This window comes from Physeter macrocephalus, chromosome 4, assembly GCF_002837175.3.
Source record: "Physeter macrocephalus isolate SW-GA chromosome 4, ASM283717v5, whole genome shotgun sequence".
Lineage (NCBI taxonomy): Eukaryota > Metazoa > Chordata > Mammalia > Artiodactyla > Physeteridae > Physeter > Physeter macrocephalus.
The window spans coordinates 3,519,828-3,571,860 of NC_041217.1; the positions used below are offsets into that span (position 1 = coordinate 3,519,828).

At 39.4% G+C, this 52,033-nt stretch overlaps 1 protein-coding gene across 1 annotated transcript; it reads left to right on the forward strand.

The window, feature by feature from the left end:
- The first annotated feature begins 20,166 nt into the window (after positions 1–20,166).
- Positions 20,167–40,791, forward strand: ATP6V1G3 (ATPase H+ transporting V1 subunit G3). The gene is made up of 3 exons (XM_007126447.1): positions 20,167–20,248; positions 33,352–33,452; positions 40,618–40,791. The coding sequence occupies exons 1-3, from the start codon at positions 20,167–20,169 to the stop codon at positions 40,789–40,791; spliced, it is 357 nt and encodes a 118-aa protein (XP_007126509.1).
- Positions 40,792–52,033: the final 11,242 nt, after the last annotated feature.

A 52,033-nucleotide genomic window follows, 5' to 3' on the forward strand; every position in this document is an offset into this window, starting at 1 on the left:
ACGTGCGCGCGCACACACACACACACACACACACACACACACACACACACACAGACTCACTCCTGCACTTCCTTTTTCTTAAGATGACAGGAAGCCGGAAATACCATTCACACAGGCGACCATGCCCAGAGCATCTCTGCACTTTTCTGTGCAGCTCTGGATGGTTTCGACTGGGCCCTTTGGTGTCACATGGTAGGCTTTGGGACAGGTTCATGTAGGGGGAAAGTTGATGTAAGTCGAGAAAATTGAAGTAAAGAAGATTAAGTAAAGCTGTTTCCCTCTCCTGTCTCCATCTTTCCACACCTGTCTTCCCTGTTTCCCTGAGTAATTTGTCAGCGCCACGATCCGGGCAACTGAAGATTTCCTTCCAAAAGATCATTCTGGTGAAATCCATGGACTTCTCCCTTATACTCTGGCAATCCCTGCTACCCGTGATTCTAGGGCCATGTCCCCTGCAGTACAGCACATGAGATTGGCTACTTAAACATTTTTATCTTCAATTCAACTCAAACAAGTAGTAATAGATACAAACCATGTGTACATCAACTCAATCTTCTTTATGAACTCTTTTTTGGTATCTCCTTTGCCTTTTCAAATCCTCCTCTTTGAATTCCATTCCTTTTGCGCTGGCTTATTTCTCCTCATCCAAGGGCTACGATTTTGCTTTAGTCCCACATTGGTCCTTGGAAAGGCAGAGTTGTTTGGTTGAAGGAGTAGGTCCCATTTTCCATTTCATATGAGCAGGATGTATCTTATCCTCAACCGGATGGGCTCCTGTAGGTTTGTGGCACCGAAGTTTCCTGACACAATGTTGGTTTTCTTTCCCAAACCCTTCAGCTGTCATTCTGTGCCGACCTGCTTTATTCATTCTGGAAGACGCAGGACACATGAATTCAAGAAGCACTTGTGACCTTAAAGGAAGCCAAGGTAGTGTGTACAGGGAGTCCTGGTAGCCGAGGAGGTGTCTGTATGAACAGGAATGATCTGCACTGACTCAGACTATGTCCAAATTCTTCTAGTCACTTTTAGCTGTACAACCTTTAGAAAATCAAGTATTTGAACACTAATTTCCTCAACTAAAAAGGGGGTTCTAAGCATCTAACACGGTCATTCAGAAGTTTTAAGGAGCTTATGATGGGCCACACAGCTCCCAGCACAGATACTGGCAACAATGCACAGACATTTACTTGCCTTCCATCGGGGACTGATCATCTTTTCATCCGTCAGACGTCAGCCGTAATATTAGCACATCTTTAACTTAAGTTAAAAAGAACATGCCCCAGGACCAAACGTTTTTGAAAGAGAAATATTGTCCTGCCTAAGAATTCAGATGAGAATGACCACCATTCCATCAGAACCACAGCTTCTTGGGAACAATCTAAGGCCTACTCAAGGGCAGATTCAAACATCCATTTGGTTCTAGAATCAACCTGATTCTCTCGGGTAAGAAAGAACCTCCTCCAGGTCCTTCACAAGCCAAGCCCAGGAGAGACCCCTGGAATCATTCCCAGCCTGGAACAGAATCCCCCAAAAAGAAGAAGGAGGAGGAGAAGGAGAAATGAAGACGAGAAAAAAGAAAACAAAATTAGTTGAATTCCTTAGAGGAGAGAGAAAAAAAATCACTCTGTTACCGTTCACCTTCTGGACCCCTGTAATCCTGTCTTACACATCCAATGAAACCATTAACCTGTAGAGACACAAATCTCTCCGACAAAATAAATCATTTCTACGACTTCATTTAGACTTCAATAGTCTTCCAAAGGGATCAACTTTTCTAATTGACCTAAAAGAATCAGAATCTGCCTTTGATCATATTTGTTTTTTAGTGTAACCTCTCTCTTCTCTATCAGTGCCCATTTCTCTCTCCAACTCTTCTTTTCCCTAAATTAAGAAAGGAAAGCCTCTGCCAGAGAAGATAGTCTCAGAAATAGCCCTCCAGATAGACTCTTGTGAATAAGAAAGCAAGGAGGGATATCAAAATTAACTAAGAGTATAATCGTCTTGTCTTTGGATCTGCTACATTTTCTAACTTGCTGGTTTAGAGTTTCTTTTAGGACTTAGCTTTTGAATTGGAGCGCGCTGAATTTTCCAGATTGAGTTATGAGGGGTATCATGTGTTTATCTCCTTGTTCCTACTGAGATCACACGAAACACAAGGAAGAGGAAAAAGAAATTGAGGTCCATTCTGGCAACAGACCCAGCAAGCGGTTGCGAAGGAACTAGGGTTGTGAAAGCAAAACCTTCAATGCATGTGCCACAGTCAAGAAGTCTGCTTTCCTTTCATTAAATATTTAACTTTCCTTAATAAATCTAAATTCTAGAAAGCCACGGTAGATTCCAGGAAGGGCTAAGGTAAATTTTTCTGAGTGTTTCTTTGCCAGATCGAATGCTAGTAATCTCAGGTGGAATAGTCTGGAAGGTCTTTGGAGTCAGATGGGCTTTTCAACACTGGAAGCTTAGGGCCAACAGCGAGAGTCAGTCTTGAGACCACCCTGTTCTCATGAATCCTTCAGATTGCAGATTACCGGTGGACAGGGTTACCTGCGTTCCCAACATTCTGCACTAGATGGGGTTTACTGGTCCATAACAGCTACCCTGGCATTGGCCTCCTGGTAATGGGAGACAAGAGCACCATGGACAGGTAATTTTACCTAAGGCTTTCATACCTTATAATAATGATAATCACCTTGTTATATTCTTAACACCTGCTATATTCTTAGTGTTTATCACATAGTAATAGATACTTGCTGAATGAATGAATGATGTAGTGCTTATATGATGATAGACACTTAGCTTAACTACTTTTTGTGCATAATTTCATTTTAATTACAAGCTCACACTCACCCTACAGGGCATTAGGTATGACTGTTCCAATTTTACAGATAAGAAGATAAGCCTCAGAAAGGTTAAGCAACTCGTCCAACCTAGAAAAAGAGCTGCTTGATTCTAAAACTCCTGTAACAATGCACCATAAACTCATCTCATCCTCAGTCTTAAAATCAAGGATTATTAAGGAACTATTTGTAATGGTCCTAACGGCAACAAACTAATTATCTCAAATTATTCTAAAATACCCTTTCCAGAAAATTTAACGTCCTTATGTTTATTCGTGCATTCAGGCAACATACGAGGACACTGCCAGGTTCTGGGAAAATGGACAAAGAAGGCTTGAGTTCCTGTCCTTGTAGATCTAGAGAGACTCACACAAAAGTGGAAAATCACAATACAAAGGGTTGAGCATCATGTTAGGGAGAGGTACAGGGTATTAGGGCACATGGAAGAAGGAGATCGGTGCCCCCCTTCCTCCAAAAATGTCAAATGCGTGAGAAGAAATAAGGAGCCTGAGCTTGAAAGCATGTAGGTGGTCGCACCTGAGACAATCATGTAACAATGCCCGTGTTCACTTGTTAGACTCATGGCCTCAGTCTCATTTGTCATTTCCTATTTTGGTAAATTGTCACTCATCCCTTTCCCAGTTTAAAAACTCTGTGGGTTTTCATTTTAAGGGTTAAAAAACTCTGTGTTAAAATGCTTTGTTTTCAGGTATTTTATTGGCTAATCTTTTCATCATTTTTGCTGTTTTTCTCTATATCCATCACATTCATTTTAAATTATGGAGTCAAAAATTAAAATCAGTCCCCCCTAAAAAGCACTGGAGCAATGATACATATCACATAAAAGAGAAACTCTCCTATGATTCTACTCCTGTTTATATATCCCAGGGTGTGTGGATAGATTCCTATGTGTGCAAGCAATTCTTGAGTGACATATCATATTCTTGATATCCTATCAAGTCCCTTAAATTACAGCAACTGCAATTTTTCTCTTTCCCCTTTTTCTTTTAATCACCCTCCTCCAATCCAACAAGAGCTTTCGGACTTTCCGTCCTTAGAAGTGTCCACATGTTATAGGGTTTAGGCTCACTTCTAAGCAAATTAAAAGCAGTTTAGGAGGAGAAACTAGCAAAAGGAAACGCACAAATAAGTTGCAGATTCTAATTAAACAACTCACAAATTCCAGTGTAAATTTTTCTTTTTTACAGTAAACAACCAGAAACATTTGTCTGTTTATACTACAATGCGTGCTGTACCTGCTGGACCCTGCTTTGTGTGTTTATGTCATTGCAGTCATAAAACAAGACAGCTCTATGGGAGTTCACATTTTTAAAAGATTGTGAAACTATTTTGAGAGCTAATTGAATTATTATTATTCCATTATCAGCAATATACTTTAGATGCTTTCCATAGCTACAACAGTTGGCTGGGAATACAGAAACGCATTCCAATTCAACCCCTTTCTAACGGTTCATCTCTGATTTGTAACTGTAGCTCACTGAAACTCTTTTGTGAAAGAAAGGAAGAAAGGAAGGAAGGGAGGGAGGGAGCAAGGAAGGAAAGGAGGAAGCAGGAAAGAGAGAGAGAAAGAAAGGAAGAAAGAAAGAAAACTGTGATAATAGCTAAATTTTCTACATGGCAAATATTTTTCTAAGTGCTTTTCGTATATCAAAGCATTTCATCTTCACAACTCAATTACTTTATAGTTGAGGAATTGCAGGTACAGAGAAGTTAACCTACTTCCCCAAGGATACACAGCAAATAAATGTCAGAACTGGGTTCAAGAGCAGCACGGTCCAATACAAATATAATATGAGCCACATATGTAATTTTAAACTTTCTAGTAGTCACATCAAAAACAGTAAAGAGATGGATTAAATTAATTCTCATACATTTTATTTCACCCAGGACATCCAAACTATTATTTCAGCATGCAATTAATTTTACAAAGAGATTTTTTTACATTCTCTTATGCACACTACATTCTCAAAGTCCAGTAGGTATTCGCGTTTATAGCACATCTCCCTGTGGACTAGCCAGCCACATATGTGATCTCAATGGGTGGGTACAGCAGATGGCTACCATTTTGCACAAAGCAGCTCTAGAGTCTGAGCTTTTTTTTTTTTTTTTTTTGATGTTTGACATTGATCAATGTCAAATGATGAACCTTTCCACTGGGTTAGTGGATTTAACTTACATGTACATAACATCAGTTCTAGATAATAATCCAAGTACGTACGTTATGTCTGTCTTGACTTCAGAGGATGCCTGATGAGCACAGCTGAGTGTTAAGGACCGCCTGCCTTTTACGAGAATAGGAACCTAGTTCATGCAGATGAGCCCAGGCTTCCCCTCGCCGCTCCCATCCACCCCCAAGCTTCGGTTCCACTGTGTATCACCAGCCCCCTCCCCCTCCCCTCCCCCTCCTTCCGCCACAGCTACCCATTTCCTTCTTTTTTTTTTTTTAAACATCTTTATTGGAGTATAATTGCTTTACAATGGTGTGTTAGTTTCTGCTTTACAACAAAGCGAATCAGCTATACATATACATATGTTCCCATCTCTCTTCCCTCTTGCGGCTCCCTCCCTCCCACCCTCCCTATCCCACCCCTCTAGGTGGTCACAAAGCACCCAGCTGATCTCCCTGTGCTATGCAGCTGCTTCCCACTAGCTATCTATTTTATATTTGGTAGTGTATATATGTCCATGGCACTCTCTCACTCCGTCACAGCTTACCCTTCCCCCTCCCCCTGTCCTCAAGGCCATGGGTGTGCACCTCCTTCTGCCTGGGGCTCTTCTTCCAACCGACCCTTCTTTCTTTGTGTGAGCTCCCAATGCAGAAGAACTTCTAGAGCTCCCTGATCTCCTTGAAGTCTCCTTCCTGACGCTTTCTCCCATCCTCTGTGGTCGGGTGCTTTGCTGGCCAAGGGGACATGGTGTCCTGGGAGCCAACGTTGCAAAACTGGGAGTGTCCCAGGACCCAGACTGTGCCCATGCGGACAGCACGTATTCCAGGGGAAAGGCTGCACCAGGCAGCCCTTTCTCTAGCTCTGCTCCTGGGCATCATTATTATTATTATTATTTTTGACCACCAAGCAATATGGAACCTTTATTTTAATGTGATTAATTAAACTCCTATGGACTCACATCAAATATCAGTTTGGGGGCTTCCCTGGTGGCACAGTGGTTGAGAGTCCGCCTGCCGATGCAGGGGACACGGGTTCGAGCCCTGGTCTGGGAAGATCCCACATGCCACAGAGCAATTGGGCCCGTGGGCCACAACTGCTGAGCCTGCGCGTCTGGAGCCTGTGCTCCGCAACAAGAGAGGCCGCGATAGTGAGAGGCCCGCGCACCGCGATGAAGAGTGGCCCCGCTCGCCACAACTAGAGAAAGCCCTCGCGCAGAAAGGAAGGCCCAACACAGCCAAAAATAAATAAATAAACAAATGTGGGGTTAAAAAAAAAGTCGTTCAAATATCAGTTTGGCTTGGTCAGTAATAATTCTTCTAGTAATAATTCCATTTATAATAGGATTACTCCTGAGCACGTTCTCCCTGACACCTTACCTCCCTTTTGCTGAGGTTTCCTGAACATTCTTCAGGGTCACCAACGTGTAGCTCAGTGGTTGTTCCTTGTTTCCCTCTCCCATATACTCATAAAGCAGGAACTAGGTTAAAGGAGCATTTAGGCAGTCCTAGAAGACAAAAAGCTCCTTGAAAGGGCAGCCTGGGGCGAGGGTGAAAGGCAAGAGGGAGGCCACCCCCATCTTTGCCTCCCTGTGGAGTTTCTGGTGAGGAGGTCATGTGAAGATGGTGATGTGTAGTCTCGTTTCTCTATAGAACAAGCTGGGAAACACCCTCTTCTCCCCACTCTTGTGATGTCCTAAGTCACCCAGGGGCCATTTTTACCCCGACCAAGACCATGGGGTCCCCAAGGGCTGCCTCATCAATTTCTTTACCATGGTTCCAGCCCAGGGGGGGCTCCAACCCCATTTTATCTCAAGGTTCTGCATCTTCAGATTCCGCCTCGAGCTTCCTTGCTGCTTTCTTTTTCTTTATTTTTTTTGGCTGTGTTGGGTCTTTGGTGCTGCACGTGGGCTTTCTCTAGTTACGCCGAGCGGGGGCTACTCTTCCTTGCAGCGTGCGGGCTTCTCATTGCACTGGCTTCTCTTGTTGCGGAGCACGGGCTGTAGGCGCACGGGCTTCAGTAGTTGTGGCTCGCGGGCTCTAGAGCGCAGTCTCAGTAGTTGTGGCACACGGGCTTAGATGCTCCATGTCATGTGGGATCGTCCCAGACCAGGGCTCGAACCCATGTCCCCCGCATAGGCAGGCGGATTCTTAACCACTGCACCACCTGCTTTACAACAAAGCGAATCAGCTATACATATACATATGTTCCCATCTCTCTTCCCTCTTGCGGCTCCCTCCCTCCCACCCTCCCTATCCCACCCCTCTAGGTGGTCACAAAGCACCCAGCTGATCTCCCTGTGCTATGCAGCTGCTTCCCACTAGCTATCTATTTTCCCCTCTAGGTGGTCACAAAGCACCCAGCTGATCTCCCTGTGCTATGCAGCTGCTTCCCACTAGCTATCTATTTTATATTTGGTAGTGTATATATGTCCATGGCACTCTCTCACTCCGTCACAGCTTACCCTTCCCCCTCCCCCTGTCCTCAAGGCCATGGGTGTGCACCTCCTTCTGCCTGGGGCTCTTCTTCCAACCGACCCTTCTTTCTTTGTGTGAGCTCCCAATGCAGAAGAACTTCTAGAGCTCCCTGATCTCCTTGAAGTCTCCTTCCTGACGCTTTCTCCCATCCTCTGTGGTCGGGTGCTTTGCTGGCCAAGGGGACATGGTGTCCTGGGAGCCAACGTTGCAAAACTGGGAGTGTCCCAGGACCCAGACTGTGCCCATGCGGACAGCACGTATTCCAGGGGAAAGGCTGCACCAGGCAGCCCTTTCTCTAGCTCTGCTCCTGGGCATCATTATTATTATTATTATTTTTGACCACCAAGCAATATGGAACCTTTATTTTAATGTGATTAATTAAACTCCTATGGACTCACATCAAATATCAGTTTGGGGGCTTCCCTGGTGGCACAGTGGTTGAGAGTCCGCCTGCCGATGCAGGGGACACGGGTTCGAGCCCTGGTCTGGGAAGATCCCACATGCCACAGAGCAATTGGGCCCGTGGGCCACAACTGCTGAGCCTGCGCGTCTGGAGCCTGTGCTCCGCAACAAGAGAGGCCGCGATAGTGAGAGGCCCGCGCACCGCGATGAAGAGTGGCCCCGCTCGCCACAACTAGAGAAAGCCCTCGCGCAGAAAGGAAGGCCCAACACAGCCAAAAATAAATAAATAAACAAATGTGGGGTTAAAAAAAAATCGTTCAAATATCAGTTTGGCTTGGTCAGTAATAATTCTTCTAGTAATAATTCCATTTATAATAGGATTACTCCTGAGCACGTTCTCCCTGACACCTTACCTCCCTTTTGCTGAGGTTTCCTGAACATTCTTCAGGGTCACCAACGTGTAGCTCAGTGGTTGTTCCTTGTTTCCCTCTCCCATATACTCATAAAGCAGGAACTAGGTTAAAGGAGCATTTAGGCAGTCCTAGAAGACAAAAAGCTCCTTGAAAGGGCAGCCTGGGGCGAGGGTGAAAGGCAAGAGGGAGGCCACCCCCATCTTTGCCTCCCTGTGGAGTTTCTGGTGAGGAGGTCATGTGAAGATGGTGATGTGTAGTCTCGTTTCTCTATAGAACAAGCTGGGAAACACCCTCTTCTCCCCACTCTTGTGATGTCCTAAGTCACCCAGGGGCCATTTTTACCCCGACCAAGACCATGGGGTCCCCAAGGGCTGCCTCATCAATTTCTTTACCATGGTTCCAGCCCAGGGGGGGCTCCAACCCCATTTTATCTCAAGGTTCTGCATCTTCAGATTCCGCCTCGAGCTTCCTTGCTGCTTTCTTTTTCTTTATTTTTTTTGGCTGTGTTGGGTCTTTGGTGCTGCACGTGGGCTTTCTCTAGTTACGCCGAGCGGGGGCTACTCTTCCTTGCAGCGTGCGGGCTTCTCATTGCACTGGCTTCTCTTGTTGCGGAGCACGGGCTGTAGGCGCACGGGCTTCAGTAGCTGTGGCTCGCGGGCTCTAGAGCGCAGTCTCAGTAGTTGTGGCACACGGGCTTAGATGCTCCATGTCATGTGGGATCGTCCCAGACCAGGGCTCGAACCCATGTCCCCCGCATAGGCAGGCGGATTCTTAACCACTGCACCACCAGGGAAGCCTGTTCCTTGCTGCTTTCTTCACTTTGCTGATGGTGGCAAAAGGCACAGGGAGAAGATAACTCCAGTGGTTGTCGATGATGGACGTCCACAAAATTTTGGATCCCATTCCCACCTCCAACCACCTCATGCCACATACCAACAATCCAGTTTATCTGCAGAATACCCAGTCTTTTCCATGCAAACCCAGGCATACTTTATTCCTAAACCTCTTAAGAGTAAGGCAGCATATTAAGTAGAAAGAATATTAAAAGTCAGAGTCAATGTCAAATCCTGGTCCTCGCTTGACCTTTCAGGAGCCAGATAACTAGGACCAATCTCCTGAATTACCTGCATCTTAGTTTCTTCATCTATAAAATGGGCAAAATGATGCTTGTTGTGCCTACTTCACGGTGTCATTGTGAGATTCAAAGGAGGTAACACATACGAATGTGCACAGCAAAGTGTCAAGAACTATGTATGTATTACGACTGTGTCAAGTCCTCTATCTTATCATTAACATCACGTGAGCGTGGGTACTCCTTTGCTGCAGCGTCCACTGTGGTTGCCAATAGCAACGTGAAATTTATGGAGTCAACTAATTTGTATCACAAAAGGTTCGATGGAGGATTGATTTATTTTCCAAAGCCTGTAACCTCTAGGCTGGTCTAAAATAGGTCAAATAAAAAAATTCATTTTATACCATTTATTTTCCTTTGATATAGAGCTACCTCTGGAAGATCAAGGGTGAAGTCTCAACGTAAGTCTACTGCCTGACATTAAAATCTAACTCAGTGACTATCTCCTCTATTATACCTTGTTTGATCTTCGCAAAACCAAGCACATCTAATGGCATATGTTACGGTTAGAAATTAATAGTAAAACAGAGTAAAGCCAACATTCCAGGCAATCAGGAACAGTTCCCAATTGTCCACTCCACTCACCATTAACCACTTGATAGTTGTCCGAAAGCCAGAAAAACTGGAAAACCCAGATACTCTCTCCTTTCGTTCTTCCCTTCAGTTTATGTCAGTAGTTTTTAAACTTTGTAATTCAAGGAATTACTCTACACAGTTTTTTTTTTTCCCTAAGCAAATTCAAGTAAACCAAACTTCACAGGACTTCAAAAGGTTTTCATTCATATCTTGACATGGGCAAGCCATCGACTTTAGGACCTAAAATGGCTTTATAAACTGCAAGTCGACCCCAGGACTCCCAGTAAAACTACTTACTTCTGCCACTGCTATTTCCTTCATTTGAGCACTCCAACAGCTGACACTAATAACTACCATTTGCCGGGAACCGTCTCTATGCCAGTCATTGCAATAGGTATCTTTTGTGATTATCTCTGATATGTACAATGACAGAAAATGGTGGATGTAACTATCACCATTTACAGAAGAAAAAAGAGATGTTCGGCTAAGGAAAGCAACACTTTGGAGGTTCCTTGGCTAGAAAATGGTGTTGTCAAAACCTAAGCCCAAGGTGGATCCAATGCGTATGGCTCTTTTCCACTAGGATGTACCACAGTAACGATGACCTGAAAAGGACTGCACAGTCCAGAAGTCTGCTAGAGTCACTGTGATAACCCATGCCGTGTAAAAGTCAGGAAGGTTACACATTATTTCTGCTTTATCCAATGGCTGCCAATAATAGCAACACTTATGGAGTGCTTTCTCCATGACAGGCATTTCTCACACTTGATCCAATTTAATCTTTAAGATATACTCATGACACAGGTACTGATTTAGCTAAAGTTTCATGGATCAGGCTAAATAACTTGCCCAAGATCACCACTCTTATCAGTGACAGGGGTGTGGCCCTAGTGTCTTGAGCTTTGGGTGCCATTTCTGAGCCACCTTACACCTTAAGAAGCCAGGGTCCAGCTGCCAGGGGTTCAGCCTTTGGAGCAACGGATTCTGAAGCAAAAAGCAAGTAGCGTATCTTTGAAGAAGAACTCCACTGAAATCTGCCCTTTTAGTTGGGATACATTTCAAATGTTGAGAACTAGAAAATATCTTTAATAAAAGTGTCTTGCTTTTCTTTCAGCTCCTCCCTGGATTCCCATTTAAATCCTTTTATCTTATCTCTGAATTGTCTATCTGATAGTGAGAATTCTTGCTTGAAAACAGTTTAGCAATGTATCTTAGCTAATCCAAAGCTAAGTTTAGATAGTTTTTCATAATTAGAAATTGATAGAGGTTCTCACAGCAAAATTAGGCCAAAAGATAGGACTTTTTACTGTTATAAGTCACAAAATGAAGCACTGTTTCTAGATCGTTATTCCATGGACAATTCCTTTTAGCCATAGAAGTTTGTGTTGAGAACAAAGATTCTACTTGAAATCATAAATTTGATTAAAAAATAAATAAAGTAGGTCCTGGCAGAGTAGGGAGGTGAGTTCTCTTGGTGGGCAGACAGAAAAATCATAAGGATGTGAGCCGTGAGGGTGATGAGATAAAGGGACTAAATATAAGGGTCTGAACACTTTTTATTTAATTATTCAATTTTTAAAAATGTAGCAGTAACTTGTGCTAGATACTATTCTAAGTGCTTTATAAATATTGATTAGTTTAATCTTCACAACAGCCCTGTAAGGTCACTACTGGCTTTATCTCTCATTTTCCAGCTGAAGAAACTGAGGTACAGTGAGAGGAAGAGCTGAGCTGGGACCCAGACTAAGCTCTCTGCTCCCAAGTCCCTGCTCTTAACCAGCTTTATGCTATTTTATTAGTGGTGATGCATACTCCTTACTAGACAGTGAGGGTGTGGAAACTAAGATATAGTCACTTAATGCCTTGACCAACAATTTTGGAATATATTATAGAACAGGTTAAATCTAGTTGAATGTCCTCTCAAAGAAGAGATTGTACGGAAAATTTTTAAAACATTACTTTTCCTCCTGGTAATAGAAACCTTGATCTACCTAGTTTATTAAAAAGAATCTCTCTTTCCTTTTCTCTCTCTTCCTTCTTTCTTTCCCTCACTCTTTTCTGCCTCATTATGTTTTAGGTCTGTGGTTGATTAATATGTACAGGACAGGGAGCAGATGTAATGTGGGGGTGAATGTACTTTATGAACAGACCTCTTACACAGAAACATTCACACTTACTATGGGATAGACCAGCTGCAGTCATCATACTCTCCCTGGAAGCCCCATATACCTTTGCTCCTGTAGCCATATTTGAGGACATACTGTTTAGCAGATACAGTCATTCTCCTACATACGAACAAGTTCCTTCCCGAGAGTGCATTCATAAGTCCAATTTGTTCGTAAGTCCAGCAAAGTTAGCCTAGGTACCCAACTAACACAATCAGCTATATAGTACTGTGCTGTAATAGGTTTATAATACTTTTCACACAAATAATACATAAAAGACAAACAAACACAAAAAATAAACATTTTTAATCTTACAATACAGTACGTTGAAAAGTACAGTAGTATCAACTACTTCACTGCTGCTTTTATACTTGCTTCTGGACATCCTGGGCTTGAAATAAAGATACTGCACTACTGCACTCTCTACAATACTGTACAGTAAAGTACACAAAAGCACAACCACTTGTAGAGGGTGCACGCACATGACAACATACGCCAGACCCGTGAACCAATCTATGTGATTGGACGTGCAAACGCACATTCGCATCTCTGAAAGTTCACAACTTGAAGGTGCGTACGTAGGGGACTTACTGCACTGTTATAGAAGCTAAGTGTAAAGGAATGAATTAAACAGGTAAGATCTGTGCCTTCAAGGAATGTATTATTCTAGAGGGAAGAGATGGATAATAAGAGAAATAGAAAAACAAAATGTGAGATGGTGCTAATAGCTATGGCTTAAAATAAACAGAGAAGCAGAGTAGTAAGTGTCTGGGACAGGGAGGAAGCAGGGCCTGCAAATTCAGATGGGAGGTCAGAGAAGCCCTCCGTGAGTCAGGACAGGAGTGGGACACTAGGGGAAGCACTGCAGACAGAGGAGAGGGCAAGGGCACGGGCTCTGAGGCAGCAGTGTGCCCGGAGAGGGAGCCTCAGATACCTTGGTTAAGGATCTGATTTTTTATTTTATTTATTTATTTATTTATTTTTTTAATTGATTTTTTTAATTGATTTTTTTATTTTTTTTATTTTTCAAAGTATGCTCTTTTTAAAATAAAATTTTATTTATTTTTTGGCTGCTTTGGGTCTTTGCTGCTGCACACGGGCTTTCTCTAGCTGTGGCGAGCGGAGGTTACTCTTCGTTGTGGTGCGCGGGCTTCTCATCGCAGTGGCTTCTCTTGTTGCATAGCACGGGCTCTAGGCGCATGGGCTTTAGTAGTTGCAACACGTGTGGGCTCAGTAGTTGCGGCTCTCAGGCTCTGGAGTGCAGGTTTCTCCAGGGCATGTGGGATCTTCCCAGACCAAGGATCGAACCCCTGTCCTCCGTGTTGGCAGGCGGATTCTTAACCACTTCGCCACCAGGGAAGTCCCAAGGATCTGATGTTTACCCTAAGGGCAATCGCTCTAAGGCCTTGAGCAGAGGAATGACGTTGTTCTGGCTGTTTTAATAGAATCACTCTAACTGCTGTACTGAAAACAGATTTAAGTGGAGCAAGAACAGAAATAGAAGAAAGAGTCGTAGACTAAGGCCTATCATCTACCTGAGATGATGGTGGCTTTGCCCAAGATGATGATGAGAAGCAGGTGAGAAGTCAGATTCTGAATTTACTTTGAAAGGAGAGTCAACAGATTTGCTAAAGAACTGGATATGAGTAAGGAAAGAAAGAATGACTCTGCTTTGATCAAATATGTGAAGGGAAAGACCATTTTCCTAAATGGGGTAAAATGTAGGAGGAGCAAGTTTGCTGGGTCTCAGGAACTCTTATTTGGACTTGTTAAATCCAAGATGACTTTTAAACACCCAAGTGAATACAAGGATGGTATTCAGGGCAGAGGTGCAAAGTGGAGATTTCATTTATGAGTCATCAGCATGTAGATGGCATTTAAACCCGTGAGACAGGATGAGATCACACAGGGAGGGAATATAGATAAAAAGGGAAGTGGTCCAAAGACCAAATCCTGGGCAGCTCCAAAACTTACAAGAAAATGGGAAGGAACCAGAGAAATAGACAGAAAGGGAGCAGCCAGAGAGGTGGACGGAAGACCAAGATTGTTGGTGTCCTTCAAGGTATGTAGAAGGAGGCTTTCAAGTGATTCAACCAGGAGTCATGGCCAGAGATGCCCATGCCTACCCTTCAAAGCAACATGGGGTACTGAGGACTGTATCCTCCATCCTTTTGAATAAACACTCAGATACTTCAGTAACAACAGTTGGCAGAACAGAGAGTAGGGGCGGTGGTAGACACACAAGTGTCTCAGGATAACTTCCTTAGATTAGAACCGTCAAGATTTTACAGAATCCATCCCAAGAAGCAACATCAGCTTCACAGGGGATGGGGAAGCCATTAAATACTGTGAAAGACACAGAAAGACCTGAGTGACAGCATTGTAAGTTTCTCACAGGAAATAGGGTTATTTGTTGTACTGCATATGAAGGAAAGTGTCAATGTAATAAAAAAATATATATATATATGGAGTGAAAATATCTATGTGAGGGCAAGTGAAGCTTGAGAAATCCTCTGACAGGTCAGCACAAGGTCCTGCAAGGTGGAGAAGGGATCAGTGACGTCTGAGAGGATCCAGAAAGTTTAGTTCTTTCAAGTTGACGTTGGAAATGGGCCTTGAAGGCTTTGTTTTCCAGGCAATACAAGAAAGCTATTCCAGGCAGAAGGCAGAGTCTGCATAAAGGCGTGGAGGAAGGTTTCTGGGGGTGGGAGGGAAGATGAGTAGTAGGGTGAACGAGCTAGAGGAAGAAGAGGGTCAGAGGAGGGGAGACAGGAGTCAGGAGGACTGCCTCCCTATCGACTGACAGATAAAGAAAGAGAAGAGGATCCTATCGGATTAGTATTTGTTTTATGTATCACTACTCAGCTATAATGAATATGTGACGTGAATAATGATTCTGGGCTCTGCAGAAGCCTCCAGACCAAGTCTTGGCGCTTTGCCTAAAAAATTGCAGCTTACAATTTTGAAATACCTGGAAGCTCCAGGCCTTCGGGAAACCAGGAATTAAGCTACTTTTCACTATTATTCAGACTCAGGGACTAAACCAACGTGGGCAAAAGGAGGAAGGATCATCTGATTAGCTGAAATATGCAGGGGATGGATGGATGGTGAGAGGAAGTCTGAGCAGAAATGAAACTTCAAATGAGAGAAACCAAAAAATACAGACTGAACGCTCGCTAAATGTATAATTTAGCTATTCAAAACTTTCCATGCTACATTTTTTTCAAGCTAAGTACAAGCAAAACTAAGAGGTATTTCACTGGAATCCTTCAACATTCAACAGTGAAACATTTTCAAAGGGCACAGGTTTTGTTTTTAAGAGTTTGTCATTTTTTGTAACATTTTTTTCATTCTGCACTAATAAAAAAGAAATATGAAAGTATTTAGAAAAGAGAATCAAAGAACAAAGACCTAAATCTACACTATACTAATTCTTACACTTCCTTTTTACAAAGTTACTATGAGTGCTATGTCTTATTTCTCTACCTCATCTGAGAAACCAAATCACTTCTACTTTTTAGAATTTGTATAAAAATGTATAACTTAAATATTCAATTTATTATTGAAAATAATAAGAATAAAATATCATATATATAATAAATAATATACATAGTAATAAGTAATAGTATCAGTAAATTGTGTTTCTTATATGGTTACACATAGAAATCAACATTAACACAGAAACCAAAAATGATTCACACCACTCAAATTAAAGAAAACTGTATTATTTGGTTTAATTTTTAGATATAAAAGGAAATATAAACTAGAATAGAATAAACAGTAAGACCAGAACAAGCGGTCCCAAATAAATAGGATAGGAAGAACTCTAGTTGCCTAAAACAAGTATTTCTGAGGAGGAAATTTCACTAATCAAGGAGATCTAAATTAAGCCAAATCTCACTTTGTTTTGATATTTTTGTTTTCAATTGTTTGAGCACCTAGCATTTTGTTTGATCCATAGTTTGATCGTGTTTTATACAGAGGGAAATGCCAATTGATAGGCTTGTTTTCTGTTCATCTTTTTCATGAAGAAAAAAGAAATATGGAAGGAAATTGTTCCTGGGAAGAGAGAGGATTGGGGGGGTGGGGTGGGAGGGAGATAGTTGACCTTGAGATCAGTTCAGTCCTTCCACTTAGGAACCCCTGATCTTGGGGCTGCCTCTCAGGTTTTCTGAGCCACAGTTTCCTGACACTAGTCTTGCTTATTTTATAGGTGTCCTAGTCTCTTTACTGATTAAATCGATGTGCTATGTGACAACAATACCCATTTCCAGGGCTACTGGGAGAATCAAATGGGTGAATGTAAGGAAATATGCATCGGAATTGTAAAGTCTCAGACCCAGTTTTGCTGGTATTTTGCTGGTGAACAGAAAAAGAAATGCTTGTCCATTAATGCCTCAACAACACAAAATATTTAAAGAACAACTCAAAATGGGTTATTAACAGATAAAATTTTTAAAGTATGATTATCCTCAAAATGTTAAATTTTATAAATGAAAAGTCACATCTGGAATTCGCTTTGATTTTAAAAGGGACTAACACAGTTACAGTAAGTAACCCATTAGTATGATAAAAACTAATCCCCTCCATTTATGATAAAGTTCAGATTCCCCTCTCAGGCTTCCGGCGCTACCCACCTCCACACTGCCCACTTCCCCTGGACTTTACCTTCCCATTTGTTCTGCAGTTTAGATTGTAAGCTCCTGTCCAGCATGGTTTTATTTCTACAGAAGATCCTGTTAATATACCGTCAAATCTACACAAGTGTAGGCTTGTAGTTACTTCTTTTTTTTTACCCAGAGCCCAGGCTGAGATGAGATCTTTCTCTGCTTATGGGTAGATTTTTCTATCCCTCCTTCTAACTGGGACTGCGATCCTTTGAGAGTCAGGGGAAGACAAGATGGAATCATTCTAACTCCCTGCTTTGAGTTACACTCAAAGTCCTTTTCTCCTGTGTAAGTGGACACCTCTTCCAATATTCCACTTTGCATCTTTTTGTCAAGAAGGATCGTGCAATGTCCTGTTGGTATTTCTGGTCCCGAGAAAGGCTCCTCTATTAATTAAATGAAGAGAAGGAAAACTTCTGTCATAAAATTTAAAATTATGAGTGAGATCTTAAAGGAAATATGATTACAATTTTCTGCCAAGGATATGTTCACTGTAAGTTACAGGTATTTTGAAAGTACCTGACAATATTATTGTGTTAGTAGTATCTAACAATGGGTGATTCCTCTGTTCTGACTGAACATCCAGGTTATTCAAAACTTGTCATTACTACAAAATACAGTTGCCATATTATCCAGCAATCCCACTCCTGGGCATATACCCAGACAAAACTATAATTCAGAAGATACATCCACCCCATGTTTATAGCAGCACTATTTACAATAGCCGAGACATGGAAGCTACATAAATGTCTATAGACAGAGGAATGGATAAAGAAGATGTGCTACATGTATACAACGGAATATTACTCAGCCATAAAAAAGAATAAAGTAATGCCATTTGCAGCAATGTAGATGGACTTAGAGATGATCATACTAAGTGAAGTAAGTCAGAAAGAAAAAGACAAATACCATATGATATCACCTATACGTGGAATCTAAAATATGACACAAATGAACTTCTCTATGAAGCAGAATCACAGACATAGAGGACAGACTTGTGGTTGCCAAAGAATGGGGGGATGGGTTTGGAGTTGGGATTAGCAGATGCAAACTATTATATAAGGGATGGATAAATGGCAAAGTCCTACTGTATAGCACAGGGAACTATATTCAATATCCTGTGATAAACCATAATGGAAAAGAATATGAAAAAGAATATATATATGTATAACCGAATCACTTTGCTTCACAGCAGAAACTAACACAACATTGTAAATCAACTATACTTCTATAAAAATTTTAAAAAGAAGTTATCATTATTGCTATCAGAGTTTACATACAGAATTCTGATAAGTGTTTGAGAACTTTGTAGACCAAAATTCAATCAGGGCATTGCTGAGTTCTGAATGCTTGAATTTGTACAATTAGTCCCAGTGTAAATCACTGATGGGAATCACTTTGTGTTAGTGGCAGGAAGTGGTGTTGAACACCTTTTGTATTTCACATAATACATATTTTCTGTACTAAATGTCTGAAAGTAAAATGTTCTCCAAGTTGATTTAAAACACACACACATTAATATTATATTATTTAGGCAAACTGATTTGAATGAAAAAAAAATGAAACACCCAGGAAAGGAGTCTTAGAATCAGGCCAGGAAGGTGTTTATTGTGGGCAAGAGATGCCTTTGCTGGTGAGAATCTAGCTAAGTACCTTGTTCAAATGATGACAAAGTCATAACTGTCCCTTCAAGCTTTTAGTATTTTTCTATGCTAGTATAAAAAAATCATCTTTCTTACCTAATTCCTCTCCTGTAATCTCCCTCCAGAATCACCCTTTCTCTGTAATTCAAGATCTGATTCTCCTGAATTGGCCTCATTTGGTGCAATGCATTCAGGAGATAGTCGATAAACACTGTTGGTATAAAATTAAAGCAAGTTTCTTATAATGACCTCCACCTAACCATTCACTGGAATCACTGATGATCTCCATTCTCTCAGTTAGTAAAAAAGTACTAACTGATGCCTAAAACAGGCCAAACTTGAAGCCAATGAACGAGTTTCTAGTTTGCCTTCAGTCTTCTACTCTTACAATTGAAATCTGCGTTTACCAAGAGCTGTGTTTGTTCACATATCTGTTTATCCCAGTTGGATTGTAATTATGCAATAGAAATTAAATTTTATAAAATGATTAAATATGAATTCAAAAAGAAAGAAAGACGCCCTTGTGAAAAAGAGCTTTTTTTTTTTTTTGGAAAGATTTGTACACATGATGTACACCTGGTGCTTTGATACAGGTATGGATGATGAGATATTTTTAAACTGTTAAGAGGAAACTAAAATCTTAAAAGATTTAGCTCTCAGAATGTATTCTACTTATCTTTAAATTCATTCATCTATTGAAAGAAATTGCACCTGGTATTTACAGATGAGGCAACAGAGGTGTAGTTTATGAAAGCAACAGTACATGACACTCTACTCTGCTGATTATAAAGCCTTGGCCATATGTCAAAAGATTAACTTTTCATTTCAAATAAAACTCTTAGATATGTGTGAATGATATTTTATGATCCTCTACTGTGATGAACGTTCCGATCTGTCCAATCACTAGTGGATTGAATCAAATCAAATATGATGGATTTTATTGGACTGTCTTAGGACAACACCCAATGCAAGCACAAGGCAATTAACATAAAATGCATGTTTAGATGATTTTAATTTAAACTCAAAAGCGTCAGTAATATTTCCCTTAATGCTGATTTAGTGACTGTACTAAGATCGAACTCTAGCAAACAGCATGGCTACAGAACAACACAAAGCCCCAAAGAATCCTTTTCTTTCCTATCACCTGAGGCCTAGGGAGAGAACAGAATAGATGTCTATCATAAACCCAGGAAATCCCCTTTCCTCCCAAAATGGTAATAAATTTGTCCTGAGGAGATAATTGAATTACTAGAAACAAATAAAGACCTAAAACTCGAGCCACCAGGACAAAGAACAAAGAAAGATCTTGTAACTTGAAAGAAAAATTCAGTAAATAAGTCAGTATTCCTAGGAAGGATAGGGACGCTGATCTCCCTAAAGACCTCTTACTCACTCTTTGTAAGTAGATGCAACACCCCTTTCATAGAAAAGAGCTAAAGTTGGCAGAAATAAGTTCTCAACTTCCTTGACTTAACTTGTTTTTCAGGATTCCACCCTTGGGCTCTCCTTGGAGCCCAGCTATCCTACTCACTCAGGCCATTTTGGAACTAACAGCTGTGCTTAGAACTCACTGTTGACACAACAATTTGAGCTATGTGGTGATTTCTCTAAGGATAAATAGATCCATCACTTCCCAGAGTCACAGAAGCCGCCTGACTTGGAGCCTCCGCCATGACCAGCCAGTCTCAAGGGATCCACCAGCTCCTCCAGGCAGAGAAAAGGGCCAAGGACAAGCTCGAGGAGGCTAAGAAGAGTAAGTCTCCATTCTGTCTGATTTGTGAGGGTTTTGTCACAAAAAGGGTTGAGGGGGGTGCAGGAGGGTGAGCACGGATCTCAGGGGCAGGCAGACTGGTTAAATCCTGGCTCCACCACATTCCCTGGGAGACCTTGGCCAGTTCATAGAAACTACCCAGTTGTCTGTCCCCCATCACTATAGTGGGGATGGATTTTGCCAGCTCAGATCTTTTGGACAGGCCACCTGCTAAGTGAAATGATAATGGACATTGAAGTTATGGAGACACAGGCTTAAGCTTTGCCTCTGCAAGCTCCTTCACATTGCCTGGCCTCAGTGTCTCAATATTGTGACATGGTTCAGAGATAGACCACTGGGAATTCCCTGGCTGTCCAGTAGTTAGGACTTGGTGCTTTCACTGCCAGGGCTGGGTTCAATCCCTGGTTGGGGAACTAAGATCCCACAAGCCGTGCAGTGTGGCCAGGAAAAAAAAAAAAGAGAGAGACAACTTCCAGATTGAATCTACTTACTAGGGAGTGAACTTAAGCAAGTGACTTAACCTCTGTAATCATCGGTTTCTGTTTCTATAAAATTGTGATCATAACAGTTAATGGCTCAGTCTCCTCCCTCTCTGGATAGCTTTTAATTTCTAATCTTTAAAAATATTTCCATTTTATTCTCATTTTCTAATACTCTTGTTATTTAGCCCTGCATCTACTGACTTAACAGGTAAGATGTTCTCAATAAACCTCAACCCACTTCCTGTTCTCCTTGATACTCACAACAACCATACGAATTAGGTATTACTATTATTTCCATTTCACCTATGTAGAAACTGAGAGTCCATAATTTGCCATAATATTTTTTAAAAATAGAAAATATCATCCAAGCACCATGCTCAAAACTTATCTTATTTACCCCTCACACAAATCTGTTTTGCAAAAAGGGGAAAGTGATGCTTAGAGAAATTATGCCCCTTTCCCAAGGTCGCACAGAGGGTAAATGGTAGAGACTGGATTTGGATGGGGTCTGTTACCCAGCCACGATCTTAACAACTGCATGGTACAAAATGTACATGATTTTTATAATGAATAAACTAAGATCACAGATCTGCAACCCAAATTCAGGTTCCCTGGGCCAAGACCTCTGTTTTTCCCACTGTCCCATTTCATATCACATGATGACTTAATCTATAGGAAGGTATGTCATTTACCTTCTCCCTAATCACATGCCCTGTCTCTGCAATTAGATTCAAAGCCCTGCGAGATAGGGATCATGTCTTAAAATGATTGCTTATGTAAGTCGTTGGATGCATGGAGTGATAGGAATCGGGTGATACTGGCAGAAGCTAGTTTCAGTGTATTGCATGAAATGCAGGCACAGGATATTACAATGCGAGAGAGGAAGTCGGGCTGAGGCACTGCTCTGTCCCCTGGGGTTTTCTACCGCAGGCAAAATCATTTTCCTTTCTTAAGATAAATTGATTTCCTGAACATTCAGCAAGGTGGGTACCAAAAACAAAAAAGAAAAAGACCCCATGTGGAGGAACTAGAAGAGAACAGGACGGTGAAAGATAATGAGAAAGAAAACTTTACTTTCTTCTCCATTTCTTTTTCTACAAGAAACCATGCCAAGGATGGCAAAATGGTATGAATGCAGCATACTTGTACAGGAAACAAAGCAGTCAAGGACCTGCCAGCTGAAACAGTGTAGAAAACTCCCTTATTTTTTATTCAGATTTCTTTACCACATTTAAAATACCCAGAACAGAAGACCAACTTATTTTAAGATGTGATCATTATGTTACCTTTGTTTTCCATTATGGAAGAAATGAAACAATGATAAAGCACATACAGAATCGATGTTATCAATAAAGAGCAAGGTCCTACTATACAGCACAGAGAACTATATTCAGTATCTTATAATAAACCATAATGGAAAAGAATATTTTAAAAAAGATTGTGTGTGTGTATATATATATATATATATATATAACTGAATCACGTTGCTTATACAGCAGAAATTAACACAGCATTGTAAATCAACTATACTTCAATAAAAAAATAAGTAAACAACAAATGAGAAACCAAAAAAATGAAAAAAAAGAATCAATATTATTATAGAATCCAAATGATTTTTACCAACTACCTCTCCTTTTTCAACGTCATTAGAGAAGTACTGTGAATCATACAAGTTGTTTGAAAGTGAGAACCAGTCAGAACAATCTAAGCTCAAATTTCATAATAAAGATAAAAGTCAAACTTCTTTCCTTTCCTCAAGTACGTATGCTGTCCTTGGGCAAATCTTTCCTCAGAAGTCAGTACTAGAAAATCTATACTGTATTATTCGTATACAAAATGTTCATTTTGTTTGCCGGTCACTTAAAGTACTTGTGTACTTTTCTTTTTCTTCGTCTTTGTTCTTAAATATTCAAACAAATATCAATCAGTAATAGTAAATACCCGGACCTTAAAAACATTTTGGAAAATATGTTTCCAAATGTTATTTCAGCCAATAACCTCTGCACTCAATTTTACAGAGAATGTCTCTCCTCTGCCTCAAAGAGCTTTGAGAACCATTTTCACTGGATAGAAGCTGTTTTCTTGCCCAGGTATAACTGGGCATCATACTCACTTCTTAAGCATGCTAAGGCAAAATAAAATAATACCTTTGCTACCTGGTATTTTGTAGCTTCTCTCATATTTCACTACGTTTTATTTCATTCATTTATTTAATTCAATAAGTACTTATCGGGCACCCACCATTTCCAAGCCACTCTAATACATATGCTGATGAGTAGACCTAGACCTTTCCTTAAAGAATTCCCCAGTGACGTAAATATGTAAATGACATGAAAGGTACAGATAGCCATCATTTTTATAAACCCATATGTTTCACTTTATTTTTTTCCATAAAGAGATTTATTTGAAAATCTGACATAACGAAGGCAGAATCAAGATTCAGAATGAGAACCAGCAGATCACAATGGTGAACACCATCGTAGAAGGTCTAGAATCACCATCTCTTTCTTAAATCCGTTTATTTGAAAGTCCCTCAGAAACTTACACATAGAGTCTCTGCTAGAAAGAGACTTGGGAATATTCATTTTAAAAGGGAGAAAGAGAGGGAGGGAGAGAGAGAGAAAAAACAGCAATTTACATGTTAATCCTTTTAGAAAAATGTAAGATTAATAAGGTGGAAATGTTTAATATTATGTTGCAAAAATATTGATTTATTCCATTAAGGAGGCTGCCTCAGATCCCGGTGAAGCTGTTACATAATCCAGTAGATGGTATAAATAACTGTTAAAAAAAATACAGGTTTTGCCTAAAGGGGTACAGGTTAGGGGTTGGAAGCCCCGTGTATAAGGATCACAGGTCCCCACTTACCAGCTGCTGAGACAGATAAGTTTGTTTTTTGTTTTGTTTTGCAGGAGGGGGAGTGCGGTTGGGGGTGAGGGAACAGACTTAAAAAGTGAGGCAACAAAATAGAAAAAACATTGCCTTTTTCTTATGTTTCTTTGTAGAAGTTATTGAGCATCTCTGAGTTTCAATTTCTTCTTTTCTAAAATATATGAATATCTTTTATATTTTTTAAAATATAAAAATATATAAGAATAAAATATATATAATATTTATATTATATATTATGTTTATAATATTAAATATAAATATTATATTTTATATAAATATTTAATACATATATGGCCAGATTATTTTAAGGATCAGAAAATGATGCCTAAGGCAGTAGAGTACAAACTAAATAGTTATTGTTGTTTTTAACTTATACTATATATATTGTATATTACTATAAGTAATAACAATAGAAGAATGAAATAGAAGAATAGAATACACAGTCTAATTTCATTCTTTTTTACAACTGCTGCAACTTCTGGGTCAATTTTTCTTATAATGGGGGAGACTGGGTCTGCTTCTAGATATTTGCCTCTATTCACCAATTATGGATTCCATTGTATTTATTAGTTAAGATCCTTACCTAAATTTTTATTTGAAGAACTCAGATATTTGCCTCTGTTCACCGATTATGGATTCCATTGTATTTATTCGTTAAGACCCTCACCTAAATTTTTATTTGAGACACTGTTTGGTTGAATTCAGATGGAATCACTGTAGGTTGACACTATTTTAAATAATCTTACTTGAAGTTAACACCTTTTGCCTAAAAGTTGTTCATCAATCAAAGCATCAAAGTGGGTGTGTTGGCCGAAGACAAGCTAAATACATTTTTGCAACAGAACTGGGACCTATCCTGGAGCCCAGGTTTGGGGAATTGAACTGCATCTTTGATCAGAATTAGAATAGAAATTCAAGGTACCATTATCAACAGGAGGAATAAGGACTTGTGTTTCTTTGGAATATGATTTTTTACTTTAAGTTATGACCTTTCATGAGAGCAGTATTTATTTCATTTATACCACTGCAATCTTGGAAAGGGACACACCCGCAGGGGTTGCAACCAGACAGTGTGGGCTGAGCCTCCAACTGGCTGGGTGGCACTGGGCAGGTAGTCTCTTAGGATCCTGGTGCTTTGGCCTCCTTAGCCTCAAATTGAAGGAACAGTATTTACCTCATGGAGTTGATGTCATAATCAACTGAGCAAATGCTTATAAAGAACTTAAAACACCTGTTGGTACCCAGAAGGGGCTGCACGAGAATTAACTATGAGTATTCTTCTGCTACTTAATAACAAGGATTCTGAGTTCAACTGAGTTCCCCTGACCTCCTCAGCATCTTTGATGAAGTCCCCATTGAAATATACTTTAGTGCAAAATAAATAATTTAAATATTTCTACTTCTTACTTAGATAACACATCAGTGAATACAATAATGCAGATTTGTTTGGATCTCTAGGAGGCCTACCAACAATATTTTTATAAATCAACATTTTTAATTGTTTATTTGTTTCCCAATATACAGATATTCCAAGTTTATTTAAACAAGCACCTTGATTTCATCAATTTTCACTATGCAAGTGTGTGTTCTGATTCATGAAGATACGACTTCTACTGAACTAATAAAATAAAAATTGTTACAGTAAAAATTCATAGCCCTGTTTTGTATGTTTTGTAGGCTTGTAAATTCTTCCTTTTTCTTTATAGTCCACAGACTAATGGGGTATTTGCAGGTATATTGGACTTTCATTTCTTTGAGTGGGTCATGTTAAAATAATAACCACACAACATTTTCATCTCTTAATAACATTTGGTTATATTCAATCCAGGATCTACACGAAACTACTTATGAGATATATATATATATATATATATATATATTTTTTTTTTTTAAGAAGGAAAGAACAAGTAAAATAAAAAGCAAAGTAATTACAAGGAGGTAGAGTAATGAAAGGAGAGATGAGGGTAGGCACCAAAAGAGAGGAGCTTCTTTGTTTCCTTGGCGACTTCACTTTTTCCAATGTTTGTAGTAGGTGAGCCAAATAAAAGCATTCTTCAAACCAGGTTGGTTATATCATAATATTAACAACCCCCCAAAGCCAAGAAAGCTTTTTTCTTTTTTCTTCTACGTGGTAGAGCAGAATAAAAATGTTATTAGCAACAGATAGAAATCTCCAAGCACACTTTGTGTTTATACGAAATCAAGGTGACCTCTGCTCTGTTTATGCCTATTTTTTTTTTCATTTGTATACCTACTCTTTGTATCACACTCAAGTATCTGACTTGGTTTCCAAAGCTCAACTAACATTTTTTCTCTGATTCTCTAAGCCACTATATTATCTTCCTAGGGCTACTGTAACCAATCACCACACACAGGGTGGCTTACATCAGAAATGTATTAACCGCCAGTTCTGGCGTCCAGAAGTCCAGACACAAGGTCCTGGCGGGGTCACTTCCTCCTGGAGACCCTCAGGGAGAATCTGTCCCGTGCCTCTCTCCTAACTTCTGCTGATTGCCGGCAATCCTTGGCTTTCCTTGGCATCCTTCTAATCTCTGCCTCTGTAATCACATGACCTTCATTCTTCCCTGCGTGTCTGCTCTGTGCCCCTATGCTTCTGTCTCCAGATCTGCCTCTCCTTAGAAGGACGCTGTAACCAATCACCACACACAGGGTGGCTTACATCAGAAATGTATTAACCTCCAGTTCTGGCGTCCAGAAGTCCAGACACAAGGTGCTGGCGGGGTCACTTCCTCCTGGAGACCCTCAGGGAGAATCTGCCCCGTGCCTCTCTCCTAACTTCTGCTGATTGCCGGCAATCCTTGGCTTTCCTTGGCATCCTTCTAATCTCTGCCTCTGTAATCACATGACCTTCATTGTTCCCTGTGTGTCTGCTCTGTGCCCCTATGCTTCTGTCTCCAGATCTGCCTCTCCTTAGAAGGACACCAGTCATCAGATGTAGGGCCCATCTCAATCCAGAATGACCTCACTTTAACTTGATTACATCTGCGAAGACCTTCTTTCCAAGTAAGGTCACATTCGCAGATACCGGATGTAAACATGTTTTGAAGGACACAATCCTCTAATTGTCAGATTCACTTGGCTGTCCTGAGTCCTTACCTTCTTAGTCTGTTTTTGTTAGTGAAAACGTCTCAAAGAAGTTGCCTGTATTGCCCGTGTCTACATTCTTTTCAACTCCATTTTCTCCTGATCCCACTCTAATCAGATGTTTGTCCCTCCAACTCCGCCAAAGCCCCCCTTGTCAAGACCAGCAAAGTTGCTAAATCCAATTAATTAACTATCTCAGTCCCAACTGAATTCCTCTTTCATCTCTGAAACTCTTCCCTCACTGGACTATGCAGCCCTGCTCTCATGCTTGGCTTTCTGTCATCTTCCTAATCTCTACGGTTGGGGCCCCAGGTGGGACTTGCTCTCTTCTGTATCCACAGATATTTCCTAAGTGATTACATCTAATTCCATGGCTTTAAATCCTGGCTCCACGTTGATGATTCCCAAACTTAATATTTCCAGCCCGACTTACTTCCCTGATCTCCAAATTTATATAAACATCAGCCTTCTCCCCATCACCACTAGATGTTTAATGGGCATCTCAGTTAAACTGCTCTCTTGACTCTGCCCCAAAATTAAATGATGGAGCCAGCATTGACTCATCTATCTCTCCTGTTTATCCATCAACTCTGTCTTCAAATTATATAGAACTTCTTGTCAATTCCACTGCTTCTTTACTATTTCTAATCATCATTAACATTTGTCTGACCTATTGCAATAGATTTCAAATCGATCTTCCTGCTTCTCCCTAGCCCTTACAATCTATTTTCACCACACTAGCCAAAGAAATCCTTTCCTGTATTTTTTTTTTTTTCTTTTTTCTTTTCTCGTCACTATGCGCAGCATGTGAGATCTTAGTTACCTGACCGGAGATCGAACCTGTGCCTCCTGCATTGGAAGTTTAGAGTCTTAACCACTGGACCACCAGGGAAGTCCCAAGAAATCCTTTTAAATCAGAAGTAGTATAATGCCACATTGTGGCTACAAACCCTTCATGGCTTTAGCACCTCAGGGATCCCAGTCCTTATCAACCCCATGAGGTCTCTGTGACCTGGTCCCACAGCTGCCTCTCGGATATCATTTCCTAACATTCATCCATTCTGCTCTCTTTGACCTGTGACCCAGCCAGGTGGATGCACCCACTGCCGTCTCTGTCCCTTAGGCACCTTGATTACCCTGCACAACGCTCAGTATCCCTGCCGTATCATATCCTTACTGCCTGCTTCCTATCTCTTCTTCCCCCTCTTACATTCAGAGCTCCACGAGAGCAGAAGTTTTGTCTGTGTGTGGTTTTCACTGCTGTATCAACAGACCTAGAAGAGTGGGGGACATAGTAGATAGACAGCAGTATTGGTTGGTTAAATGTCTCTTATTTGCACTCCATGGAATGTGTGTTGGTCACCTCCTCCTTGCACTGTTCTGTCCTCTCTCTTGGTTTCCCCTACTTCTCCGACGACTACTCTCAGATCCTCCTGAGGCTCCTCTTCCTTTCCTCATCCCCCAGTGTTGACGATCCCTAGGTTGAGACCTTAGCCCTCTTTTCTTCTCATTCCATACACCCCACCACCACCCCGTCCCCTGGCGTTGATTTCAGTGCAAACCCGCTGCTAGGACTAGTACACGCACAAACTCAGATGACTAACAAGCAAACCTCTGTCTCCATTTTAGACCTTTCTCCTGAATTCCAAAGATGTCTGTCCAGCCACCCTCTGGATATCCCCACGTAGGTGTCCTCAGGGAAGCCTACAGAGGCTTCTTTTTTGGTGACATCCTAGGGACCTTTCCTCCAGCTCATGCTTTACTCGCTGCCTTCCTTCTTAGCAAAAGGTCCCGGGAATTGGAATCTGTTTTCCTAACAATGATTAGAAATTGTTGCGTATTCTTACAATCACTTCATATACAATCTTAAAAATCCTTCCAATGACTCTTTGCAGTAGATTCTTAAATCTGTTTTATAGATGAGAATACTCAGGTTCAGAAACTCTAAATAACTGGCTTAAGTTACAAAGCTTCTAACATCTTATTCTATCAGTGCCTACTCTATCATTCTGATTTCCTTCTGAAATGATCAATGTCATCTTGTCTTCCTACCAGAACAAGTTCCAGAACAAGTTTAGCTGTACAACCAACAGAGTGTCTCAAGGACCCATCAACGTCTTGGGACAGTCCCTTGGCCTCTTCTAGCCAAGAAGCCAGGCAGGATGCAGCTGTGAACCTTGCCCTCTGTCCCCATATAGAGTTCAAGTATAACCTGCCCAATTTCTTAATCCTTTTCCCACAAATCACCTAAAAATCAATCCAAACATCGTTCTCTCCTACTTTTCCTCCCACAAAACATCCTATGGAATAGATCCCAATAATGTCTTGTTGAATGTAAGACATTTCTGCATAACAAACCAAATGTCTAAAAATGAGTGACTTCAGAGATGGAGAACAGACTTGTGGTTGCCAAGGGGGAGGAGGGCTGGGGAAAAGATGGATTTGAAGTTTGGGATTAGCAGATGCAAACTATCATATAGAGGATGGATAAACCACGAGGTCCTACGGTATAGCACAGGGAACTGTATTCAGTATCCTGTGATAAACCATAATGAAAAAGAATATGAAAAAAGTAATGTATCTATATGTATAACTGAATCATTTTGCTCTACAGCATAAATTAACACAACATTGTAAATCAATTATACTTCAATAAAATAAATTTTAAAAAATAAAGGAATTCCATCGTAGTCCAGTTTTCCCAAAAATATCTCAGAAAAGATTGTATTGTATTTTTTCTAATCTCAAAAGTAGACAATTCATTCCCATTTCTGTCCTGGCTAATAAGTCTATTCAGCTTAACGTTTCCTCCTCAGAAGTTTTCCCTGACCTCCCCTAGCAGGCTTTTCTGAGTCCCTTACCCTACATGTGTGGGTCTGTTTGCATTTTTCACTTCCTCTGTTACAAGAAGATGCAACATGACTCTTGGGATGAAGGGGAAGCACAGGCTCTAGATTTTCATAGTAGAAGTGTCCATAAATGTCATTTTTAACTGTCACAAAACAAATAGAACCAAGATTTCTGTTTCACTGCTTTCACAGTTGATTTTGTGTATCCTTCACAATTTTATGCATTTTCTAATTTTCCTCTTGGATGTTGAAGCAGCATGTACATGTTTCCAAAATACACCATATTGGAACTTCCCTAGCTGTCCAATGGTTAAGACTCTGTGCTGCCAATGCAAGGGGTGTGGGTTGGATCCCTGATTGGTTAGGGAACTAAGATCCTGCATGCCTCTCACCGCAGCCAAAAAAACAAAAATACACCATATGTACCTCAGCTAGAGGCAAGGACCATATCATATATTTTTCTGGTTCTAGCCCTGTGCAAAATAAGTAGTACGTGTTCAATAAATATTGAATGAATAATGGATGAATAAATGAAAACCATCCTTTCCTGCACCACCCTGAAGCACCTGCTTTAGCAGTATTTAAAATCGTGACGTGTGAGATCACCACATTCTCTAAAACGAAAATTAGAATATTCAGCCTAATAAGCCTGTGTGATCTTGGAGGAAATTTGCAACAAAAATTTGACTGTTGTATTTAAAATCTGGACTGTCCCATAGGGTCGCCCTTGTGTTTGATAGAGAAAGTATTGAGAAATAAGAAAATGAACCTCTTTTGGTTCACAGCAGCCATGTTTTTAATGCTTAAGAAGAAAGAGGTGTAATTTTTTTATGCTGTTATTTTTTTTAATTTTTATTTTATATTGGAGCATAGTTGATTAACAGTGATGTGTTAGTTACAGGTGTACAGCAAAGTGATTCAGTTATACCCATAAAGCATCCACACTCTTTTTCAAATTCTTTTCCCATTTAGGTTGTTACAGAGTATTGAGCAGAGTTCCCTGTGCTATACAGTAGGCCCTTGTTGGTTATCTATTTAAAATATAGCAGTGTGTACATGCCAATCCCAAACTCCCAATCTATCCCTCCACACCCAGACACGTTGCCCCTGGTAACCATAAGTTCATTCTCTAAGGCTGTGTTTCTGTTTTGTAAATAAGTTCATTTGCATCATTTTTTTCTAGATTCCACATATAGGCAGTATCAGATGGTATTTGTCTTTCCGAAAGAGGTGTAATTTTAAAATTTGGAAATCTCCCGCACAGGCAGAGAAGCCAGCTAGAGGTTAATACAAGTGGATTTGATGCATGCATTTTGCTTCACCTCCAGCGAGACAGCCAGCGTGAGGCTCTAATTTCTTGCCCTGGATGAAATCAGGTGGAACATATGCAAGCTCTCACAGGCGGCAGCTGCCCAGTCCTTCCACAAAATTGCTGTGCCAGCAACGACTTCCCTGTGGCTCTCCTCTTTAACTGAATGAAAACCAGCAGGTGACTGGTGCCATGAGGAGGGGATCAGACACACTCTGAGCTTGTCACTGTGTGATGGAGCTAATATGCAGCCTCTTAAGTGGAACACTGGATTCTTCCAGGCGGCAGGGCACATGGAGATTTTCTTCTTTCTATTATTATTTTTGTGTGCTAGAGTCGTGACTTTGAAACCAGTATATTTTACATAATTTGCAATTAAGGGGGAAAGTCAAGATGTTTTATGTTGTTGATTGGATAAAATCATATCCTACAGCCCATCGTTATGTATCCTAGAACCCATTATAACTAAGAAAATGTTAATGCATCTTAAATATATTTTTGTCCTAATGTGAATGATGAGCCGTGATAAGAAAGTGGGCTGGGGATCCAGCAACAGCTTTCCTTGCCAACATATCTAATTGTTCTGAGGATAGCATGTGTTTGGTTGCCACAGAATGGTTAGAACTATAGAGAATAAAGAAATCTGTATATGCAAAATGGTAAGGAGCGTTAATTAAGTAGGAAAAAGGTAAGCATTGCTGTGAATGTTCCATTAAGCCTCAAGCATCAGAAGACCATTAATTTATATGAGACCTTGGATTTTACAGACAATGTAGACAGATTCTGTTCTGAATGAGGTCAGCTCAGTCCCATTCAAGAGTAATACATATTCAAAGAGACACATCTCAATTTATAACTCAGCGACTCTCTTTATCCCATCTATATACAGTGACTAGCAAAGCAACTCATAGCAGCAGGGAGAGAAGTTTAGACACCATCTACACTCAGATACAACGAAGGTACAGAAAGACGAAACCATGTAAAAGCCTGTATCTAGATTGACACATAGATAAAAGTTTAAGATTTTTTTAATGCTACTTAATGAGAACACATTTATTTATTTATTTATTTATTCATTATTTTTATTTTTATTGAAGTATAGTTGATTTACAACGTTGTGTTAGTTTCAGGTGTACAGCAAAGTGATTCTGTTATCTGTGCATATATATATATCTGTGTGTATATATATATATCTGTGTATATATAATATATATATATATTCTTTTTCAGATTATTTTCCCTTACAGGTTATTACAAAATATTCAAATATAGTTTCCCGTGCTATATAGTCCTTGTTGGTTATCTATTTTATCTAATTTACATTTATATATAGTACTGTGTATATGTTAATCTCAAACTCCTAATTTTCCCCTCTTCTCCCCTTTTCCCTTTGGTAACCATAAGTTTGTTTTCTATGTCTGAAAATACACTTATTTAGTTCAAAGTCTACACCATATAACAAACCCTTGACAACTATTAAAAACAAAAGCTTGAGACCTTATCAGAGAGAAGAAACTATGTTAAATGGGCAAAAGAATAAAGTCATTTAACTAAAATAAAAAGGCGATAGATTCTGAGTCAAATTAATTTTAATACAGTTGAGAATTTCTTTAAAGTTTTAATGATCACAAAGCATTAGTATCTGAAGGTGGTGGGTGGTGAGTGCCTAGCAGCGATGACTATTACTCTATAACCCCCCAAACTTACTCTGGTTGTGAAAAAAAGTCATGTGCTTACCTAATGGTCTCCACAGCTTTGTGTTTGAAACTTCCATCTGCATTGCTGTCTGTTGGCTTAAGGCTTACACCTTTGCTCTTAATAAAAGAAAACAGAGCTACTTAACTAAATCTCCTAACCATTAAAAACAGTTGGTTTTACAATCACTTCCAAGTCCCCCTCAGAGAAAGCTACTACAAAAAGTATCTACTTTGATGTGCTCTGGGGCTTAATCAGACTTTCTAGAGTCAACAAATGGCAAGGAGAAAACCCAATAAAATGCTTTAAAAAATTGTTAGTTGGTTTGATAGAGTCTGAGCTGTATGTTCCTGCATTTGGAGATCTGCCAGTATTCAATAGAATCCAGTTGGTATGGACTGAAGGATTCCTGGCAGCAAATCAGGACAGAAAATCTGACCAAATAATGTCTTTTTGACTCAGTGACAGCTAAAATCTGTTCTCTGGCTGGTACTGCTGTGAGTAAATGGGCAGATATTTTATTGAAACATGGAGGTGTGAAAGAATGTTGTCATTTCCGTGTTCTAAAGAATCCAATTGAAAAAAACAGGAATTTTTCAATATCTATCATTTTTTAATGCAGGATGTCATTCTAGAAAAAAAAAGCATCAAAAAATAATGTAAGACCTCACCCCTATTTTTAAAAATCAAGTTGTAAATCCCAGATGGGTTGAAAAGAAATAGTACTCCTTCTATGCCACTGTTAATTTTCAGGAAAAGCCAAGCGTTTGCGGCAAGCCAAGGAGGAAGCAATGGCAGAAATTGACCAGTACAGAATGCAGAGAGATCAGGAATTTCGACAGAAACACGCTAAGGTAAGGAAGAAAGTCAGCACTGATTTTTTGCAGCATAGACTATAAGGTATGTATATTCATTAATAATGATAAGATGTTAATCCTCATAAGGTGTCATGCACACTACCAGGAGAGAAAAATACACTGGATGGAGCGAATATAGTTCAGCCAAGGCTGAATATCAAGCGAAATCTTAAGCATTACAGAATTACTGACTTTACATTTTCACTTCCAAGGCTTTTTGATTTGTCATAGAAAGTGTCGATCTATAGTTATTGTCTAACACATTGTAGATTAAAAATTGTATTCTCAAATATACAAGTGGATGGAATTGGTTAAAGTATTATTCCTACAACAGATTATTTTATTTATTTATTTATTTATTCATTTACTTTTGGCTGCGTTGGGTCTTCGTTGCTGCACGTGGGCTTTCTCTAGTTGCAGAGAGCGGGGGCTAGTCTTCACTGCGGGGCACAGGCTTCACATTGCGGTGGCTTCTCTTGTTGCGGAATTTGGGCTCTAGGCTCACAGGCTTCAGTAGTTGTGGCCTGCCAATGCAGGGGACACCAGTTGGAGCCCTGCTCTGGGAAGATCCCACATGCTGCAGAGCAGCTAAGCCCGTGCGCCACAACTACTGAGCCTGCACTCTAGAGCCCACGAGCCACAACTACAACAGGTTATTGACTAACACATTTTAGAAAGAAAGAAACATCAGAGAACATTTTTGTTGCTGTTGTCTGTTAACGTTTACTAATAGAATCAATAAAAAGTGTTGTACAATGTTCTACAATGAACTTGTTAGGCCACATTTCCTTTGGTGGATTCAAGATTTAGGAATGACCCAAGCAGACGTTGTTGTCTATTGCTGAAAAGTCTTCTGCTATTTCCTTATGATTTCCTTTTCAACTGGCTGGCTTCATTCAACAGATCTTTTAGGAAAATATAAAGAAATGCTTTTTCCTACACTAGCACTTAAAAAATATCTGCAGTTCACAGTAAAAAAATATATAAGCGCATGAATTTTGCAGAGCTGATTGCAATATGGCTTAAATTCCATGTGCCATAACTAAAGTTTATATATTTTCTTTTTGCCTCAGCAAAAATACAAATAAAGTTCTGTGCAGAAGCCTGACATTGCAAGATGAACTACAAGCAGTTTGTAAATCTTTCTGTTTACAGCTTTGATTTTAGTGGCAGTGGGTGAGGAGCTCATGTGGGATCAGGTAAATTGGATTACACAGTAGGAAAAACTTTTCCAATGGGCTGTTCCTTAAAATAAAAAGCCATTTCTAGAACAAAGTGGACCACTCAGCAAAAATAAATTCTTCTTATCAATATTTGGAAAAAGGAATCATAAAGTCCCAAGTCCACACATGCATATATGCCCTCTATGATTGGCCCTTGGCTATCTCGCTAAACTGTCAGCTCTGAAAATGTCATGCACTTACCTTTTACTCTGAACTGCAGATAGTTTTTAAATGTTAGGGTAGGAAACAGCATTGCTTTATATTTTCATGAAAGATTTATGGAATGAAGCCAGCTAATTGAAAAGGAAATCATAAGGAAATACCAGAAGACTTTTCAGCAATAGACAACAATATCTACTTGGGTCATTTCTAACATTTTTTACTACTTTTGTCCCTATTTGTTTTGTTCTCGCCATATGTCTCCCTGTTTTTCCCCAGAAGAACTAAACAGGCTGCTGCCACATGACCTTTGCCTATGCTCTATCCATTCCAAGGATCTTCTTCTTTTACACACATTCATCTCTCCTTGATATCTGTTTAGTTGGTAGCTCTTCTTCCTGATCACCTTATCTAAAATTGTGTCTCTCATAAAAAAAGAAAGTAAATACCCATTGTAGTCATAGCATTTATCACTACTGGGTATGTTATATATTTACATATTTTGCTTACTGTTTATCTTTCCTTCTGGACTATAAGCACCAAAATGCAGGTTCTTTGTTTTGTTCTCTGTTGCTTTCCTTGACATTGGTATGGAGTCTGCTCCACAGTAAGTATTCAATAAGTATCCAGTAAGAATGAATAACTAAACATCTCTTCCATGCCTTTATATTTCCTATTGAGTTCTGTCATAACCATGCCATATTAGGACCTGAAAAAATAATCATTCTTCACACCAATCAGCTCTTTTGATCCTGTGTTGGATAGTTCTAATATGCATTTTTAAGTAATTACAAAACTGACCATCATTTTAGAAAGTGGCTGGGTTTAATCTCTTGAAATATTATTTCTCCAGAAGAATCTCCTAAAATGTAAATCTGGTTCAGGATATTTGTTCTCTACATCGGAGAATAATTAAAATTCCTCATTACTCTCATGATTAGAGATCTAAGCCAATCTTACAGCTAGTTGATCAAAAGCTTACATAAAAAGGTCAGCATGTTTAGGCCTCTGCTACCTCAAGCATATTGTCAACCATGAGCCCAGATCTTCTTTCCTGGCATGACCTCCATATGTCAGACACAGCACTATTCCAGTTAGAGCTCGTCATCGTTAAACCAGGGCATGTGGGAGGTCTGGGTGGAGACCCAAGAAACCAGTTTTCTGCCTGCTGTGGGTGTTGCTCCTTGATGCTACTTTTTTGGTTGCTTTTTAGCTCTTGTTAATGTCTGGGTTTTCCCAACTCCCCTGACTTGTCAATAGAAGTGAGTATCCCAATGTGGGCTGTATATCAACGAATATTTTTATAACAAAGATTTACTGATCCCTTGCTTATTTAGTTATTCCTTGTTTCACTTTATCCCTTGCTAGAATTTCATACCACTCAGCAATGAAAAAGACCAAACTAAAAATATATGCAACAGCTTGGGTGACTCTAAAAAAGATGCTATGCTGAGTGAGAGATAGCCATCATTTATACTGTTTGATTCCATTTATATTGGATATGAAGTATATACTGTATGATTCCATTTATATGATATTCTCAAAAAGACAAAACTATAGTGATGGAGTTACTGCAACCATCCTGTAGAACTCTGGAAAAGTCCTACAAAATAACATCTTCTACCGAAGGAGATAAAAAGAAATATGGACTACTATAGTGGAAAAATTAAATCTACTGTTAATGCAAGTAAAAGCTAGACGCACCATTCATCTAAACCAAAGACCTGAAAATGGTTGTCCTGGGCATATTGAAGATTTTTGTCTTAATCTTTCTTCCTAAATTCATATCATGAAAACATTTTTGTTTCCTTGAAGCAACCACAAATTGAGATCGCAAAACTGTGTGTGGGACCTGAACCTCTGATTGCCCTTAAACTGGAACATGTAAACAACTTAAAAAGAAACTTATTGAACGCTGAAAGATTTCACCAACACCATCGGTCATTAAGCTGTAAAGCTATACACATCAGTCTCAACACTGAAGGTTTGAAAATACACATAGAGAAGTCTTTAAATTGTACCCTTCAACCAAATGTACCATTACTTGTCACTTAATTATCAAATTCTAATTTATACAGTGTCCCAAATATTCAAGCAGCAGGCTTTGGCCAAGAAGAGCAGTAGAACAGGTAATAAGTTCTCCGTAACACCTGGTGATCTGCTCATTCTATTCTGTTCAACAAATATGTATTGAGCATCTACTATGTGCCTGGCAATGTTTGAGGCAGTTATAACTCATCAGTGGACGACATGACACTTATCCCTCCCTTTGTGGAGCTTACATTCATTAATTTAAACTCCTACATGGTTTAAAGCAGCACTGTCTTCAATTACAAATGCAATTCTTCCCAAGGAAGACCATTTAAAGCGGTGTATGGTGAGTCATGGTATCGTACCATCTAGGAAACAGTGCAGAAACTCAAATTATTGCAGGTCAAATAAACTCAGAAATAATGTCATATAATTATGCAAGATGAGACATAGGAGTATGGGTTATTGACAAGGGTATTCCAATGTTTCTGAAAGTTTAAGATGGATTATACAAATTTTAAAGTACAAGCAACACAGTGAGAAATCATAATAATCATTACTAACATTTACTGATTACTTGCTCAGTGCTAAGCTTCTGTGCTAAACACCGTCTTCATAATAAATATCTTCAGAAAATTATCATGTTGCCTTAACAAAGCACCTTAAGAATATAACTAATACTAGTGGCTGTCATCTGCCACCCTAGACCTGCACTGTCAAAAATGATGGTAATTCTCATGTAGCTACCAAGCATTTGAAATGTAGCTAGTCCAAATTAAGACATTCTATAAATGTAAAATACATACCAGATTACAAAGACTTAGTATGACAGACAATAAAGCAATAATATTACACTGTATATTAAAATAATAGTATGATTATATACTATACTATACTAATAGTATGATTATATTGGGTTAAATAAAAATATTATTTTTAATATTTTTGTGATAACCCCAAAGTTATTTTTACCAATTTTTTAAATACAACTCTAGAAAATTAAAAATTACTTACATGGCTCACTTTGGGGCTATCACATTTCTGTTGGACAGCACCACTTTGCACTCATGAATCTGGCTGAATTTTTAAAACGATCCCATCAAATGGGTGATGTTATCCCCATTTAAAAAATAAAGAGCCTAAGGTTGAGAGAGTAGCATTGACATATATACACTACCATGTGTAAAATAAATAGGTAGTGGGAAGCTGCTGTATAGCACAGGGAGCTCAGCTCAGGGCTCTGTGGTGACCTAGATGGGTGGGAAGGGGGTGGTGGGAGGGAGGTTTAAGAGGGAGGGGATATATGTATACATATAGCTGATTCATTTTGTTGTACAGTGGAAACTAACACAACATTGTAAAGCAATACACTCCAATAAAAAAAAAAGAGCCTAAGGTTGAGATGAACTTTTCCAAAGTCCTTCAGGACAGTTGCAGTAACTTAGCCTAATAATAACTATTTTTAACACTACTTCAAAGAAAAGTAGGTAATAGTTTCATAACTGTGTGTCTTTTAAATATTTCACCACTTAAGACATTGAATTTAGAAACAATAATTTTTTTTGAGTTTGGTAAACTCTATCAAACTCAAAAAAAAATCTAATATTGGATTTAGAGGAAAAATTTTATTTTGGTAGAACTATTTTGATAAGTAGTTCTCTTCTATTTTTCAATATCTTCATAGCAAGGGAAATTTCGTCCACATGTCAGTGCTTCTTGTATACTCACATATCAAAATGTTATTTTATAAAAGTTATTTGCTGTCTTAGAAGCTATATAACCCCAAAATGACTTTCTTTGAACTAGGAAGCCCCAATTGCCTGGACTATAAACAGAAAAGAACTTGAACCTGATTGCCTCAATTGCATTTGATTTCAACTTTGGGACCCAGAAAGATCATGTGGATTCTAGAATTTAGAATAGCCTTCTTTACCTTGAAGTAAAAAATCAATTATTAGTGAGGTCTCTTGGACTAAATTAAATGCATACTTTCCATAAACACTCATGGAAGAGAAAAACAAACAAAAACCAGCTGTGTTGCCTTCGCAATGTCCTGTTCAAGAAAGGTTGAGTTTACAACGGAGATAAAATTCGGAGTTGTCTGTTTGCTTTAGCAAAGGATAACCTTACAAAGGGTTTCTCTGCAGAATCCCTTTAAATTGGTAACTCCCCTGGTAAAATTATATTTCAGTCATATCATTACTTGACAGAGAGGCTAAGAGATAGAGGAGGTACTGGGAAATACTGGGAATCACTGCCCATGAAAGACCAATCAGAAAGGTAAGTTAAACAGAGTCTAAAATTACAATGGAACTAGATGGACAAGTACAGATCTTCCTCAGCTTATGGTGGGGTTACCTCCTGATAAACCCATGGTAGGTTGAAACTATTGAGGTTGAAAATGTATTGAATACACCTAATCTACCCATATCATAGCTTAGCCCAGCCTGCCTTAAACGTGATTGGAACACTGTCACTAGCCTACAGTTAGGCAAAGTCATCTAACACAGCTGATCTTGTAATAAAGTGTTGAATAACTCATGTAATTGATTGAATACTGTACCAAAAGTGAAAAACCAAATGGTTGTTTGGGTACAGAATGGCTGTGAGTATAAGGGTTGTTGATCCTTGCGATCGCTGGGCCTACTGGGAGCTGTGGCCTCCACTGCTCAGCAACACAAGAGAGTATCGTATAGAATATCACTAGCCCGGGAGAAGATCAAAATTCAAAGTACAGTTTCTACTGAATTTGTATCACTTTCACACCATCAAAAAATTGTAACTCGAGCCATAAAAATTAGGGACCAAATGTCTGTATATCCCAATTTATACCAAAATTTTCAAGATTATATCTAATACCTAAACAAAATACACCTGTGCATGTGAAAGTATCTTATTGAGCATACTGTGGCTGTATCTTTCTAAAAAAAAAAAAAAGCTTTAATGAGTTCAGATAATGTATTTTAAAAATTGACAAACCAGGTATTTGCTCTTTAAAGACCAGCAAAATGGGTTTAATGATGTCTTTCAACTTTATTTTCCAGACTTTTAATACAGAAAGTAAGCAATAGGTAAGATACAGGAACTCAATGGAAACTATTATAAATATCAATACATGAAAAAATTTCTGAGCATGGTATAATGACTGTGAACTTGCATTCAATTTGTATTGTATGAATGTCAATTTAGAAGTAGACGTCACCTGTTGTAGCCAGCTTCGTTTTAAATAGTTGATTTACAATATAGTTTGAGGTGTACAGCATAGTGATTCAGGTTTGACATTTTTTTGCAGATAATATTCTTTTAGAAAAGTGTATCCATCCCACTCATAACACTGGTGATCTTACCCATTCTCTGAAAAAATTCTGGAAAAATAATGCGTAATGTAAATGACAAACAAGCCAAAATGAATTTAACTTATAAAACAATTAAATTTTTTAATAGATCTTTATTGGACTATAATTGCTTCACAATACTGTGTTAGTTTCTGTTGTACGCCAAAGTGAATCAGCCATATGCATACACCTGCCCCCATATCCTCTCCCTCTAGAGCCTCCCTCCCACCCTCCCTATCCCACACCTCTAGGTGGTCACAAAGCACTGAGCTGATCTCCCTGTGCTATGCTGCTGCTTCCCACTAGCTATCTATTTTACATTCAGTAGTGTATATATGTCAATGCTACTCTTACAAAACAACTAAATTTTAATATGATGTATAATGTAGTGAATTGTCTGTTTTATTTTGGCAGATAATGGGCTCTCAGAGTAATATCTCAGAAGAAATAGAAGTGCAAACACTAGAGAAGATAAAAGAACTGAATGGAAGCTACAACAAGTCCATGGAAAGTGTGATCAACCAGCTTTTAAGCATCGTCTGTGACGTGAAACCAGAAATCCACGCAAACTACAGAATCACCAACTAGATGTGCACTCCATTGTTCAATAAACGGTGTCTGCATGCTCCCTGGTTGCTTATGGTTTCACGTTTATATTAAGAGATTTGAACTGTACATCTTAAATTTACTAGACATCTACAGATTATAATATGACATAATTCATACATGAATACTGAATTTAAAAGCAAACCAACAAAAAAGTTGTTACAGCTTTCCTGGTAATAGCTATGACCTTGTCTTTTAACTCGGAGTAAGTCAGGAATGCAGGGCAACATATTTTTTGATACTTGGAGAAAAAACATGGACCTGACCATTTTTTAGTGGGTGTAGGTTTTTTTTTTTAATTTCCTCTCCTTTTTATCAGTATAGAAAATGTGTTCTTAGTTGCAGTTTTTAAAAGATCATTTTTAAGGGATATATAATCATGACTCTGATACAGATGTAAAATGAATACATGTTAAGGATTTTATTTAATTCAATAATCAATGAGGAAACCAGTAAGATGTTATCACTAGTTCAAAGAAGAATAAGAACTTCATAGATAGAAAGAGAGATGATAGATAGATAGACAGATAGATACATAGATACTTAAAGAGTAATGGGTTATATAACCATCCTCTCTGCCTAACCTCAACAAACCAAATATTCTCTCTTTCTAGCAGAAATGTTAAAAAATAAATAAATGACAATTAAATGAGTTGCTAGCATACATGTTTAGGCTGAAAAAAACAAAACCAAACAAACAAACAACAATAAAACCTCCCAGGAGAAATAGTAGGTAAGTATATATCATGAACTGAATGTTTGTATTGTCCCAAAATCCATAGGCTGAAATCTAATCCCCAATGTCATGGTATTTGGAGGTAGGGCCTTTGGGAGATAATTAAGTCATGAGGGTGGCACCCTTGTGAATGGGATTCATTAGTGCTCTATTGAAGGAGGCCAGAGGGCGCTCACCCTCTTTCTGCCATGTTAGGATCCAATAAGCCCTCTGCCCATGGCCTGGAAGAAGGCCTGCATCAGAGCCTGACCACACTGACACCTTCATCTCAGACTTCCAGCCTCTAGGACTATGAAAAATAAATTTCTGTTATTTATAAGCCACCCAGTCTGTGGTACTTGGTTACAGGAGTCCCCCCACCAACTCCAGTGGACTAAGACAGTGTGTCATTAGCCCAGTTGCCTAGAGAGTCACAGCTAATTTCTTGTTAAGTACCAGGTACTTTAAGTGCAATGTATAAATTATCTTGATCCCATTGTGGTGGGTAGTATTAGCATCCCCATTTTACAAAATGGGAAACAGAGATTAGGAAACTTGCCTAGAGTTGCTTGAAAAACACGGACAATTTGGGGCTTCAATCTGGAAATATGACTCCAATGTCCCTATGCTTCAGTACTGACCCTGCTGCCTCTCTGAAAAGTTTCTACATTTATCTCATTAAGAATCCTAGGTACTCTGATTTTCCAATAATATATGCAGACAAATTTTAATTCCACTGCAAACAAAATTTAATTAGGAAATTTTCATTGTTACCAAATGATTTGTATACTCAATTCCAAATACAAACTGTAATGATTCTAACTGATCATTGTTTCAGATTACTAGCATCACTGTTTCCTTTTAACAGACAAAGTTAAAATTTTACCATAGTTTTAAATCTCAGAAATATTCAATGGTGCATTCACATTAGGTTAATAGAAGAAAATTTGAATTCCAATTGTTTTCCCAACTTTGGGGGCCAAGAAAACCAAACAGGTTGGCTTACTGGTTTTATGTGGTAGATTTCTCCATTTACCGGAAAGACAACTGATTCCCCAATTAATGACCAGAAAGGTATCAACCTTTCCTAGGACACTGCCCCTCATGTTTTCAGAGGGAGGAGAAGATTGGAGGAGGAGGTGAAAGCATCAAGTAAAGTTACCTCCATAAAATGAGGGTAGCCATGGAGGATTTCCAGCTCAACACAAATTTGGAGAATTCAATCACTCTATCCTGCAGATCAAGACATGTAAAACAATGAGTAAAACAGAGCGTTTGAAAAGTCATCATGTGAAAAGATCATTTTGAAAAACACAGCCTTGTGATTTGCCTTGAATATCTAATCTCATGAAAAATATCTTAAATACCCTGTCCCATGAAAACCATCAAGATGTCAATTTTCTGGATGTAAAAAAGCTCATATAGTGTCCAGAACACCCAAGTTAACAAATTCCTGCAGAGGAGATAGGATAATTTTTTGAGCCTTAAGCACGACAGAAACACACTAAAATCAGTACAAGAGTTTTCTCAGCAGTAAAGTAGCACCCACAGCCAGAAGACAAGGATGAAGATTGGGTGAGTCTTGTCCTGGCTGTGCCCCAAGCTCTCTATGTCCTGTCTATGTCTATGTCCTGTCTATGTCCTGTTGGGCTTCAGATTCTTTTTTAATGGCTTAATAGACAAAATGGTATTGAACTAAGTGATCCCTATAAGCCTTCAACATTTAATTCCACCAATCAAATCAAACCAATTTCAAAGAGCAGTACCCACTACTTGGCATTTTCTCATCTACCTCTGTAGTATTTGTTAATTTTTCCTTGACCCCATATCTACCCTACATGCTATATTGGCAGTAGTATGTGCTGATATCCAGCTTCCTAAATTCTCTGTAACTCACATAGTTTTACATTCAAATATGGTTACATGTCTTTGCCTAACTGAATGAGTCATTGTCCAAGAACTCTTACACTCTCACAGAAGGTAGAGCCACCAGGGTTTATTTTATTTACATATGAAGAAGGTTTTACATATTTCAGAGTTAACTCGATTATCTCTGATAGCTTTCTCAGTCACAAAACAAGTTGACCTTTTTGCACATGTCCTTATCCTAAAATGCTTTTTCTGTTCCCACAGGTCTTCACACAGCAATGGAATAACCTGAGGATGCTTTGAATCCTCCTTTATTTTTGTTTTGCTCCTTTGCAGCATGAAAAATGACTCCATTAAATTCTTACTCATTTCCATTGTATCTGGAAACAAAACCGTGCCGGTTACAGAAATGTAGAGGGATAAAAATATTTCAGATTCTTTTCCTCTATATTAGCACACAGACACACACAAAATCAAAAATCGCCACCAGTAAATCAGCCTTATTACCTTACAGAGGGACTGAGCTAGAATAGAGCTGGCCAGAGTATGCAAAGCTGCCAATGTTGAAATTTGCAGCTGAGGCCATCCTAGAACCAGCCAACCCACAGCATGTAAGAACCTAGCCTAGATCAGCAGAACCACATTACCTGCACTTGACCATCAAGCTTGAGTGAGAAAAGAAGAGACCATATAAACTGCCCAGGAGACCCATAGACTCACGAGCAACAGTAAATTATTATTTTAAGCCACTGAGTTTTGGTGTGATGCTTTGGGAAGCAATAGCTAACGGCCAGACCCATTCGGTATTGCTTTTAAAAAGGAGAGGGTAATCATCTGTCTTGAATGCTGCTGGGAGTTCCAGTGAAATAATACAGAGGTGGGACTGTTAGATTCAGGCATGAGGAGGAGGAGCTTAAGGGGAGAATGTGTGGTGAGCAAGGGAGAGATACCAGCTACAGATAACCCTAAGACTGCAAACACCACCAGAGTCATGGAAATGCAGCTTGAGGGAGATGTGGATGAGGAAAACTCAAATCTAGGCACTGGAGCCTAATCAAATCTCCGAGACAGAGTTTTGGGTAAAGCAGGAAAGAATAGCTTTATTGCTTTGCTAGGAAAAGGGACACACAGAAGGCTTGTGCCCTCAAAAACTGTGTGTCCCAACCTGGGGGGATTTGGTGAGGGATTTTATAACAATGGTTCAAGGTTGAGGTTGCTGATAAAGATCAGGGTGTGTGTAGGGCCTACATTCCTTTAATCTGGCCTCAGGCGGTCTCTTGATGAGCTTCCATGGTTCTCGAAGTTATCAAACTGTGATCTTCTCTCTGGAATGAAGAATGCTTCATCAAGTAGTTAATAGCTTCCATTTGTTGGGGGTTTCAGTTCTGCAGAAGAGCTCAAAGATATTGTTATGCGTATCCCTTGAGGTGGGTGGAACCAGGACCCTGCCCCAAGGCTGCACTATTGTTTTTTGGCTGCTACGCCTTGCCTCTGCATCCCCTCCCTTCCCTGATTAGCAACTGTTTGAACCTGCCCTTTGGAATTTGGGGCAGGTCATGGAGGCTGAAGCCTATTTCCTACAAACAAGAAACAGGGAACACAGAAAGGCCTCCATGCCCAGGAGCCCCACGGGGTCCTGCTTGGTTTCAGTGTATATCAAACATGTGTTCTTTGTTTGGGACAGGACACATTAGAGCATATTCATACATTGACTGAAATTCCACAAAAGAGGAAAAGATTGTGATGCAGAATAGAAGAAAACTATTGCAGAAGCCAAGTCCCTGAGAGGGCAAGAAGCATAGGATTCTGATTAAAGCAGAAGAGTTGGCCTTAGCTAAAAGTAGGAACTCTTGTATGAACAGGAAGATGGCAGTGAGATTGACATACAAATGGGTAGGTAGATGTAGTGCTAGGAAGATGAGAAAGTTCCTGTCTGATTTACTGCTGCTGCTGTTCTTTGTTTTAATAAATAGGAGGAAAATGATTAGCTGAATGAGAAACTTTAGGAGACTTAGCAAGGCAAAACAAGGGGGGAAATGATCATTTTAGAAAGTATGAAGATGGCTATGCTAGGGCAGTGTAATAAGATTGCCAACGGTGTTGAGTGTCAAAATGAGATATAGTACGTTGCCATTCTTTTAGAATGAGATGACGTCAGTCATGTGCTTTTCTCTGGTGATAGCGGGATTCAGGAGTGGGCAGAGGGTGGGCAGATTGTCTCGTTCCACCTCTAGATTCATCAACAAAGACCGGAGATCAGCTCTCTTGTCCTGTTTCCTTCAGCTCAAAAGTTGCACTGGGAAAATTCTCCTCAAAATGGTTATTGTAGCCCTAGACCTAAAGAAAACAAGATCACTGAAAGAAAAGCACTAAAAATAAAGAAAGGGATATATTCTTTTTTTTTTTTTTTTTTTTTTTTTTTTTGCCACGCCACGTGGCTTGTGGGATCTTAGTTCCCCCACCGGGGATTGAACCCGAGCCATGGCAGTGAAAGTACTGAGTCCTAACCACTGGATGGCCTGGGAATTCCCTAAATGCAGGAATCTAGAGGTCATGGAAAATGTTATGGCTCTATTTTATCAGCGAGAGGGAACGCAATTGCTGCTGTTTCTAGCTGGTTGTCCTGTTTCCCATTCACCCATCTCCATCCTCCCAGGACGGTGGGATCCTGGCATTGCAGGGAGTTACTGGTGTAGGGAATTTCTTCACTCACTTTACAGAGTGCCTGAAGGAGCTTCTTGCCAATGTCATACTGGAGATCTTACATCCTGTGCAATAGTAATCATTCATCCCCTCATTCATTTATTCAACCAAGATCGCTAAATTCCATTAAATCACACACTGGAGATGGGAAATATATCCAGGGCCATTACGGTAATTGACAAGTCCATGTTCTTACTCCTCACACCTCCAGTGACCCAAGTGCTCACTTCCAGTGTCAGAGGGGGTACTTGGATGGCATGGGGTTCCCTATGTCCTCAAGTCAATTAAACTCCTGCTATGACACTGTGAAGAGAAGCATATTGACTATGACTGTGGCTAGAGAGATCGTGTAGCACAGTATTAAAGGGCACCATCCCTGCAACTAGACTGTGTGGACTCATATCCCAACACCATCAGTTACTGACTCTGTGACCTTGAGCATGTTACTAACCTCTCTGTGTTTTAACTCCCTCATTCCTCGAACAAAATAGTAATGGTGTTACCACAGAGAGTTCTTGTAAATATTAAATAACTAGATACCCAGAAAATGCTCAGCATGTTACCTGGCACATTATGTGTGATATATAAGAGTTTATAATAATAAGTATCATTATTATTATTATTATTATTATAGTAGAAAAAGAACTAAGCCAAATCAACTGATTTAAGGACAGAATGATTGTGGTATGGGGTGGTGAGGTGGGGAATGGCAGAAAACCATTGTAATTTACTTCTGCAGCCAGTTTAAATAGACTATTATGAAATTATCTCATTTTTAGAGTAAGCTGTTTATCTTTGGTGAAGTAGAATCCAGTAGAACAGAAGTTTAATGGAGCCTGTTTTATCATGCTAGCACTTCCACTGAAAAAGCATCTACAAGTGTTAACTTGTTATCATTTTTATTAATGTGTAATCAATTAATAAGAACATATGTGTTCCACAGACCAACCCCAGAGATATTTAAATAAAGCTTACAGTGAATATGAGAACCTTGCCAATATTCTAAAGACCTGTTTCCTGAATTCACAGTTTGTAGTCACAGTTCAGAAAGATGCTTTCCTAAGCAAAAGTGTAAATATGCCCAAACACCCCAAATAAAACCACCAGCACCGAATGTGATGTACATATCAGTCTACACAAGAGGCAAGAAGTTTCCCACACTGACCCTATCAGAGTCAGCAAAGTTTGAAAGAGCTGTGATTTTGCTGATAGAACATTGGATAGCCCACCATTTGTGAAAGAAGTTTCAAAACCATCTGTGATCACACAGAAGGGAAAGAGAAACCCTCAGGCAATATACATACACCAACACAATACCACTCACCACCCCAGCTGTGAAATGAGTAATTGCATCGATAGTCGATAGTAACCTATACCTCTCTCTTTCATTCAAGTTAAGGCCTTGTTAATGGTGAGAAAGTCAAAACAACAGTCTTAGCAGCAATATTAGCAAATGAGAAATATTAAGGTCAGTTATTATAATAACTTGCCATTCTCTTTGCCTAGAGTTTCTTTTCTTTCTTTCTCTATCTGGCAAATTCTACTGGTTTTTCAAGGCAGTGATGCCGAAAACTTGGCCTCTCTGCACCCGTGCTGAATAGAATCTCAGAGACAGAGTTTTGGGTGAAGTAGGAAAGAATAGCTTTATTGCTTTGCCAGGTGAAGGGGGATTCAGTGGGCTCCTGCCCTGAAAAACTATGTGTCCCAACTGGGAGGACTTGATGAGGAGTTTTATAACAATAATTCAAGGGTGGGGTTGCTGATAAGATTAGGGTGTATGCAGGGCCTGCATTCCTTTAATCTGGTCTCAGGTAATCTTCTTGATGGTCTTCTCTGGTTCCTTTAATGTAGCCTCAGGTGGTTTCTTGGCTGCTTCTCCCTTGTCTTTGCATCCCCTCCCTTCCCTGATTATCAACTATTCGAATATGCCCTTTGGAACTCAGGGAAGGTCATGGAATCTGGGGTCTGTTCTCTACAAACAAGAAAATGGGGTACAGAAAGGCTTCCATGCCCAGGTGCCCCACAGGGTCCAGCTCGGTTTCACTAGGGTTAAAGGTATGTTTCATTTGTGAAGTCTTACTCAACTCCCTTAGGAAAGGTGACCATTACCACCTTGGTGATTTTATAGCTCTATTATAACACTTCCCATGTTGTAGGACGTAGTCTATTGGTCTCTCCCCATCCCCTAACTGTGATTCCTCCAGGTCAAAAGCTATGTCTTACTAATCTTCATCTTCTAAGGCCTAACTCAGTGTTTGGCCCTGGATTGGTTAGTGATTAATTAATAAATTTAAAGTTCATAGTAATCAATAGTTCTTATTATGATATGAGAATAGATCCTCATGAGCTCTGCAACCGGAATTTCATAGAATTAGAACTTAGAACATTTCTTAGAATCTATTTTTCTGCTAGAAAAAAAAAAAAACACAAACACAAAGTTGATTACCAGGTAGCCTGGTAAATGTAGGAGGGTGGGAGAATGGTACAGCTAGAGAGAAGAGAATCCACAAAGGCAAGGAGATGTAGAAAGCTAGAGAATTGCATTTGGGAGAAGGCTTAAATTGCTGTTGGAGAGTCTAGAAGGGTGGCTTATGAAGGACCTTGTAGGCCATGCTAAGAAGTTTGTTCTTTACCTGAAATGGATCAGGAGCCACTGAGCAACTGTAAGCAGTAAAGTAAAATAATGAGAACCGCACATGTATTGATCAGAGTGCCTCCAGTGGATTAGAAAGGGGGACCAGACTGGACACGAAGGCATCTGTTAGGAGACTATTGTTGGAATCCAAGTGGGTGATAAGTAGATCCTTATCTGTAGCAGGAAAAGAGACAAGAGGATAGGAAGAGAGACAATAAAGAGGTAGAATTGACCCGAGAACTCAATGGATATGAAAAGAAAACATTATAGAGTTCTAAAAAAAAAAAAAAAAACTTAAGGAGAATTCAAGGGAAAAAAAGACTGCGGACACTGAGAAGAAACAGTCCTGAGGACAAAGGGGAGACCCAGATGTTAACAGTCCTGCAGAAGGAGGCTGAGCATGTATCCTGGCTAGTTCCTGCCAGACAGACAGACTCAGTTTATACCTGTTTTCCTGGTAGGAGTTCTTTCATTCTCACAGTTGTCATCCTATGCAAAAACCAAGGTTAAATCAAAATAACATACCTGAAATCCTGTTGAGTTCTACATTGTCTCTACCTCTATCTGTCACTACTGACACACCTTCGCCCCACCAGAATCTTGACTCTCAGATTTTGTCCAGCTCTCTCCATCTCAATCCCCTTATATCATCCAGCCCCCATCATTGCCTCCTTCTCCTCCCACCCAATAACAACACAAAACAATATAGAGAACCTGGAGATCTGGGAGGATTGGTGGGTGTGTGAAATATCCTAGTAACTACTGTACACTCATCATTGTGCAGGATGTACAGCTGTTCATGCAGGCAAGTGCACTCTATTCTGAGTCGTGATGACCTGGAGTCAATCTCATGCCATCATAGGCTTTCTCAAGAGAGCTCATCTCTCCAAGCTCATCTCTCCAAGCATATTATGGGTTTTATACTTTTCCTGAACATTGATGGGGTCAAAGGGATTGTTCATGTCCTAGCATGTAGCATTTCACTTGAAAATTTTCTTTTGCTCCTGCCTCTCCCCCAAGGTCTCTCCAGCCATTCTTTCAAGCAGTCATGCTTTGCCAACCTCAAAAACATGGAAAGCAGCCACCTAGTCTCTTTCCTCCTGAAGTTTTCTTTCTTACATTGTCTTCCTTTCTCTCTTTCCCTGCACAATCCCTTATATAATCCCTGGGGGAAAAAAAAGAATAACTAAATCCAGCATCAGCTTCTATCTCCAAACTGGATATTCCCACATCCGTCACTTTGCTTGGCAAACAAAGAATCATCCAGCTACTGGAATCCAACCTCTAATAAGGCAATGGGAAAGTTTAAATAACACACTCCAATCAAATTAGTTACAGTACACAATTTCCCAGATAATCCACAAAACTCCTTCTGGTAGACATAGCTAATCTTAAATTCCAGGAAGAAATGGGAATACTGGGTTTTAAATTTATCTTCTTAAAAATGTGAATATGGCAATACCATCATAGAGAGTTTAATTCAGTAGGTCTGGGATGAAATCCAAGAATCTGCTTGTTTAACAGGCACACTTGGTGACTCAGATGCTGCACTGTCTGCAAGAGATTCACTTTAGACAAAAGGACACACAAAGGCTGAGAATAAAAGTATGGAAAAAAGATATTCCATGCAAATAGTAACCAAAGGAGAGCAGAGGTGGCCATACTTATATCACACAAAATAGACTTTAGGTCAAAAATGATCACAAGAAACAAAGAAAAACATTATACAATTATAAAAGAGTAAATTCATCACGAAGATGTAACAAATATAAATACATAAGCACCCATGATCAAAGCACCCAAATATATGAAGCAAACATTAATGGAATTGAAGGGAGAAATGGACAGCAACAAAAATTAACAGGAAATTTCAATACCCCATTTTCAATAACACATAGAACATCCAAAAAGAAGATCAATAAGGAAACAGAGAACTTGAGCAACACTATAGATCAAATGGATCTAACATATACAGAACATTCCACCCAATAGCAGTAGAATGCACATTCTTCTCAAGTGCACATAAAACATTCTCTAGCATAGATCACATGTTAGGTCACAAAACAAGCCCTAAAATATGTAAGACTGAAATCACACCAAGTATCTTTTCTGACCACAACAGAATGAAACTAGAAATCAAGAGCAGAAGAAACTCTGGAAAATTCACAAATATGTGGAAATTAAACACCACACTCCTGAACATCCAATGATTCAAAGAAGAAATCAAAAGGGAAATTTAAAAATACCTTGAAATAAATGAAAATGGAAACACAACATACCAAAACTTATAAGATGCAGCAAAAGAAGTCCTGAGAGGGAAGTTTACAGAAATAAATGTTTACATTTTTTAAAAAAGAGAAAGATTTCAAATAAATAACCTAACTTTACATCTCAAGGAGCTATAAAAAGAACAAACTAAGCCCAAAATTAGCAGAAGGAAGGAAATAACAAAGATCAAAGCAGAAATAAATGAAATAGAGAATAAAAAGCAATAGAAAAGACCAACAAAACTAAAAGCTGGGTTTTTAAAAATTATATCTGCTTTATTTTTATTTCAAACTTTATTAATTTTTTATATTTTGTTTACTTTTTTAACATCTTTATTGGAGTATAATTGCTTTACAGTGGTATGTTAGTTTCTGCTTTGTAACAAAGTGAATCAGCTATACATATATATATATATCCCTATATCTCCTCCCTCTGCATCTCCTCCCACCCTCCCTATCCCACTCCTCTAGGTGGTCACAAAGCACTGAGCTGATCACCCTGTGCTATGCAGCTGCTTCCCACTAGCTATCTATTTTATATTTGGTAGTGTATATATGTCCATGCCACTCTCTCACTTTGTCCCAGCTTACACTTCCCCTTCCCCATGTCCTCAAGTCCATTCTCTACATCTGCATCTTTATTCCTGTCCTGCCTCTAGGTTGTGCAGAACCTTTTTTTTTTTTTTAGATTCCATATATTTGTGTTAGCATACAGTATTTGTTTTTCTCTTTCTGACTGACTTCACAATGTATGACAGACTCCAGGTCCATCCACCTCACTACAAATAACTCAATTTCCTTTCTTTTTATGACTGAGTAATATTCCATTGTATATATGTGCCACATCTTCTTTACCCATTCATCTGTCAATGGACACTTAGGTTGCTTCCATGTCCTGGCTATTGTAAATAGAGCTGCAATGAACATTGTGGTACATGACTCTTTTTGAATTATGGTTTTCTCAGGGTATATGCCCAGTAGTGGGATTGCTGGGTCGTATGGTAGTTCTATTTGTAGTTTTTTAAGGAACCTCCA

Coding starts and splice junctions, on each gene's coding strand:
- ATP6V1G3 (XM_007126447.1), top strand. CDS start 20,167: ATGACCAGCCAGTCTCAAGGGATCCACCAGCTCCTCCAGGCAGAGAAA. Junction 20,249..33,351: donor GCTCGAGGAGGCTAAGAAGA/GTAAGTCTCCAT, acceptor GTTAATTTTCAG/GAAAAGCCAAGCGTTTGCGG. Junction 33,453..40,617: donor TTCGACAGAAACACGCTAAG/GTAAGGAAGAAA, acceptor TTATTTTGGCAG/ATAATGGGCTCTCAGAGTAA.